The sequence below is a fragment of the Momordica charantia genome, assembly GCF_013281855.1.
Source record: "Momordica charantia cultivar OHB3-1 chromosome 10 unlocalized genomic scaffold, Mcharantia_2.0 BLBB01000010.1, whole genome shotgun sequence".
NCBI lineage: Eukaryota > Viridiplantae > Streptophyta > Magnoliopsida > Cucurbitales > Cucurbitaceae > Momordica > Momordica charantia.
Window position 1 is genome coordinate 19,083,892 of NW_028275158.1, and position 60,948 is coordinate 19,144,839.

The 60,948-nt window shown below is 31.5% G+C and overlaps 2 protein-coding genes and 1 pseudogene across 4 annotated transcripts; 2 read left to right on the forward strand and 1 right to left on the reverse strand.

Annotated features, from left to right (window-relative positions):
* Positions 1-25,068: 25,068 nt before the first annotated feature.
* Positions 25,069-29,622, forward strand: CYP87A2 (cytochrome P450, family 87, subfamily A, polypeptide 2). 3 transcript variants are annotated; one of them, XM_022297130.2, is made up of 10 exons: positions 25,069-25,274; positions 26,398-26,532; positions 26,618-26,939; positions 27,034-27,183; positions 27,777-28,028; positions 28,153-28,242; positions 28,325-28,403; positions 28,484-28,590; positions 28,710-28,837; positions 29,090-29,622. In XM_022297130.2, the coding sequence occupies exons 1-10, from the start codon at positions 25,261-25,263 to the stop codon at positions 29,175-29,177; spliced, it is 1,365 nt and encodes a 454-aa protein (XP_022152822.1). In that variant the 5' UTR covers positions 25,069-25,260; the 3' UTR covers positions 29,178-29,622. The 3 variants fall into 3 exon arrangements, with proteins under 3 accessions (XP_022152822.1, XP_022152823.1, XP_022152821.1); XM_022297131.2 differs by having other exon boundaries at positions 26,436-26,532; XM_022297129.2 differs by lacking the exon at positions 25,069-25,274 and having other exon boundaries at positions 25,288-26,532.
* Positions 29,623-33,558: 3,936 nt separating this feature from the next.
* On the reverse strand, positions 33,559-34,569 carry LOC111020400 (protein P21-like; annotated as a pseudogene).
* Positions 34,570-37,678: 3,109 nt separating this feature from the next.
* On the forward strand, positions 37,679-42,773 carry LOC111020419 (bifunctional bis(5'-adenosyl)-triphosphatase/adenylylsulfatase FHIT). Its single transcript, XM_088116922.1, has 6 exons — positions 37,679-37,785; positions 39,059-39,174; positions 39,657-39,659; positions 40,935-41,080; positions 41,444-41,542; positions 42,467-42,773. Exons 2-6 carry the CDS (start codon positions 39,066-39,068, stop codon positions 42,581-42,583), a joined length of 474 nt encoding a protein of 157 aa, XP_087973048.1. The 5' UTR covers positions 37,679-37,785; positions 39,059-39,065; the 3' UTR covers positions 42,584-42,773.
* Positions 42,774-60,948: the final 18,175 nt, after the last annotated feature.

Here is a 60,948-nt window from a genome sequence, read left to right on the forward strand (position 1 = left end):
GTACCGAGGTTGAATATCGCAGCTTAGCACATGCTACTGTTGATCTTGTCTAGATACAACATTTGCGATCTGAGTTACACATTACCTTACCTTGTACACCTACTTTACGGTGTGATAATTTAAGCGCTATGCATTTAAGTGTCAATCAAGTGCTCCATTCTCGTGCTAAAACACGTAGAGATAGGCATTTCTCCATTGACCATTAGTTTCGGGGGGGGGGGGGGGGGGGGGGGGGGACTCATGTACCTACAGTAGGTTATAAATACCACTGTTTTGGTTCAGAAAATCATAGTCACTTTGTTTATTCTTGTACAACTTTGAAAATAGATTAGTATTAGAGCATGATTACTTTTTTCCTTCGAGTTGAGTGAGTCCTGTATTTTACTAATTACTTCAAATGACATCAAAATTTGAAGTAGAGCGTTTGGACGGCAAGGACGATTTTGTTTTTCGGAAGAAGAAAATGAAAGCGCTACTAGTGTAGGATAAAGTCTTGAAAGCATTAGATACCTCTACGACCTGGACTGAATCATTAAAAGCAGATCAAATGACCGAAATACGTGAGATTGTCTTTAGCATAGTCATTTTATAGCTTGCAGGTAACGTCCTACGTCGGGTTCATGAGGCTACTACGACACTTGACGTATGGACACAACCTGATGCAACTTATCTTACTAAGTCACTGATGTTGTTTATTAAAACTATCTGGAATCGGAATAGGAATAAGATATATAACAATTATTAGTATATTATTTTCTCCTTTCTAACTAACAAATACATCATGCTAATTCCTTTTAAATTAAAATTATAATAATTTTTTTTAATTTTTTAATTACTATTTAATTGATATTAAATATTTTCTAATATAATAATTTATTTAATATTAACAAATTTATTAAAATTACATCAACAAAACTAACATTTTATTAGAAAAGCTAACATTTAATATAAAATATTATTAAATTTTATTGTTCTAATATTTAATAATAATAATGAGTTATATTTTAAAAATTTTATTGATATTAATTAATAATAACAAAGTAAAATTAAATATAAATTTATAATAAAATTACATCAACCAAGGAAAATTGTATAAAAATTTTATTCGAGAAAAATTATTAATAATATAGATAGAAAAGAAATAATAAAAATGAAATAATTAATTAAAAAAAATATAGATCTCATTAGTAAACCAGAGAGAAAGAGTAAAGGTTGTAAGGTAATTATAATGAAAGTGTGGGCCTATAGAAAACGTAAAGAATACTCTTCGTTTTTATTTGTCTTAGAGGAGGTAGCTTTGTTGTTTTCTTTGATTTTACATTTTTAACAAGATTGGTGAATACTTTTAGGTAGGGGTAATTTTGTGACTTTTCTTTCTAAATTACGAAAAATATCTCTTTAACTAGGCTCTTTATTTAAAAATAATAATCATATCCTTTCAAGAGCTGTAATGCTATACTTTGATCTTTTATAAATGCTTCAAAAAACATTTTTTCAAGTTTAAAATTAAAATTTATCGAACACTAATTTACTTCAGCTGATTTTTCTAAAATCACAGTTGTCAATAATTTTTAAAAGCTACACTAATCTCAAACTAAGTTAGAGTTTTCGATTTCTGAATTAATGACTTCTTGAAGTATTTATACTTCAAATATTTTTGACATGTCTTTAAAAGTCTTAAAGTTTTTAGAGAGTCTACATTATTGATCAATTTCTTGAAGTATTCATATTTTAAGGTCTTTATTTTTTAAAAATTATTTATTCTCTAACTTAATTCACGTTTTAAATCAATGAAAGGATGAATATCTTCTCCGTTTATGGAACTTTTATGGGTCTTTATGTAGGAGTATTATCGGGCTGGGCAGGGGTGGGGCGGTCCATTTAAAAGAAAAAGAAATCTTAACTTTATTAAGGATGTTTCATAATTCATAAAAGAACAAATTCAAAATTTGAAATTTCACGATTCAAATTATCAATACAAATACAACAATGTCTCCTAAGCCAATAATGTCTCCTAAATTTCACATACAAATATTTTGGTTTAGGATTATTTTAAAAATTAAAAAATATATAATAATAGTAAGTATGAATATATATAATAATAAATAAGGGTGGGGATGGAGAATATATTCTTCCTCCTTGTCCCTGTTTAGATCACGAAGAAAATTGGCCTCCCTTGGGGATGCTTAAACGAGGATTCTCTATTCTGTTTGAGATGGATACAACGGAGAAAGTAACATCATGAGATAATGTCGGAGAACTGTTTTAGAAATTTATTTACACAAATTTCTAAAATTTTCTAATTTTACACTTTTAGATTTCTGACTGTATGATTTTATTTGAATTCCGATTTTACCCTTATTTATAGCATTTATATTTATTATTGTTAGTTATTTTATTTAAATATAAAATAATTAAATCCCTTGATTTTGGGCCCAAATCATTTATTTCATAATCCATTAATTTACTCATTGATATATTATACTAAACTGTTAACATATATTATACTAATTTTTTTTGTAATTAATTTTAAGGGATTATGGAAATAATCAATTGAAATAATAATACTTACGATTGTGTGTACGTAAGCACTTATGAGTTAGTTATAAACTATATACTTCTATATCCCAATAGACGATACAAACATATATAAAATATATCAGGTTATTGAGTTCTTAGAACTGAAGCAGAATCATCTACCAACTTGGTACTTATTCGTAGATATAAACTAGCTATAAATAAACAATAAGAGTTGATTTCATGATAAAGAATCGATCAACCGAAATCAATCTCACATAAACTTATATATGAACTATAAACTATACTTATATATGAACTATAAACTATATACTGTCATATCAAACCAACAAATTTTTTTGAAAACTTTGAAGTCGGAGTGCTCTATATCATGAAATCTATATCAATTATAGTGCTCTGTACAACAAATATATTATTATGTTATTCAAATGTTAGCATCAGTTTTTTTTACCTCTTTTTTTTTTTTGCAATATTATGATAAACATGGTTATATAATATATACTTGTTATTTTAATTATCTTATCCCCTTTATTATTTTTTTTCCGGTGTGTATGTAAACATATATTCTTCCGAAAGGTTATATAATATATATATATATATTTTTTTTTTTTTGTTGCTATATACTAAACTATTAGATTATATAATATATTTTTCATTTGAATCTTCTAATATAAACATATACTCTTATAAAAGGTTGTATAATATTTTTATTGTTATATATACTTCTAACTAGAATGTTATATAATATATACCTTTTTTATCTAATAATAATATACCCTAGTAGATTATATAATATATACTATTTTTCTCTATGGTGACATTACCTATTGTAGCTGCCTCAGTCCCCTTTTTCCGACGATACTCAAGCAACGACAAACTCGTGACGATGCAATCTACCATAAACGATGATCTGTAGTAGCTGGCGACGTGTTCCCAGTTTCGAACAGTAGTAGTGGCAACATCCCTCCACGACGGTGTGACTCCCTTGCATTACCGACGTCCTTCCACGACATCGGTTCTACAGTGGTGACAACACCCATGGTGCAGCAACCTCACGATTCAAATCCACAGTAAAATCAATTGCAAAATCCCCTAAAAATCTAGAATTTTTTGGCACGATTTAAATCTTCTCCCCCGATTGACTAAAACTCCTTTGCGTGTAGTCTTTTGGTAGCTGTTTGCTTTAATCAAAACTTCCAACACAAAAAAAGGTTCCTTATTGTTGCTAGAAAACGCTAGAATGACAACAAACTTCCACTGGTTGGATGAAACGTTGGAAAAAAAGTTGAAAAAGGCAAAGGGAATTTGAAATCCTTTTTAAGTTTTTTCCTTTAAGGAAGTTATGAGGTGCTATAATTAAGGGATTTCAAATTTTGAGATGATTTAGGGATGTGAATCCAGACAAATTTGATTTTTATTGCCGAATTTGAAATTTTATTTTAATTGTTTATTAAATATGTATTTAAGGGCAACTTGGTAAAAAATCATAGAGATACCATATTTTTTGGGCCTATTTTATGACAAAAGTGTAAAATCTGCAATTTGGTTATCCAAATTGTCTATTAGTGTACTTATCCCTAACATCATCCTCAGTCCTATGTGGATTTTTGTGGCTTTGGGCTCACTCCCTATATGGATTCAGGATTATTTGAGCTTTGGGTCCAAATCTCCCGTATGGATTTGAGATTATTTGTGCTTTGGTCCAATCTCCCTAAGTGGATTTGAGTAAGTTTTGGACTCGAGATTCTTTACGATGGTAATGGTTATATTATCCACTAAGCTAAGTTCGAATTGACAGTAGACCTAGATTTATTTAGTTTTGGACACCAATTAATTTTTGTCTTCATACAGATTTGTAAGAAAAACACATGATATTATTTGACTTACTGTTTTTTATGTATTTTAAGTTAATTGAGATACATCTCATTTTGATGTGTAATTATATGATAGACTAAAAAATAATTAAGTGCAATGTGTGATTGGACAAAATTTACCTCTCGACGAGTCTGTTAAAATAACATGACAATTAAGAAAAAATTTCTAAAGTTTAGGTCCATTTGATAAAAATTTCTTCCCTTTTAGTTTTCCATTTTCAATAATTATGCTTGTTTATGTGTGTGTGTATGTATATATATATATATATATATATATTTTAAAACACATTTGAATCTTTTGCCGGATTAAAAAACGAAGCAAATTTTAATTTTAATCTTTATTTGGTTTTTAGAATTTGACTTACATTTTTAAATAGTAGATAACAAATAGAGAAACACAAAATTTAAAATAATTTTTATAAATTTAATTAAAAAAAAGAAATGGTGTAAAAAAGTAGAGATACGACATTGAAAAATAATGTTTATAAACTTAATTTTCGAAAATAAAATTCCAAACTATCTAAATTGTCAAAATTTGAGAGAACCAAATAAATTTCGCACAGAAACTTAGAATGTAATTTGTTAACCTGAGCATCTCAATTAGTTATGCCATATATCTTTGACTAAGGTTAAATATTCAAATCTCCCACCCAACCAACCCATACTTTATTCAACAAAAGAAAAATTTACCCAATTTACCTCCTCTCAAGTTTAATATTATTTAAAATAATCTAGTTTTCCCTTATTTATTTATTTATTTATGAGTTGAACGACATGTGGAAATAGAGATTCGAACCCCCAACTTTTTGGTCAAAGATATATGTCTTAATGTCATGGTGGCTTAAGAATTAATACAGCTATTCCAGTTTTTCATTATAACTTTTAAACATCAAGGACCAATTTGAGTTTAACCGAAGAAAAGCCTACTTGAGTATATAATTTAACCAATTAAGGTATTAGTATTAATAAACCTCCTTTTTAAAATTGTAAATTTAAATCTCCACTTTCTCGTATAGCCAACATGAATATAGCTTAGTAATAATTGACATCTATTTTTTTTCCATTTTTTTCTTTTTGTTTTTACATTTTTCTTTATTAATTGTCAAACATTTAATGATAGAGAGGACAAAAGTAAGTCATTATGAGGTAAGTAATTTCCTTACACAAAATTCATGTCTCACTCTTTACGACGAGAACTCTCTTTCAAAGATAGAAATAGAAATGAAAATAAACAGAACTTCAAAAGCTGCAACTTGATCATAACTGCCTCTTTATAAAACGCGTTACTTTGTATATTTAATCTTTATGTATAAGTAACTCTTAACACTCCCGTTTACTCGTGGACTTGGAAAATTAACCTAATATCCACTAAATGACTATCAATATTGATTGTTAAAGAAATAATATTACTAGAATTCGATAATAAAACTTCTTAATTGATATATATCATGTTATACACTATCACTAAATCTAAAAGATCAACAAGCTATGATATATGTCAAAACGAGCATAGGTCAGTGGTAATTGACATATGTCGTCAATCAAGAGATTGTAAGTTTGATCCTCCACCTCACATGTTGTACTGAAAAAAATAAACTGTGATATATTTAATCTTTTAGGTATATCTTGTAAGATTGGTTTAGGATTGCCAATTAAAGCCACTGGAAAAAGATCTACATTTGGGCTCTAAAAAAGTTGGGCCAATACCCATTTTTCTTTTAATTGGATTAGATTTCAAAAGTGTTTTACATAGAGACTTTTGCATGTATAACAATTTAGTCCAAAATAATAGTAAATCTAGCAAAGCTTTGTAAATATGACAAACTTATTTGTCATCCATAACAAAATTTATTCCAAAATTCAAGTTATATTTCAAATGTGTTTTTGAAATTTTGTTAAAATTTCAAAATTGCTTTTACGTTGTGATAAATTAAACAATGAAACCAAAAGTATACGACGAAAAAATATATATAGATCAATCGATTATCTTGTAAGTTTTTTAAATAGGAACTATTTGATTTTCTCTTTTTATAGGTTAAAAGCACATAAGTAAGTAACAATATTAAAAGAAGAAGAGATAGAGATACAAAAACTTGATACCTCATAGATTTGTTCCAATCTTACTATAAAAGTAGGTCTTACTATAGTTGGGAATATTATAATAGAGATCATACTCAACATATCACAATACAATGACTATGCACCCTAACAATGACTATCTATAACTACACAATTGAAAACACCCTCAATAAACCCACGGATACAGACTCATTTTCACACATTGCCTACAACCACTCAAATCTCATTTTTCTTTGGATTATTACAAATGAATACAAGCCGCAAACCACTTATTTATAGGGACTTCTAAGCCTAATACAAAGTCTAAACGAAAAATGACTCGGAAAATTAAATTCTCAACGGATTCGGAGTTGAGCATCACGGCGTTGCCTTCTCAGCAGCTCGCCTGTTGCAATCGTTTCTTCTGGGTTCCTAGCGGCTGCAGTGCCATACGGCAGCATCACGATGTTGGGGGCAGTAGTGCCTAGGTGCTACGACTTTGACCCTCCTGACCCGGGTGTTCTGTAGTTTTCTGCCTAGGTGCTGCGGCTTTGACCCTCCTGACCCGGGTGTTCCGTAGTTTTCTTCTTTCCTCTTTTTTTTTGTTGCTCCATTAACTCAACAGGAGTGTGTGTATATATATATATATATTTTAGTTCTTAATATTCTAGTGTTTTTTCAATTTAGTCTCTATTATTTAAAAAGTTTCAATTTAGTCTCATATATTTTAACATTTTTCAATTTAGTTCCTCGTTGTTAGTAATAGTAAAATTGGTTTATGATAAACTTACGTAACATAATATTTAGTAAATGGGTGGAAATTCATAAAAGAGAAATTCAAAATTTCTACCAATTTCTTACAAATGGGAGGGAGGGATTAATTTTCTCTCTTACATAATACCTTTTTTCCCTCTTAAATTTTTGCCAATTCACTAAGTATTATGTGATATAAGTTTATCATCAGTCAAATTTATCATTTACCCACGGCGAAGAACTAAAAACATAAGGGACTAAATTGAAAAATAAACACCCGAACATTAGGGACAAGCATATATTTAACCTTTTTAAACTACCAAATCCTAAGCTTTATTAAAAAAATGGGATCATATGGGAGGGAGGAGAACAGAGAAGGTACATAGGAAAGGTGAGTTGAAAAGTACCTAAAAATGCATGAATTTGAACAGAGATTTGCTTGGTTTCAATAATGTGAGACACTAGGGTTTATAAAATTACAGACAAAAGAACCAACTTGGAGGCTTATTGTAATTCAAGGGAACATTATTTTTATGAATATATTTTGTCATGGATGACCTCATTTTTCCCCATTGCTTTAGCTCCATCTTTTAAAGACTTTGTTCATTGAACATATGATTCATATAACTTGTTTTGCTTATATGTTTGGTTTGCAAGATTGCTACTTTATTTATTTATTTTTTAAATTCTTTTATGATGTTAGTCAAAATATTATTTAAGATCATCTATTTGAATACTATTTCAAAAAAAAAAAAAACCTATTTGGATATCTTTTTTATAGTGATACTAAATATATGAACAATTTTAGAATAGTAATAAAGTAATTTTTTAAAAATGATCACTATTTTTGAAAATTTATAAGATAATGAAAATGTTTTAAAAAAATAGATAGAACCAGAAAAGAAAATTTTTATTAACACAAACTTTGCATTGGCAAATTAAAACAATTTTTGTTGATTTTTTAGTGTAAAGAGTTCATTTGCTCTATTGGAAGAGCCTAAGTACTTATGCAAATAAGGAGGCATCAAGAAGACTAGAGAGTGTTCATAAGAGAAGAACTTTAGCATTAGTGTGACTTTTGCCAAACATATTTGATATTTCACTTAACTAATTATAACTCGATAAATGATCACATGTTCTTATTTAATAAAAGTAATATGTCTTCTCCGTCACTGGTACCCAAATGTTTATGGACACATGTCTTTCATTTAACTGGTCGAAGGCATGAATAAACTTTGTACGGTGATACTTTAGCTCTATGATAGATCCGTTCGAGCATCTAGGCAAGTCCATTTGTTGTGTAATCATGACTTTATCACGTATAATTCTTGGGATGAGCTCTAATACCTACCTTATTAGGTTTGGTATGCTTACCCTACCTTAATCGGTTGAGAGGAATACCTGCCTCTCACTAAAATTAGTATGCTCGTTCTATCTTTTCCGTTGCAAGTTCCAATAAACTATCCTAATTGGCTCACATGGTGTTACTAATTCATAGGCATGTAATTATATGAGAATTTTACTCATAGCAATTATCAAATGATATTTTACATTAAGAAAAAAAAGTGAAGTGGAGGGGTGACCCAACAATCCCCTATAATAATTCATATAAAATGATTAATATATACAATAGGGTTGGAATTGAGCTTTTCTAGGTTGTGTGGTATTAGAAAGTGTGGAGAAAGCTTCATATTTAATTAGAGATGGTGGTTTTCAAAGGTCAAAAACAAAAAGTAAATACCTTTTTCTTCTTGGGTATTGAACAACTAAAATTTAGGGTTTCTTTCTTAGCTTATTCTACTTTATTTGAAGCAGTGTAATAAATATCGATTTTTAAAACATTGACGTGGATGTAAGTTTGGAAATTAAAGTTTTAGAGATTATAATATAATTTTGGTCTCTAAGTTTCCTAGCGTTAGTTTGAATGGAGAATTATTTTCTGAAGTATTGGGAGAAAAAATCTTGGATATATAATATTAAGAATATCAAAAATGTTTTATCAAATTGTTCTATAACATGGATAGTTTTTGGAGGAATTGTCTTCATGGGTCGTTTTGAAAGCTATTTTTCACAAATGGGGGTGTGTTTTCATGTTTTGCTTATATTTTTCTCTAATCAAACTAAACATTCATTTGTGACATCTCCTTCGTGACATCTATATTTTCTTTTTTGGAAAAAAAAAAAAAACCTAGACACCTTATCGTTCTCTTCCTTTAACTAAGCCACCCCATAGCAAAATTTGTAAAATTTTAAAGGGGTTCCATCCTATACGAGCCAAGATATTTAGGACCGAGCAATAACAGCGACGTGCGTGTGGGGAGATGTCTTTGGCTTATAACCCTAAACATCTTTTGCTCTTTTGCAAGCTCAATAAAGAGTCTTCCATTATAAATCTCTCCCAAATTACGAAACCTATTCATATGGAACAATAAAGAACAATTTCGTAAAACATTTTTTGACATTCCCAATAGTCTCACACGAATGACAAAGAAGGTAAAATTAAAAAAAAAATTATGAGCAAAGGAAAATAAACTTCAGCATTAATATTTTTAGATTTGAATTAATGCGTAGTGAAGTAAGACAACAACCTAAGTTACTTCTTGAACTTTCAATAATTATGGTTGAGACTCCAACAACACGTTTTTGTCCTTATCTTCGATTGTATCATATACATCAAGTGCTATTGATGACCATTGCACATAAAACCTTGGGTTACCGTGAAAGCTTTAGAAAGAGACCCTTAACTCTTTCATAAAAGGTGGCTCCACCTTCACATTCACGTTAGTGCTAATCAAATCTATCATAGATAGGCCGCTCAAAAAACTGAGCTATGAAGACTCTGTAAAGAATCCATCAAGTCCATATACAGACCACCCAAAATAAGAGCTATGGATTCACACAATACATCAATAATCCATCAAGTTTACACATAGACCACCCAAAGAAGGGCTATGGATTCACAGTAAAGCATCAAGGTTTTAGTCCCATACATGCAGAGGACTCAAAAATTACCTCCTTGTTAGGCATTTGGTGACAGGATTCGCCAAGTTTCTTTCGGACCTCACGTACTCCAAGGAGATAACTCCTTTTATCAGTAATTGTTTCACAGCTCCATGTCTGAGGCATATATACCTTCTCTTGCCACTGTACATACTATTTTTGGCAATTCATATGGTAGCTTGTGAGTCACTGGGTAGTACTGATTCCCCCCACAGTGGCACGTCTCTAACAACCATTCAACCTCTTGTCCAGCTAGTTCAAGACGTGCTATGAAATATGATTCCTTGGTGAAACGTGCAATGCAAGTCTACTTTGTTGATTTCCATGAAATAGCCCCTCCACACTACAAGAATTTTCGTTTTTGGCGACGAAATAAATTTTGTCGCCAAAAGTAATAGATTGCGACGAAATAAAATTTCGTTGCCAAATGTTTCATATAATTCGAAATATGAAATCATCGCCAAAGGTTACTTTGGCCACGAATTTGATTGTGTCACAAAAAAGTTCTTATTAATTGGATTTTTTATTCAATACTTTTGGTGACGACTTAATAACATCGTCGTCAAAAGTTGTCTTTGGCGATAGGACTGAAAGAAACATATATCTGCTAGTTGAGCTCACATCATCGTTATCTATAACCTAGTTTGCATCACAATAACCTTCTAACACAGTAAGAAACTTGTTAAAATACAAACATTAATCCATTGTACCTCACAAATACCTCAACAAACGATGAAGAGCAACTTAATGTTCTTTACTAGAATTATGTGTATATATCTACTCAATCTACTCACGACATATGCAATATCAGATCTAGTATAGTTCATAAAAAACATAACACAACCTATAATTTTTGCTTTTTTAGATTGAAATACACTATCATCCTTATCCTTTTTAAGACTAATGCTAGCATCATAAGATGTCTTACCGGTGGATCATCAAAACAAGTCAAATTTCTTTAGAATAATAAATGTATATGAGCAAATTATAAGGATTGGAGAGGGCAAAACTACCATTTGAATCCTCAAACAATGGAAATGATGTAAGGTATTAATTTAAGATCTTACTTGATAATTAGTTAAGTAGATTAGAGTTAGGTGATTAGTTAATTTAAAGGAGAATAATATTCCCACAAGGCGCACGTAAGAGACAAGGAGAACTATTTTCTCCTCAATCATCGCTCTCGGCTAACTCAATTCACTACATCACTATCATTGTCATTAAAACCCTTCTTAATTATTTCTTTAATCACAATTTACTTTTCAGTCAAACTACAATATCACTATTGATCTTGTTTCTCAAATACTTTATAATATGTAAACTTTGATGCTTCTTCATTATTTCATACTTTTTAATTTCATGCCTTTTATTATACTTTTAATTTGCAATGTTTAATGTTTTAATTTGTAACTTGCTTCAAGGGGTTCATTTTGGTTCGAATTTTTAAGTGTCTTTCATGATCAAATAATTATCTAGCCATGAGTTCATTAATTAATGAGTTCTCCCACTCATGTTCTTGATTATTATCTTTATTCGGTCTTTAATTTTTTTTTCATGAGAATGTAAGTATCAACAAGATCTACCAAATCCAAATAATTCGAAGTTGTTGTTTTATCGATGTTAATATTGTTGTATCTTTTTAAGACAAATCATTATAATTTGTCAGAAATGAGAGTTTTAATGTGTCTCAACACGTGTCTTTGTGGTGTCTGTGTTGATTATGTTGATTTGTTGTTGCTACTATCATTAATTTGTTCATTTTGTCTTCCTACTGCTTGTTTATTGTTCTTGTTACATTCGAGAGAGAAAATATTTCAAGTAACCTAATATATATATAAAATATCAATGAATGTGATTTTGTTTAATGTAAATTACTTTATAAATTATATTTAGATGTCAATAATTGTCGACTATTTAAAGTAAAGCTACCTGATATAAAGTATGTCAAATGCCGATCGATGGCACTTTTGAGTACATCAAGCAAGTTTCTCAACTAGTGGGTAAATGGGATGAGAACTGAAACTATTCCAAATCAAGATGTTGTTAAGGACAACGGTACTCCAAGTATCCCGAGTATCTCCACAATGGTTTGATATTGTTCGTTTTTTGGGTATAACTCTCACGATTTTGTTTTTGGTTTCACCCAAAAGGTTTCAGACAATCGAACAAAGTACCACAAGTCTCCCTTTGTTTGTTCGGCACTCAAGGATTCACCGACACAGCTAGGTTTAGACCATGGCTTTAATACCACTTGTTAAGGATAACGATACCTCAAGTGGCTTTGCTTTTGGTTTCACACAAAATGTCTCATACCAATGGAAATAATTGTCTCTCTTTATATACCACTTGTTAGGCCTCTTGAACTTGCCCCTTTTTTTTTCTAATTATTTTGTTTGACCAACTTCGAGTGGAATATTCATCCTCCTCAAGGTAAGCATTAGCTTAGGTAGCTTCTTAGACTCACTCTCTTCCTATCCTCTAGTAGGATTGCTTGGTCTCATTTTGTAAGTCGAGCTAATCTCAAATTTCTCAAAAATGTGATGCTTGAGCCTAAACGACTTCCTCGTCTTATTGAGTGGTGTGTGCCAACCACTCGAGTAGGTAAAGTAAGTAAATCAAGAATTTATCTTACCCTATTAAAGATCAAATTTTGGTATCGATGATACCATCCTAGTTCATCTCAATTTACAGTTTCCTTTCTATAATGTCCTCAGAACTAGCATATTATCATAGTTCATAATCTATTTTTATATATGTTTACTTTGGTGTTCAAATATTAAAATGTTATCTCATCCCTATAAGATTTGATACTATATTTAATCTTCTATGACTTCTTATTTGATTGCAAATTATTTATTTGATTTATAAGTTCAGAACTTGCGTACTAAATTTTATTAAATTTTAGTTAAGAACATCATTTAAATAGCAAAATATTCTATACCATAAGCATTTCACGGCCCATATGTTTAGTTAATAAATTAAAATGAAGACAAACTAAATTATTGAAAAATAATTTTCCGATATTCTATTTTTCCCATTAATATATTCTTTTATTATGCATTTTCCATATTTGGGGGATCGTGCTTCATTAAAAAGATTTAAGAATTTAAAATTGTTTTTTTCTACCGACCTTCACGAATTTTATTGCTGTGGAAGCGTCAATTGGCAGCTGGAATGATGGGTTACGATCTTGCCACGTGACAGACATCCAATGGTGGCGAACAACTAATGGAGAGCCAATCATATGCCTTCCAAGTCAACTTGATGGCCGTTTCTTGACCGTCTGATCGAAATCTAAAAGATCATGGGAAAAAAGTCATCGAAAGCAATGGATACAGAAAATCTTGCCATGATCTGTAAACACCCTTTAAATTCTTGGTAGTTATGAGGTTTTCTTCTTTTTTTAATTATAAATACTATCTCAAATAATTTAGAGGCTGTTTGAAAAGTTGAGTTATATATATATTTCTAAACTAAAATTAGTTGAAATATCTATTCTAACCGTTCTTGAAAAGTTGTCTTTCTTTAATTTAGTATTATGAGTAACTTATTTCTTTGGAATATGGGGATTCTCCGTGGAGAATTTGCAGAAATCAAGTTCCTCGCTTATTACTATTATCATTTTAAATAAATTCTCAATTAAATAATCTTTTAAAGAAATTTTCAATGAAATGTTTAATTTCCAATGGCAAATATCATTTACATACTTAATGGAGAATCCTCATTTAAGAAAAAAAATTCTTAAACTACCTAATAAAAATAACATATTATTCCTCTTTAGTCCATTAAGATTAGAGTTTTTTTTAATATATATAGATATATATTAAAAAAAGAGAGAGAATGTGTGCTAGAGGAGATAGGGACAAAATATCTCCCACTCTCGCCCTGTGGGATCCTAAACGGGGATTCATCGTCCCATGTAGGGCGGGTGAAAATGAACATTTTTAGCAAAGTGTCTTATATTCTATCATAGTTAGGCTGCAAATCCAAAGTTCTAGAGACGATATTGCATTAAGCAAGTGACGTCATAATCACTTAAGTCAAGCGGTTTATAAGAAGTAGATATAAGTCGAGTCATGAGATTCTATGAATCAGACATGGTTGAGTAGAAAGGCATGTAATTTTAGGTATCATTTAAGGGTACGACTTGACTATGAATTGTCATACCAACAAGCGAATGAGTAGGACTTGCCCACATACATGTGTTATTTTTTAAATATATGGAAAAATAACGTTAAAAGAAAAGCAACTTTTTTGTTTTAATTTTACAAATAAAGGTATATTCACTAAAAATTTTGCTTTTCACGTGTTAGTTTATAAGAGAGTGATGAAAGAAAATCTGATGAGAGAAATCATGCAAAATGAGAGGATAATGAGAAAAAAAGTATATGTTTTGGTATCTTTAAAAAAAATATATAAATATAGACACAAAGAAGTATTGTTGTTCGCTAGCACCCATCTTTCTACTACTACCATTAATAATTTGATAGTTCTTTACTTAAAAATATATTGAAAAATGATATATCTCTTTATGTATTTCTCTTTTCGTACATTTGTCAAATATATTTAACATGATTAACGCAAGATAGATTCCGACTCGTCACACACCTAAGTATTATTGAATATAAAATAACAATTGGATCAAAACGCTAGTTGAAGAAGGGCGAGAAAGCCTATTAAAAGTTATTGAAACAAAAAGTTTCTATATAAATAAAGAGTGAAATATATTGGTGGAATAATATTCACCTATACACCAGCCATTTTTTGACGGGGTGTATTTCTGTTTTGCTCAAAAAAATTTTAATAGATCTACTTATCTATTAAATGTTGAAATATACCAATAAAATATATCATATTAGAAAGTCGATAGAAACTCAATTCACTGGTGTGTTGGCAAATATTATCCTACAAAGAGGGTAATAATGTAAAAATATTAAAAAATATCAAATATCTATTAAAAAATGAGTTGACATCGAGGTGTTAAACCTTCTTGTAGATGTGAGCTCTTGGGAAAATCAACTTGTTTCCCTCGAGTAACTTTTATTCGTTGAGCGACGGCCCTCCTACTCAACGCTGTCAGTTTATTGGCAAGAGAATGTATATGAAACAAATTAATTAGAAAAGGAATGTATTGCATAAACTAAGGAAAAATGCATTAATAGATACTATTGTGGTTAGCTTAAGCTTAATTTAACGCCTAAAACATAATCTTTTCTAAAGGTTGTAGATTTGAAATGTTTACCTAAAATTTCATAGCATGTATATATAAAGATAGATAGTATCTTGTTTATTTTTTAGAGGTCGGAGGGTCAATTCTCCATCCACACAATTGTGAAGAGTATTGTGATCACGATACCCCTCAGAAGTATTTACCAAGAAAATAGTACATTTGTGAACACATAGTTATTTTAAAAATAAAAAAGTTCCTTTTTTTTAGTTAGTTTGTTTAATAACACCTTTTTGTTTTCTTTACCTTTTCCTATAATTGTGAAGATAGACAAAATTTAAGAACTAAGACTCCGTTGTAATTATGATTTTATATTTTCTGTATATTTTTATTTTTGAAAATTTGTCATGGTTTTTCTTGCATTGTTCAAGATTTCTCTTTCTTTTCCACATTCCTGTAAATATTTTTGAATTTTTAACCAAATTTGATTAAAATAATTTCCACAAACAGGTAGATCGGAAATCAAGAAGTAGAGAATTAATAAGCTCACATTTTAAAAACAAAATAGTTATCAAAATTAAAAAATTAAATAATATAACATAACTTTGTATTTTCAAAAATAGCAAAATGCAGTAACATAATTAGAAATTAAACTCAAACTTATTAATATTCATGGGTTCCATCTCAAAATCAATTGGCAATGAGAGGGGTAAGACATATCATTATAACCCATTGTTAGGTCCCCTCAATGTGGGATCCTTAATATGACTCTTTAAGATCGTGGCTCTTTTGGTTCATCGTCTTAACCGGATCCCATTTTTGGGCCGGTTGTTCGTTTGAGCGTTTTGAGCTCTTATACCATATTAATATTCATGAAATTCTATCTCAAAATCAATTGACAATGAGAGGAGTAACTCATATTTATTAACAAAACTCAACACGTAATATGCAATGTATAACACATTGAAAAAAAAAAAGGTCAAGCTTCTATTATATTTAGAAAAAAAAAAAGATTAATGACATTTTTTTTGAATACATTAAATGCATAATATGAAGTGAAATTTCTGTCACTAAGAATTTGAATGCATCTTGGAAATTAAAAGATTGGTAAACAAGTTTAAAATTTTAAATTAAAAAAAATTAAAATGACAACGTCAAGCCAAAGTTTCCAGAGATTATTATTTGACTTTAAGATATGGGTAAGACTTTCAAAACATCTTTCAAAATTAAACGATTAAAAAAAAGAAGCTTATTTTTAATAACTAAAATAATTAAAAAGAAAGATAAGATTAGGTAACAAAGAGGCCTTCAAAAAGGCATGTATATTTAAGTTTTTTTTTTTAATTACACTTGAAAACATTTTTTTTAAGTACAAAATGTTGGAGCGAGAGATTCGAACTCACAATCTTCTAGTTGAACACAGATATCTTAACCTAATTATGTTCATGTTGGCCACTTCAAAATACGATATTAAATATTCGTCCATATTTCTATGTATCCATAAGTTCGATATCGACATGAAAGGTAAATCGACATTTCCATCATATTAAAAAAAAATCGCTAAAACATAAAAAAAAATATCAACAAATTATCACTAATATATACATAATATCAATATCAATTTCTTTTAACTTATTTAGAAACAGAAAAATGTTTATTTGTTAATTTAAATATTGTTTACGATTTTTTTTTTAATTTCTCTATCCATATTTTTATCGATATTTCTATAAAATTGAAACTTGGACATTTCCATCGAGCTTGCTTCAAACATTAATTTAGTTATAAAAAATTTTTTAAAAAGAAAAAAATATATTGTTGTTTAGGGTTGAAAATGAAGAGAAAGCTTGGGTTTATTGGAAACACAACTCTTTATTGAATATTGAATAAAGTGATCACTTTGTTCAAAACTCAAAGCAAGAGCTGTCATTTGTGAGACCACATCAAAAGGCCAAGCAACTATTTTATTCTTTTGGTTTTTAATCTCTTGAATATTTTATTTTCTTCTCTCCCAAACTATTTTTATAGGAAAGATGGCAGCACAATGTTAAACGTTGAGATCTTAATTTTATAGAAATGTAGATGGAAATGACGTAATGGATATTTTTGGAAAATTATAGAAGTAAGAAAAAATTCATAACAAATAAATATTTTACTATTTTTAAACAAGTTAAAATGAATTAATATCAATAATATGACTATATTAGTAATATTTTTGTTAATATTTTTTATATTTTGTCGATATTTTTGCGATACTATAGAGATGTGAACTCACTCTTATTTTGATGTTCGAACTCATGAGAACATATGAAAATATCGATGGAAATTTAGTACCTTGTTGCAGGATCCTAAAATATATTAATTTTTTCTTCTCTAATCTTAAGTAGGTGATCGCCCCAAAATCTTCAAGTTACATTATGAAGTCCAATTGCCACCAGACAAACTCACGGTAGTTTATTTAGTTTACGAGTTACAATTCAAACTTCATGGATATGATTTTTTAAAATTTTGGGACTTAACAGACACCAACGTCAAAATAACATAAGACCAATATTTTGTCAAATAGCCACGTTAAACCATTATTTATTTTAGGCTAAAATAATATTTTGATCTATGTATTTTCAGCTTTGGTTTATTTTAGTACCTATATTTTAAAAATTTTCATTTTGGTCTCCATACTTTTAACTTTCATTTATTTTAGATTCTATACTTTGAAAATATTAATTTTTGCCCCTGTAATTTTAAAAAGTGATCATTTTAGTCTCTCTTTGTAAAATTTTACACATATTGGAAACTATTTAGTATAAAGTAATGTTTACATTTAAAAAAAATATATATATTGATTGTAATGATATGTTGAAATTGTGATAGAAAAAAATAAGATTGAAAATAAAATGAATGGACCAAAATAGTCACTTTTTAAAAGTATATGGATCAAAATGAACATTTTAAGAGTACAATGAACAAAATGAACCGAATGAATAAAATGAACCGAGGTTGAAAGTACATGAACCAAAACGAGTACAATGACCTAAACAAACCAAAGCTGAAAGTACGGTGACCAAATTAATATTTTATTATTATTATTATTTATCATTTAATTTTTTTTGTCTAATCTTTGATCGGATTTGACAAATTAACGTTTTGTCAAAGATATTGACAATATAAAATCATGGTTCAAATTTAAGATCATAATTGAATTTTTTACTTTTATTTTAAGGATTAAAGAGACAGCCATCAAAATTAAAAGATTAGATTTACAATTTAATCAAAATATGATTATTTTAAAGTTTAGATACCAAAATAAAACATTTGAGAATTTAGAGACTTCTGGATGAGTACGAAAATCTAGAAATTTGAATAGAATTAAAACAATTTTATAAGTTAATTCAAACCATCAAATAGTGGATTTGTACAGTACTAATTAAAAGATAGTTTTTTCTTTTCTAGATGAATTTTAACCTCATGTACAGAAGCATGTTTGATATGTTTTCCTTCGAAAAATTGTTACAAAAAAAAAAAAAGTGCTCTTATATGGGCTAAAAAATTGTAAATATATATTTAGTATGAAATTGATAAAATTCAAACAAAAAAGATGCATTATAATTTTCTTTTTTTCAATCTATAAGTTTTATGGAGTTAATTTTAGGGTCGATTTTGTGTATTAGTTAAATTTAATTTTGTGAAAAGTTTAATTTTCATTAAATTATTTCAAATCTATAAGTTTTATGGAGTTAATTTTAGGGTCAATTTTGTGCATGAGTTAAATTTAATGTTGTGAAAAGTTCGATTTTCATTAAATGAGTGAATTTTATGAGTTTTTCACAATTTTTTTAAACTAGTGGGTGAAGAAAAATTCTCAAATTTACGAAGGTACAAAGAATTTGAATGAGATCATTCTGTCAAAATTTATTAAAATTTGCTAACAAATGGTTAATATATAATTAAATTATTGTTTTTTTAATATTATTTGGACACATAATCACTTCGTTTAAATACTTTTTTTTTCTTTTTGACTACATGTCATTCAAATGCTACTTGGCACACGGAAGTTATCATATCCATCAATCGTTAAATTATTGTTTTATTAATATATTCGAACCCATTAACATATCACTCGGATGCTATTTGATGCATAAAATCCAACATGTTTGTCAATACAAAATACGATGGACCCGTCAAGTCAACATGTTCAAATGAACTACAACAACAATTTATTGAAACATTAACTTTTTGTTAACAACTTTTTGCATATTTATATGGAAGGACCTAATTGAACTTTTTTTAATCATTTAGGATAGATTTGAGAATTTTTTAAAAGATTAAGGACTAAAATTGGAAATTAGATTAGGAACCCATTTACAAATTTAGCCAATTATTTAATTTGAATCATAAATTAAAATTAAAATTATTTAATGATATTAATTAATGGTTATTAAAAATTATAAATACCAATTAATTAGCTATGCTATTCCTTTTATTATTATTCATTTATCAGGCATAAAAATCCTATCAAATGTGAAAGGATTTATGTATTGTGATTGTCCATAATTATTTGGTTAAATTGGTTTTGTTTACTTATTCTATAAAATTTTAATAACATTTTATGAATTTTTATTTTGATATTAATTTTTTTTGTAGAGATTCAAACTCACCACCTTTTAATTAGAAATCATATGTGCCAATTAGCGTTGAGCTATATGCTCATTTTGGCTATCAATTAATACGATTATTGATACACCAATTAAAGGAGAGAATTAAAAGAATAAAACAAGAAATACGTAGTTTTATATGTAGCATTGGGTTTAAAATTTTAAAATATAGTATAAATTGCAAACTTATATCATTACATGAGACCAACCAAAAATCATTTTTGTGACATCTTTTAAAATAAATAAAAAGTAATGATATTTTTACAAATATATATTTATTTTATCTCATTTAGTATAATTTCTCTTAATCACAGTGGCATTGATGTTGATAATTAATTAATGATTAATATGACACATGACTTTATTTTAAAATTATTTGGAATACTCATTTGCCTCTGCCAACTAATTATATTTTTATTGAACCTAACTTGTTAAAACTTATATTTCGACTTAAGGATCATGAATTCAAATCTTCATCCTCACATATTATCGTACAACATAAATATTAATAATCTACGGTAAAAAGTAATTAATGGTTAATTATAAGTACTGATTAATTGATACTTTTCCTTTTAGAAAAATAACTGATACTTTTTTTTTCCTCAATGTCACTAACTACCCTTATATGTATTACAAATATATATATATATATATATTTATTAGGAATTACAAATTTAGATTGTTTTAAGTCATTGAATTAAAAAAAATTAATTACTCTTTCGAACTTTTACCTTTGGTTTTTTAAAAATATTTTGTTTTAAAATAATAGAATACATGTGTATAACCTTTACGTGATAACCTAGGTAATAAAAAACGTAAACAAAAGCTCGAAAGACTTACCAGCTCCTCTGTTAAATTTGTATAATCTTTACGTGATATGTGATGATTATATCTGTTGTAAACTTTCATCTCTTGTTGTGTGCACGACCAAAGTTTTACACAATATTATGAAACAAACAGTGCTATTTCATTAAATCCTAAGATTGCTTCAACCAACCTACCGACAATGTCGTTTCATATACTTATGAGACGATGTCGGTTTTGTAAGTCTAAACATATACGTGCTCGTATTTTTCTTTCTTTTTCTTTTTCCACATTCAATATCATTTTACAATTGACATCGTATCCACAAGCAAACGACGACGTCATTTTGTATGCTTGTGAAACGACGTTGCTTTTATCAACCTGCACACGTGCACTTGTATTTTTTTGAGGATATTTGATGTCGTTTTGCAACTGACATTGTATCCAAATCAATAACTGACATTAAATAGCGATCAGCATTTTCTATCCGAACTGCACGAGACGATCAGATTTGTGATCAAACGAGACGGAAAATTTAAAATAAAATCCTTAACAAATGTTGTAGTAATGATTTTCTTTTTGGTTTTCTAAAAAAACCATGTTTCAACCTTTTTCTTCTTTTTTTTTTCTTGTCATATCTATGGTCTATTTTTTTAATATATTTTAAAACGCAATTCAATTTTAAAAAATAGAAAAGTCGTTTCGAAATATGTTTCCCATTTTAAAATTTAGGTGTGATTTCAAAATCTGTTTTAAAGAATGTTAGATTTCTAAAATTTAAATTTCTATCAAATTCATGATGAATTTGGAAACTAAAATTTACACTGAAACTCAATTGGAGTATGAATTATTAATTAGTTAACGCGTCAATTGTCACTCAAGCATGCAATTGACGGACTGAGTGATACTTTTTTTAAGTACAACATGTGGGATGAGATATCGAACTCACAACCTCTTGATTTAATTAAGATATATGACAATTATCGTTGAGATGTGTTCGTTTTGGCGAGTCACTAGTGATATTATTGGTTCAGCTATTAGCAACCGATAAATATTTATTTATTTTGAGTCTAATTTCACCTAGTTTTACTTTTCGGGTTTTATTTTTGGTCTAGGTGCTTTCAATTTTGGTTTATTTTGGTCTCTATATTTTCAACTTTTGTTTATTTTAGTCTATTTACCTTCAAAAGTTAGTTTTGGTTCCTATACTTTATAAAAGAATGAATATTTTGATCATTCATTTTCATTTTTATCTTAAAATTTTAGCATGACACTTCACTTACTAAATTTCTTAAAATGTAGCAATAAATTTGTTAGAGTTTCAATTGTGTATAAAAATTTATAAATATGGATCAATATGGTCACCTTTTAAAAATACAGGGATTGAACAGACGTCTTGAAAGTACAAATATTAAAATGAACAGAAGTTGAAAATATAAAAACAAAAATGCACCTTTATAAAGTATAAGGACAAAAATAAACCAAAACAAAACAAAAATATATATATAAAGACCAAAACATTTTTTTTAGTACATATATTTTACTTGGACGACTTTATTTAGTGAAAAAAATTGTTCTTTCTTCTATATCCAAGATTTTTCGCAATACTTTGTATATATTTTGTTTTTATTTAATGCGAGATGAATTTGATAATATCTCTATTATTTTCATCTTAAAAAGTATACTCATTACTATGTATATTTTTCTAGTATACTTTTAGAAATGTTTTTGAAAGTGTAGCTAGAAAAAAAAAAGTTTAAAATGCTACTTTTCAACCAGTGAAAAACAAAGTAAAGATAAAAATTATGCCACATATAGTTTTTATGAATTTAGGCTCGGTTTTAAAATCATTTTTGCTTTTAATTTTCTGTTTCTAAAAATTAAGCGGGATATACTACTTTATTAATGTAATGTATTTCTTTATTTTGCTCCTTAATTTTTTAAACATTTTCATATTTTGAAAATTAAAAAAATATATTTTTTAGAAAGTAGTTTTTTTTTTTTAGAATTTGACAAAGAATGCAGATGTATTTTTTTAAAAAAGTTAAAATATATAAAAAAAAAATGATAGGCCGACAAACATAATTTTTAAAAATTAAAAATTAAAAGTAAAATAGTGACCATGAAAAATATTTTGTTTCATAAGACTCAATTGATAATATTATATCTCAAAATAGTGTTTCAAAAGAGAAAAAAAAGATGTCCACGTCACAAAATGATATCAATATTACTTATTTTTAGACAATGTGATATCAATATTAATAGTTAACTAAAATAAGAAATATTAATTAGTTGTTATTAAACAATTAATTAATTATGTCACTATCTTTATTATTAATTGGTCATGCGTAAAAAAACCTACCTACATGGGTAGAATTTTTATTCCTTCATAATCGTTTCATTAAATTACAAATTTGAATCTTCCACTTTGTTATGGGTAAAAGATAATGGTATAGGCGAACCGTGCGGGCCGATCCATGAGTGATGGGTCGAGCCGAGTAGGGCTCGGCCCAAAGCCGGATCCCACCCTCTGTCTTTCAATGGTCGGCCAGACCTAGAACTATTGTTTTCTCTGTGTGTGGACCTGCAGAATCTAAAACCTAGGATGATCGACTACGAAATCCTAGAGGGTCATTCAACTATAAATAGGGAGGGGATCACCTCTCCAAGTTAAGCCAAGATTACACTTTTAAGGCTGTAACTTGTTTAAGTGATCTCTCTTTTTGCTAACTTAAGCATCGGAGCCAGTGTGACTAAAGTCACACCGGGTTAGGGTTTTTGTTCGGTTTTACAGGTATTCGGTCCTGAAGTATTCGAGTTGGTGCGTGGAGCGGAGAGAACCGGTATACCAGAATCCCAGCATCAACACACTTTAATGGTTAGGTACATCTAGAAAGTTTAGTTATCATTCTAAAAGTCCCATCCTACAATTGTTAAATCACAAAATGAAAAATAATAATAATCACCGCTGAGCTATGCTCTCTTTAGCGACACGATGTAAAGTTAGTTATATAAATAAATTTTGGTTAATAAAAAATTTTTATAAGACACATAGATATAATAAATTTTAAATTGCTAAGATAATTAAACTCACTCAACCTGCGATGAGACAAATATGATCTAATCATTAGCACCTGTACAATTCATGTAATAGTATGCTTCAGGATTTTGAAAAATCTCAAATTTGGACAGATTTCAAACGAACTTTGTTATCACGGGAAAGAGAATTTCTATTTTCACAGTAACAAAATTTTTGGACAAAAACGATAGGATTTCTCAGAATTTCATAGAAATAAGTAAATTTTTATTGCCCTTGTCATATTTTAATTGTTAATTAATAAATTAAGATTAAAAAGGCAATATTAGTACAGTTTTTATTTTATTATTTTTTTCTCGATCCACATCCAAACAAATAAATTTAATTATATTCATTTCAAATAATTCACATAAATAATTTAAAATCATTTATTGAACTTTCTTGATTCTAAAAGTATGGTAAACTAATTGAGTTACCTTTCAATTTTATATTTAGTAGACTTCTAAACTTTGTATCTAATAAATTCTTGACTTGTAAGATATTTTTTTAAAATCCAAGCCAGTCGGAGTAGGTAATACACCAATTACTTTCCTTAAGTTGAATGTTCTCAACTAATTTGGATATACCATCTGGAACAAAAGGTGGGAAGTTCTGAATTCTTACCTCTATATATTGTTAACTAAGTAAAAAATAATAATAATAACAAAAGTATATAAATCTATTACATACTCTTTCTATGAACAAATTGTTACTTGTCAAAGCTTTAATGTTGATGTCAATTGAAATGTCGATATCTTAATTTAATGAAAATATCGATAAAAATAAATATTTCTATAAAAATTAGAAAAATTAAAAAATTGTAAAAAAAATATTTAAATTAACAAATACACATTTTCCTAATTCTAAATTAGTTAAAAATAATTAATATTAATATTATGTATATATCATGACATTTTGTTGATATTTTTCATATTTTGTTGATTTTCTTGTACTATAATAAAAATGTAATGTCGATTTATTCGTTGAACTCGTAAAAATATGGATATGTCAATAGAAATGTAGACGTGTCCACGTATATTTAGAACCATGCTTGTCAATATGACCATAGTTAAGTGTTCAGGGGTTAATTTGTCATATCAATCTTCCATCCCATGCGAGGCTTAAAAGAAAAAAAACAAAAAAAAAAATTCAAAATTTTGGGCAACCGTTGGGGGCAATTCTTCCGCTCACCCCATTTTCTGAGGCACATTATCGGAGCGCGAGGGCTAAAACTCTCAATAATTTTGTGCGCAAGCTGCACAGTGACCTATCGATCTAACTTGGTAGCATAGATAATGGAGTTGGAGTTTGTGGCTCAATGGATTTCCGGGACGGAGCTCCATGTCTGGAAGAAGGTGGGTTTAATCAGTTTCTCTACCTTTTACCTACCTTATCCTATGCAAATTGGAAACTACATTTTTACGAACACTTGGCGTGCATTATCCATTAATAATTTACTATTCACATTCTGCTCTTCATCCATATCCCCATTTGATGTAAGCAACAAGATTGAGTATGATTTCGGGAATATTGGGTGGTGGTTACAGCTAAAACAACAGAAATTGAAAAAAATTGAAAAAAATTGAATAAAGAGCCCCATGTTGGCTTTCTTTATGGTAATCAAATCCTGCAGGTCTAGATACTCTGGTATTTAACATAGATATTGAGGAATATTTTGTGTGTTTGGTGTGAAAAGCTGTTGGGAAGAAAAATCTTATGTTCCTTTTAGCCTTCAGTGATCTATTGGAAGATTGGTTTTCCATTGGTGATTTAGTGATAAAGATCCTCTGGAACACTACAGAAGAACAAACCCCCTCAAGAAAAAATATATATGTATATAGAAATGTGAAGGAATACCCTTCTGTTTACGCAAAACCTCCTTAAAATAAGCTATTATTCTGCCTCGTGTTTCTTCATTTTCGTTTGAAAATGGAGTCTTAAGATGAGCCATTATCTTACACAGGGTGAGATGGGAGTGGAGGAAGCATCCTGTAAGTTTCACACGAGATCTAAAATATGGGGTTGACAAATGATATGGAGTTGTGGTCTTTAGACAGAACACTAAAGACGTATTTTATTCAATCTCTAACTACCTGTAAAGCATATTTTAGAATTGAATTCTCTATTAAAAAATAGGTCCAGAGAGAGAGAGAGAGAAAGAGAGAGAAGGAAGAGGACAAGATTTTAATTACTATCTTAACTAGTTGTAATGTTCCAATGAGTCTATATAAGATCTCACTCAGATGTTACTCAAAGGGAGATACATGCCAGCACTTTCTTCTGCTTTCTGATTATTCCCTTCCCCACATCTAAGCACTACTCACCCTCTTCTCATTCTGACAATATTTTCCATTTCTGTTTGCTTCAATCATATATATATTCCTTCTTTTGAAGTTCTCTATTTCTATTTATAACCAAAATGTGGCTTCTTTTGGTTGGAGCTATTGTTGTTTTAAGTTTTACACACTGGCTTTATAGCTGGAGAAATCCCAAATGTAATGGAAAACTTCCACCAGGTTCAATGGGTTTCCCTCTACTTGGTGAAACCTTGCAGTTCTTTGCTCCCAATACCTCCTCTGATATTCCTCCTTTCATCAGAAGGAGAATGGATAGGTACTAAAAGTAATGTTTGTTATATTCCTTCTATTCCTTCTTCTTTCTCCTCAAGTTTGTGATGGAAAGTGCTTTATTGTTTCAGGTATGGACCGATATTCAGAACTAGTTTGGTGGGAAGGTCGTTGATTGTCTCAACAGACCCCGACTTGAATTACTTTATCTTCCAACAAGAGGGACAATTGTTCCAGAGCTGGTATCCAGATACCTTCACAGAGATATTTGGAAGACAAAATGTTGGTTCATTGCACGGTTTCATGTATAAATATCTTAAGAACATGGTTCTTCATCTTTTTGGATCTGAAACTCTGAGAAAGATGGTTCCTGAGGTTGAGGCTGTAGCAACCAGAAGATTGAGACAATGGTCATCTCATAACTCAGTTGAATTGAAGGATGAGACTGCAAGTGTAATTTCCTACTAAGACATTCTTGTTATCACTGACACATTCAGGAAAACTGTTTGTTGTTCATGTCTGATACTGATTTTTCGCATCTATGCAGATGATTTTTGATTTGACTGCAAAGAAGCTGATTAGTTATGATTCAGAAAATTCTTCGGAGAATTTGAGGGAGAATTTTGTTGCATTTATACAGGGGTTGATCTCCTTCCCTCTAGATGTTCCTGGAACCGCTTATCACAAATGCTTACAGGTAATTCAAATATGGTACAGTAATTCTAATGATATGCACTTCCTCTGTGTTCGCTTACGCCATAGGGATTGGAGGCCTAAAATTTCCTTAATTATTTTTGGATTAGCTCCAATAGCTAAAAATTTAAATTAAAACTGCAAGATGAACTTTGGAGTTTTTTTTAGACTCTTTCAAAAGCAATTTTGATTCCATTTCTCTTCTTAAAGTTAAAGAGTCAAATTGTTTTCCAATAAACTTTTTGGCTTATATTTATTTTTAATAAAATTATGAAATATTTCCAAATTATGCATACAAAATATAGATTTTAAAAATTACTTTATTTTTTTTGGAAAGTTGGCTAAAATTTTAACCACCTTTTCAAAATGAGAAATTATTAGTGTAGAAGCTTAATTTTTAAAGCACAATTGTAATCAAATATTTGAAATAGTTTGCCTAATATTTGGGATATTTAACTGAAAGCCCATCATAAGACTTCAATTTTTCTCCTTTGAGCCTCCTAACAACACAAAACTTTCACAGGTTACAACAGAGAATGATTTGTTTTCAAATTAATCTCTTGTAAATCTGATCTTCACTTGGAAGTATGTTAACAGGGCAGGAAAAGAGCGATGAGGATGCTGAAAAACATGTTACAAGAAAGGCGGGCAAATCCAAGGAAACAACAAATAGATTTTTTCGATTTCGTCCTCGAAGAACTGGAGAAAGATGGAACTCTTCTCACCGAGGAAATTGCTTTGGACCTTATGTTTGTGCTACTTTTTGCAAGCTTCGAAACTACTTCCCTTGCTATAACTGCAGCCATTAAATTTCTCCTTAACAACCCTCATGTGCTGGAGGAGTTGACGGTTGGTTCAATGTTCCCTTTACTTCTATTCTTTGCTTCTATTTGCATAGTAAAAGCTATTTCCTTAGTTTCCACAACCTCGTTAAAATCCTTCCTTCTCTGATGAGTATTTGCATCTTTATCAGGCAGAGCATGATGGAATTTTGAAGGGAAGGGAAACTGCAGATTCTGGGCTTACGTGGGCAGAATACAAATCCATGACATTCACATTTCAGGTTACTTGAATTATTCAAATAATCACTCTTTCTTTCCTTTATGCTCTATGTTTCACATTTACAAACTTCTTACAATTTGCAGTTCATCAATGAAACTGTGAGACTGGCAAATATAGTTCCAGGAATCTTTCGAAAAGCTCTGAGAGATATCCAGTTTAAGGGTATGCAGTAGTTTTTTAGCTGTTAGATTTTTTCAAAAGATCATCTCTGATGCTAACTAAAAGATTTGCACTTGGAGCAGGATATACCATTCCAGCAGGGTGGGCTGTTATGGTCTGCCCTCCGGCCGTGCACTTAAATCCGCAAAAGTACACTGACCCCCTTGAATTTAACCCATGGCGATGGGAGGTATGAATATATCTTTAATCCCTCTTTTTGTTGGTTGTCTGCGAGCTGGTCAGTTTTGTGAGAGTTTGAAGTACACTTTTGATTTGTTTGGATCACAACGTTTGGAACTCTTGTGGCAGAAATCTGAACTGAATGGAGCATCTAAACATTTCATGGCTTTTGGTGGAGGCATGAGATTCTGTGTTGGTACAGATTTTACCAAAGTGCAGATGGCTGTGTTTCTCCATTGCCTGGTTACAAAGTACAGGTAAGTTGCAAGAGAGAGCTTGAGACAGTCCTAGCAAAATTTTATATTCTAACGTTTTATTATACATATATATTTTTTTTAACAAAATACGAACTTTTCATTGATGAAATGAAAGGGAACAAAATTGCTCCGCTCTCAGACAACCAAAAGAAAAACATATTCCAACTTTTTATACCTAAACAAAAACTAGAGACAACTCATTTGCTCTGCTCCTGACAGAGAACTAATGTTGGTATATTTTGTGGCTGTCAGGTTCAAAGCAATCAAAGGAGGCAATATCGTCCGAACTCCCGGTTTACAGTTTCCCGATGGCTATCACGTTCAGATCATGGAGAAGTAAAAAGCCTTTCAGAAAAAGATAAACAGTAGGCAAAGCAAGTCACTTGAATGCATGGATTGAGCTTCATTTTTGTGAGAGTTTCATGCCTCTATGAAAACCAGACCTATCTTCAAGATCCAAACAGAGATAATTTATCAACAAAAGACGTCGAAACCGAAAGAAGCTGCAAAGCTAAACTTGGTTGGTTCCACAAACAAATCACCAGTCTATAATCTTCACTCAGCATCATAGTTAGGTTTTCATTTTCTTCATCTTTGGCCTGATAGTACAGTCATAGAAGGGGAAAGAAAGTTAAACCCATCCGTAACTATAAGCTTCATATTGCATCCCTTGTGTAATGATAACATGAAATTTACTTTCATTTTGTGTAATGATAAAAGTTTGTTTTTGGTGTTAAAACACTAGTCATACAAAGAAATGTGAATTTTGTGCAGCCTTTGCGTTACATTCTTTACTTTCCACCACATCATTAGGGTATTTCATCATCACAACAATAACGGAACCTGAAGATTCAGGTTCAGATTCATGACTTTTTAATTGGAGATATATATCTTGACTAGTTGAGTTATGTTACAATTACATTGAAAAATGTAATGAAACGTGATTGGTTGCAACAAAGAAGAATGTTTAAGAACTTGTATGAATATGGTGGAAGTGGTGATAGTGTCGTGATAGGGCTGGTTTATTCTCAAAATGACTCGAGTTTTCTTTTATGAAAATTGTTGTCGAACTGACATGGGTAGGAAAAAAAAAAAGTAAGAAATCCAACTAAAATTGAATTGAATGAGACAGACCTAAATTGATTTTTTTTTAGTACAACATGTGGAAGATACCGTTGAGTTATGCTCGCTTTGGAACCTAAATCGAACTTATTGACTACTTTTCATTTTCACTTTAAAAACATAATTGAGTATTGAGGACATTTCGATAATTATATTTTATATTAATTGTTTGGGCCTAAGTTGAATTGGTCCATCCTTTTAAATCTTAAGCCCATAGACCATTCAACCCAATCAATGCACAAGTCATAGATCGGACTTTTTGAGGTTTTTGGAGAATTAGGTTGGATTGAAGTACTTTACCGGCTAACTTAATTGTTCGGGATGTAAATGAATTTAACCCAAATAATCTCTATTAAATGATGAACTCAACTTCGCTCTGAACTATTTGGATTGGATTGGTTTGCATTATTATAGTCACTCATTCAAAATACAGTGTAACAAAAAAAGTAAATACTAATATTTTAAACATTTATTTATATACTTTTAACATTGAATTAAGATCCATGTTAATTTATACGTTAAAAAGTTACACTAAACAAACTTTAAAAAGTTGTTCGAGTATAGATAATTCATAAAGAATTATAATAAATAAAATTAAAATAAATATATTCATATATAATTTTATGGTAAAGAAAAAGATCTCAAAATTTTATTTTTGTTTTAAAATTTTTGCTAAGAATTCAAATGTGCAATGTAGAAACATACCAAAACAATGGTAGAAATCAAACATAATTTTTAAAACAAAAAATAAAAACGAGAATGACAGCTGCAAATATGACAAAAATATTTAGTAAAATTAGCAAAATAACAACCACATTTCAACCACATTTAATTTTTTCAAATATAGCACTTAAAAAGAATGAAGGTCCAATTTTAAAATGACAAATTTATCCAAATGACATACATTTGTAATATATTTGTAATATATTTGATATATGTATATGTATACATCTGATATGAGTGTTTGATATATTTGCAATATGTATGTGATATACATTTGATATACTATTGATATGAGTGTCTGATATACTACTGATATAATACTAATATGAGTATATGATAAACTATTGATATAAGTAAAAAATTTGTGTTATATTTAAAAATTTAAAAAACAGGTGATATATTTTGAAATAAATAAAAGAATTTTACTGCTTATTGTAATTTTTCAAAATGAAATGAGTATAAACGAGATTTTAGAAATTTATTAGATACTTTAACTACTTTCGCTCCCATGCAAGAACGATGGAATTCACAATTTAAAGTTGAGAGAACAATACTTGACTCCTTAACATTAAGAAGCAACTTTGTTCTCACCACTATTAAATGTTTGACAATTAAGAGTTAGAAATGTAAAAACATAGATTTTTTACAAAAATAGCTCATCAACAGTAAGAAGCAATATTGTTCTCGCTACCATTAAATATTTGACAATTAAGAGTTATAAATGGAAAACAGGGGCTTTTTACAAAAAATAATAAATTGTAGAATTTTCAATGGTGATGGCAATATTAAATAATTTTATATTATTTTTATCCTATGTGCAATTTTTTTTTCTCTTTCCTTCTCTTCCTCTCTCTTCCTCCCGTTCTTCTCCAGTGATGGCTATCGGTGTTTAGAACCAATGTGCAGCATCAGCGACGACGGTAGACGGCAGCATGCCAATTGGCGGAGACAATAGGCAACGACAGTGTACAGTAGTAGACGGCAGTAAGAAGATGAAGAGAGCAAAAGAAGAAGAAAAAGAGCAAAAAAAAAAAAGCCCCGTCACATGTAAAAATTAATATTTTTTTACCGCTCATTTAATAAAAAGCAAGTTAGAAATGCTCAATCACCTATTAATTGTCACGTCATTTTTTCATAAAGTCAACTAATGGTCAAAGAATATTCAGGAACCATTTAGAACAAATTTTCAAACTTTAAGAATTGAAAGTGTTTATTTTAAAATTTCAAAGATCAAATAGATAGCTACTCTAAACTTTAGAAACTAAAAGTGGATACTTACTCCGACCAAAAGTGTATTTTTTTTATCTTTATTTATGACATTTAGTATAATTTCCTAATTATATATTAGGCTAAATCACAACAATTTAGTATTAATTTACCAAACTCTGTAACCTGCAATTTCAGGTTTAAAATTGAAATTTACCAAATACTAAATTACATATTACAAGTAAAGTTAAAATACTATTTTATTTTGGTCCATGAACTTTTGGTTTTGGTTACAATGGATCATTAGTCACTATATTTTAAAAAGTGACCCATTTAATCCTTACAAAATTTTGTATATTGACTACATTACAAGTTCTGTAAACAATGGTGTTTGGGGGAGAGAATACCCTGGACACGTGGAGGACAGCTATTGGTGTTTCAAGATGACTCAAGAGTCATGCCCAGCTCGAACCGCCGAGATTACCACCACTAGCGTTGACAGGTGCTAAGTATGAGGGTCGAGGTGCGATCTGGCCAAGGTCCGATCTACCGGGAAGCTCGGTGGGGGCCGATGTGAGCAACTGTCAGCGGCGTGATTATCGGGTGTAACCGTCGGTTCCGAGATTACCGGGTGTAACCGGCGGTCCCGAGATCACCGGGTGTAACCGTCGCGAGATTAACGGGACTACCACCCATAAGTAGAGGACCTCACTCCACGATCAGGTACGATGATTTTTGACCTCGAACTAAACTGGGAATCCGACCTATACTGACTTGATCATCGGAGTGCTCACCTTTTTGTGCAGGTCCGCCTAAGTGTTCAGATCGGTCCGGAGACCGAGTTCGAGCTGCGATCAGAAATACACTGTTGTGCATATCCTTGCATAAACAAATGGAAACTCTTTAATACAAAAGTTTGGTTACATTACAAGAAATTTTTGATAAAGAAACGAGATAAAAATAAAAACAAACCAAACTCACTTTTTAAAATTTTAGGTGTTGGGGCAGAAAAATAACCTTGCCACGTAAGAACGGAGGAAGGTTAGAAGACCAAGTCTTACTTGAAGCCAGTTAAGGGAGAGTTTGACCTTCGTACTTAGCCGCAAAGTCAACTGGAATATCTCCATACGACCAAGGTCAAACTGACTCTCGACCTCAAGCGCCTGAACAACCCGACTTTCAAAGCGACATAGATAACATGTGGATCCCCAACCTATAAAAAGAGAGTCTCGCTTCCACATAAAATATCGTCGCATTCTAGTTCAGTTTCAATATCCAAGTCGAACTTAAACTAACTTGAGTGTCATAGTATTTGTCTCTCTTGTGCTGGTATTTCCTAAGTCAAGGACACTCAAACTCTTCTTATTCAACTACTTTGGATTAAAATGATAGACGGACCAAAATAAAGGACTAAATTAATAAAAGTAAAAAACTACACTAACCAAAGGGTAGTAATTAAACAAACCTAGCAAAGTTGAGAGCAATCAAATAAAGAAAAGTTGGGTAGTTTGTATCATGTTTTTTTTTAGAAATATAGTTTGTATCATGTTATTAAATATCTATCAGACATGTCAATATTTTCATGTATCCATGAATTCGACGTCAATCCGAGAGATAAATCAATATTTTCATAAAAAAGATACGAAAAATATCACAAAAATTTACTAATATATACATAATATTAATTTTATTTATTTTTAAATCATTTAGAAACAGAAAAATGTTTATCATTTAGTTTCTCTAACTTTTACAATAATATCCATTTTAATCAATATTTCACCAACGTAAACATTTAAAATCATATTCCTAGTGGCAGAAAACGATGTCGTAATTAGTTCCACCAGGACACGTGAATGTGCTAGTTTTATCATCATATGGGTAAGTGTACACGTCAGGGCACCTCTCTTTGAAAAACTTGGAATAATCGGTGGGCCCACATTTTGTTGGAGAACTGTGGGTCCCAGTGCAGCAATATTCCGGCGTCTTGAACACGGCGCAGGGATTGTTGCAGCCGCCGCCGCCGGCCGCCCTCAGGTGATGCCTCTGCTGCATCCGTTCGACGTCGGGCTGAATTCCATCGGAATATTGAAGCCGTCGACGAGGGAGATGTCGAAGAAATCGAAGTTACTGGTGCCGAGTTTGAACTCCGCCAAAGTGAGCGGCGGTTTGCCGGAGCTTTGGCACTCGAGGCGGCCGCTGCAGTCGCCGGTCTGGCATCCGCCGCTTCCGGATGAATTGAAGGAGCAGTTGGTTCTTCCCCAGAAGCGTCCGTTGGAGTTCGGAGTTGGATTGATGACCCAGACATGGCCGCTTTGGAGCCGCCGTCCGCCGCCCGGCACGGCGGCCGCCCAGACTGTGTAGGGGCAGTTGTTCAGCATTCTGAAGACGCCGGCGGAGTTGAAACGACGGGTGCAGCGGCTGGAGAAACGGCCGCCGATCGAGGGCGAGCCGAAGGGCAGAAGAGCGTTGTCGTTAGGGTTAGGGTAGGTGTAGATCGGAGATTGAGCTACTATTGCAAAATTGAAATGGTTACTGAAACTGAAACTGAAACTGAAATTGAAATTGAAATTGAAATTGATTAGAACCACAAGAAAGATGGAAACCAGATGATTGAAATTGAAGATGCTCATTTTGGAGATTTGGGGAACCAATTTCTTGATTCTGGACTTTTCGCATTTTTTAATTAGGCAAAAGCCGACGACTTTGACTAAGACTCTGCAAGGAGTTGACCCTCTCCAGCCCGCCCGGCCCAAAAAATTAGAGGTCCAATGTCCAATCCAAGTCTAGAGTTCTTTATTTTTATTTTATGGAAATCCAAGTCTACGACAACTTGACATTTCTATCTATATTTTTATATATCTATAGGTTCGACATTGATATGAAAGATAAATCGATATTTTTATAATATTACGAAAAATCGATAATATATGAAAGATATCAATGAAATTTCACTAATATAGATAGATTATTAATATTTATTTAGAAATAGTTAAATGTTTATTCGTAAATTTATATACTTTTTACTAAGTTTTTTTTTAACTTTTCTAGAAATACCCATCTACAACAACATTTTGTCGAATTTCTATGTAATTGAGATATCGATATTTTCATCGACATCTGTTGTGGGGAAAAAAATGGCAAGCGAAGGAGAAATTAAGCTAGGTTAAGTAACCCGCGAATGACGGGCTGGACCGAGCAGGGCTAGGTTCCGACCCTTGCTCAGTGTCGAGCCCCGTCCTTGCTCCTCTACTGCTGCTGGAGGTGTCCCGGCCCATAGACCCACGTGTATCAAACCTAGGGTTGGTATTTGTGAAACCCTGGGGGGAAGATCAACTATAAATAGGTAGGGGGTCACCCCTTGAAGCTGTACACCCGAGCAAGCAACGTGAACCCGGAGGAAAGTCCACAACGCTCTGATGATGACTGCCATCCAAGGAGGAGGCTGAACATGGACGACCCCTTGTTAGGAGGAGTTAAGGGTAAGACGAGCCGACCCAACCCGGAGCATCGAGAAGGGCTACCAGATGACCTGTGAGTCGAGGCTCTAGATCAACCCGAAAACAAGTTTGTGGCCCTGGAAGAGAAGGTCGAGGGTATGTACCAGCGCATGACCCAACAGCTTCAGCAGTTGGAGTAGAGGGAAGCGAGCCTACTGCCTCTCGTCAGAGACCCCCGAAAAGGAAAGGGCCCGGCGCTAAGCGAAGCAGAGAAATCGACAAATAAAGCGCAGAGCAAACTGAAGTTAGGGGGAAACGACAGGTGGAGAACTCAGATTTTCGACTCGCAACGACCGAAATCCCCAGTGCCCAGTGGGGGCAAGGACGAGCAAAATACCCGAGGAGACCTCGGCCGGTGGACCTTGACCAAGAGAAGCCGGGGGAGCGTCCCGAATTATTTGAAAAGCAACTGAGCTTGAAAGAAAAAGGATTCGACCTCGAGGAGTTAATAGACCAAGCAGATTCCCCGTTCACAGAGGAGATAATGAGAGAGAAGGTGCCTCCAAAATTCAAGCTACCAGCCATAAAAGCAGTTTGACGGGATGGCTGACCCGGTAGATCATCTTGACGCCTACCGGGAATAGATGGACATCTACGAGGTCTCAGAAGCAATCAGATGCTGAGTTTTCTCATCCACCCTAGGCAGGTCGGCCAGGGTTTGGTTTTGACAATTAAAGCGAGGGTCGATTTCAAGCTTCAAGAGTCTGGCTAGGGCATTTGTGACCCAATTTGTAGGAGAGCGGAATTGGAGCCGACCAGTAGCCTACCTCCTGACCATAAAATAAAGAGCGGCGGAGAGCCTTTACGATTATGTGGCTCGGTTCAATGAGGAGAAGCTACAAGTGGAAGATCTTACTGATGCAGTATCACTACAGGCTTTCATGTCCGGCATCGGGGATGAACACCTATCGTTTTTGTTCGGAAAGAAAACCACAAGCACCTTTGCAGAAGCGCTGAGCCGAGCCCAAAAGTACATGAGTGCTGGGGAATTTTCCACTCAAAAAAGGAACCTGAAGGGAAACGAACCGACCAGAAGAGAGAAAGGTCAGGAGAAAAGCAACAGATCTCGAGGTGGGAAAAACGAGATCGAGCTAGTCAGAAAGATCCGCCTCGAAAGTTCGAAAAATACACTCCAACCACAGTCCCACTCGAGCAGGTGTTAATGGAGATTAAATATCAAAGGTTGGTTAAGTGGCCAAAAAAGGATGAAAGTACCTCCGAATGAGAGGAGTAAGGGGCGGTATTGCCTCTTGCACCGAGATTATGGGCAGGCCACACAGGATTTTGTGTATATTTGCACGTGTTGTCGACATAGTTGTGTGGACACAACAGTAACCCATCATTCATGGGTCCATTGGGCACGGTGCAAACCAGAAATTGACAATGATAACTCTTCTCGTGACTCGCCAAGTACTCTCAAAGTGATGAAGTACATCACCTTGAGAGTAGGGGGCAACTGTTGTGGGGTAAAAAACGACAAGCGAAGGAGAAATTAAGCCAGGCGAAGTAACCCGCGAATGACTGACCGGACCGAGCAGGGCTAGGTTTCGACCCCTGCTTGGTGCCGAGCCCCGTCCTTGCTCCTCTACTACTACTGGAGGTGTCCCGGCCCATAGGACCAAGTGTATCAGACCTAGGGTTGGTATTTCGTGAAACCCTAGGGAGAAGATCAACTATAAATAGGTAGGGGGCCCCCCTTGAAGGTAAGCTGAATCACACAAGTGTCTTACTTGCTTTGTGATTTCTCCAATTTAGGGTTGTTCAGTTTTGCAGGTATCTGTTCCCTTGATATTTGAGTTTGGTGCACATTTTGGAGCAAACCGGTCTACCAAAATCCAAACATCAACAACATCGATATTTAAAACCTTAAGTTTGGAATGACCCAACCATTAAAACATAGACTTATGGTCTAATCTAACAACTTCAATAGGCAGAGTTGAATCATACTTAAATTGACCCAATACTACATTTTTTAAATTATTAAAAATTATTTTAATACTTAAATGCAATAAACTCCATCTTTCATCCACAAAATTTTGACAGTTTTTTAGTTTTTCAAAAAATATAAAAATATATCTATTTTTCTACCTTTCTCTCTCCTATATATCAAAAATTTGTGCTCGTAAGCACCTAAATATTTTTCTTAAAAAAAAAAAAAGAAAAATACCCATAGATATCAAACCAATTAGCTTAGCTCAGGCAATGGGTCAGCTTGATTTTTTATTTTTGATTTTTATCCCCACTTGGACTTTTCCTCTAGTTTTATGTGTTTAATAAATAAAATCTACTTTCCCTTCACACAAACAACTTCCAATCTTCTTCTTGCCTCTCGTTTCTCTCTGTTTTATTTTGCTCTCATCTTCCCATTCCGATCCATCTCCATTTTATACACCAAAAAAGGTAATTTCATTTTCACTTTTTTCTTAATGTAATTTTAAAGTTCAATTTTGTGCCAATTATTGTGTGAAAATTAAATTTTGCTGATCCAATTCAATTCTTTTATACCCTGTTTTCACTTCCTCTTGCTGACGGTGATGAGAGAGAGGAGATTTCTAACACTGCCTAAATTTTGCCCACCGTGATTGGGCGTTCACGGCCAGTATCTGCCACCCCCGGTCAACTTAGCTAAACTTGAGGATTTTCATCGCTTTTTTCCACTAGATGAATTATCAATTTCATTTTATTTCCTAAACTTTTAAATTATTAAAAAAAAGTTGGAAAGAATAATTAAATTTTTTCCAACATCTATCCATTTTTACCCTAAATTCTTAATTTCATCAAATTTCATCGCTAAACTTAGATACCTTAAACTAAGATGAAACAATTTTTACCTTTTTAAAAATTATGATAGAATTTTAGACAAAAAGAAAAACACAGGAAAAGGACACTGAGCTGTTTTTTTTAGGTTAAAATTTGTTAATTTTGATAGAGTTATTCAAATTGTATATTTATCAGACGAATTATGTGCCAAAGTTGATTATCTTGAAATTAGAGAGATTCTGAAGATTTTTATACTACTTTGTTTTATTAAAGTATGTGGGTGACTAAGAAGAAATTAAATAGAAGGTAAAATTGCAGTATACTTTTATCTTAGTTTTGAAACGAATTAAAAGTTTAAGATAAAAATTCAAGTTTAGAAGTAAAAATCTACTGTAGTTATTATCGTCAATGTTTTTTACTACTTAATAAAACTTGACGTGAGCATATATTTTATTTATTCAGTTGATAATTAAATACTTAGGTTGACAAATGTTTAAAGCTACATCTAGTGAGACCAGCCATTTGATTTCAAAATTGATTTCGATCTTTTATTTTTTTACAATGAAAGTTTACCAGTTTAGACTAAGGCTAAATTTTCATATTAGCTGAGAGGGTAGAGATCAAAATAGAACAAAACATAATTTATATCTTTAATATACTATCAAATTCTTGAAATTTATACCCTTCCATCTATCTTTATTTTTCTAAAAGTTTCAATTATATTATTAAGAAAATCAAAATTTTCAATCTAAGTCCTTGCTTAACAACCCTATTAAATTGTATAAAGTAACGATAACGTGATGTATAAAAGTATTATCTTCTTTGAGTTGACGTGTTTATTTTATTTTTGCTATATTTATAATAATAATAATAAATATTTTTTCTTTCTGTGTCTACCAATTTACAAAAATAGGAAAAGGATGGTATCAGAGTATTATACATTTGGGCCTCACAAGATTCACAGAAAGTTAATATTCTACACCACCAATCTTTCATATGCAATGGTCAATCTTCGTCCTGTTGTTCCTGGTACGATATATTTGTACGAGGTTTAAATATTATTTTAGTCTCGATTATGGTTTTAGTTTATTTTGATCTCTATATATTTTTAAAATGTCTATTTTAGTCTCTGTAGTTAATTCGTTTTGGTTCTCGTATGTTTGAAAAGTAACAATTTTAGTCGTTTCATTTTCATTTTTATTTTATTTATTTCAACCACGATTTTAGTATAACACTTCATTTACTAAATTTCTTTAAATGTAACCATAAAATATGTATTAAAAGAATTTTCATTGTGTATAAAATTTTGTGATCAAAATTGTCACTTTTGAAAATATACCGGACTCCAAAGAGGCTTATCACAAGTATATGAACAAAAATTGAAAATACAGGTACGTTCAAAATGAATGAAAATTGAGAGTAAAATGAAGCAAAATAGTATTTAAACATGTGTGTAATTATTGTAATTATGTGGTAATAATTTTGTTATTATTTTTTATAAAGAAAATAAGGTTGTTTATTAGGTAAATATTTTGGTAGTAACTCAAAATTGCCATTTTGAAGTTTCTCGTCCACCAATAATTGCTTACATTCTTAAATATTCTATTTATAAATTATTGTTTCTTTGCAGGTCATTCCTTCTCTCTCTATCAATCATATTTTTAGAAATTTTGCTTTAGATAAAATATACATACACTTTCGAATTTTGATAGTGAATAGAATGACTCTCAAAAATAGTATTTTTTTTTAAGAAAATACTAATAGCAAGCTTGTGATAATTTTTAAAATAATTTTTTTAAATGAAATACTTTTGGAAGAAAAAAACTCAGACATATTAGAAAAGTAATTTTTGGATGATTTTGATAGGTGAAATGTATATTTTTTCTATAAATCCACTAAAAATGATGTTTATATATTTTAGAAGTTATTAAAAATCTAACCGAAAAGAAATTTCGGCCCCAACCCAACAAATATCACAATACATTTAAAAATTGCATCTAACTTAGCTAATAACACGTTCTACTACTCTAAGATGAGATATATAACAATAGAAATGTAAGAATAATGACAAAACAAAATTTTTATTTACGTTGAAACAAAATGGGAACAAAAACAGAAACAAAAGATAAAAAGTTTAGGTAAAAACAAATTGGAAATACCGTTTATGTTTCTTGTTTCTCGTTTCCAATTTCCTTAAGAAATTTAAGCGTTTTGATAATAACTATAGGACCGTTTGATAACGTTACTGTTTTTGTTTCTCGTTTACAATTTTTTTAAAGAAATCTTCGCATTTTTCTACTCATTTTGTTTCTTGTTTCTCATTTTTTGGGATCATTCTCACAATTGTATAGAAATTTTGGAAACAACCAAAACAAGTTTCTCATTTATTGTTCCGATTTCCAATTGGTTCCAAAACATAAAAGATTGTTTTATCATACTTGAATTCTTGGAGGTTTGAACCATGTAATACATTCTTTTTCATTAAAAATAAAGAAACAGAAACAAGAAACACATGAACGTTACCAAACGGGCCTATATTTCTTATTTCTCATGTTTTTTGGGTACATTCTTAAAATTGTATAAAAATTTTAGAAAAAAAAAAACAAGTGGTTCTCATTTCTAATTTATTCCAAAACATAAATAAAAAATAATTTTGTTATATTTGAATTCATGGATATTGGGATTCATGATTCATTTTTCTTTATTAAAAATGAAGAAACATAAACGTTACCAAACGTGCCCTAAATTTTTATTGTCTTCCAAGTGGTTTTGGCCTTGACGATGCATAGATGTGTTAGCGATCCCGAAGCGGGAGGTGAAGCGCTTTGTGGATCTGAGTCGTGATGAGATCTGCGACCTATGGCTCACAACGCAACTAATTGGTGGTAAATTGGAGTTATTCCATAATGCTTCCTCTCTAACCTTGAATATTCAAGTAAGATTAAACAATTTCTTTGACTTCTATGTTATATATTTTTTAAGTATAAGTGTTCGATAACTGTTATTTGTGCATCGACAAATTTATGAGAGCAAAGTGAAATGATTAATATGAACATTGATTTGATTTATCTTATTATCTATACCACTATAGTATATATGAGCATGGACAAAGCGGGGTTACTTTTTTTAATCTTAGTTTTTGTGTCATATATTTAACTCGGAAATATTTCCAGCTATTAAAATGGGAAAAAAAATTCATTGTCCTTATTTCAAGATGGATCCTCACAAGAAAAATTGATACCTCTATTATAGTACATAGTTATATTAATATTTAGCATTGTGTGTATTTGAATGTCACGATGGGCCCGAAGCGGGACAAACTGTACCACATGTTCACATTCATGTTATCCCTAGAAAAGCCCAAGACTTCGAGAGAAATTATGAGATCTACAATGCAGTAAAATTCTTTGTATATTCTTCACTAAATAGAAAAAGTAGAACTAGAAACTAGTTATCCAACCAAACCTAAATTTATATATTTATTTTGTTCTGATTTTAAATCTTATATAAATGTGCTGTTTTGACTTTTAAATTATCCGATTGGTTGAGTTTCTAAACTTTGCATAAAAAATTCTTTTATTCTTCAGTATTCTTAAATGACCAATTAACCAAAAAATTAAATCGAAGAGTTTAAATAAATTTAATTCATATATATTAGAGTTTGGATAAATTGAATATATATATAAATGAGGAGGAAATAGAAAACACAGGGATTTAAAGATAAGACTCTCCTGCTCTGATACCATCTTAAACCACAAATGATCCCAAAAACTTAAGTTGTTAGGTTAGTTTAAATTTAATTCATATATAGTATCTAAGTGTTAGATATCATATAAAATGATTAAATTAATCATAACCTAGGATGAGTTTAAACTTTTGGGTTAATTAGTCGTTTAATCATGTTTAGGATAATATAAAAACAGGATGTCTAGTGTTCGAACTCTTTGTATTGTCATTTCTCTCCATTTAATATTAGTTTCAATCACGTATAAGAGCTATTCATTTTTTTTGTTAGACATTTTTTCCTCAAGAAAATGAATGAAAGATATGTCGTATGTCTTGTTTTTGTAAAATGATTTATGAAAGATTTATAGCTTGAAGTGAAAACAAACTTTTAAGGTAAATTTCAAGAACTAACACATCATCGAACATAACTTAGTGAATAATTAGTGAATAAGATATATAATTTATTACCATTTTTAAGGTTAATGATTCGATTCTCTAGCACTCGAAAAATATATACAACACACGAAATCATTTGAAACTAAAATAAGCATGAAGGAAAGTAGAATTTAAGTGTTACTATTTCTCATTTGTGTAGATGGACGAAAATGATAGAGTAATGAAGCAACACATTGATTTGGATGAGAAGAGGAAGGACAGAAGCTTCGAGGAGATGGCACAAGAAGCTGATCAATACACAAGGCTTTTCTTCTAGTCTTGTTTATGCTTTAGGTGTGGTTTTCTTCTAAGATACATCGAATTCATTTTTAAATTGCATTACTCTATTTTATTCAAATGCCCATTTCCTTTTAAGATTTGTTTATGATGTATCTAGAGTCAAACTTTGTCTAATGGACATGTGGCATATTATCGATTTCAAGAGGGGAAAGAAAAAACATGTCATATCATCGTTTAATTACTGTGTTAATTGAGGTAGAGATCAACGACACTTCCAAAATTAAGGAGAAAACTATATACCTATGGCCATACAGGAGAGTTTCTGCTTCCTCATTCGATTTTATTGGACGAGAGTGGTGATGACATCTATAAAAATAATAATAAAAGAGGGATTCAGAGAGAAGGGATAAGGTCTAGATCACACTGAGAGAGAAAAATTCATCTTTTTTTTTTCTTTTATATTAGCTCCCAAGAGTTTTTCTTTATATAGCCTCGTCGTCGTTCAAGCAATGTGTTGGATGGAATAGAATTGATTTAGGAAGTCCACTTCTAGTTCGAGTGAAGGATTTAAGAACTCTAGATTTGAATAATAAATCTACTATTCAAATTCTCTAATTTACCATTAAACTCTGTGCTTTTTCATCTTTTATCTATCTTATCTTTCTTCGGTTGGATCTCACATCAATCAAATCATGTATCTTTCTCTTTATCTCTTTCTCTACGATGTGGCCGCACATCCTCTCAAGTTTAGTGAGTCCCACTATTTTTTCTATTTCTCTTATTTATTTTTTATTTTTTTAAAATTTTAGTAGGTTCTACCATTTGTCTCTTTTCTTTTATTTTTTTTCATTACCATTCATTAATTGAAGTTTTCTAAATTATAATACTCAATATATTATTTAATTTATAGATATATATATAATTTTCAATGATTATTGAAAAAGTATAAATTCATATGGATTATAGTTCAATTTTATATATATGTAGTTATTTTTGGACAATTGCAAATATGACAAAAATATTTAGTAAAATAAACAAAATAGCAACCACATTTAGTTTTTTCAAATATAGCATTTTTTCAATAAAAAATGGAGGTCCAATTTTAAAATTACAACTTTACCCTACAATATATCTAATATACATCTGTAATATATTTGCAATATATCTAACTACTGATATATACCTATGATATACTACTGATATAACAATGATATACAATTGATTTACTTCTTATATAACTATGATATCTACTGAACTTCTATGACTTATCACTGATGTACGTATGAAAACATTGATTTACCATGCCGATACAATATTTATATATCTGTGATATATACTTGATATGTCTATAATTTACTATTGATATACAAATGATATACCACTGATATAACTTCTTATATATGATTATATGATTTACCACTAATATAACACTGATATATATTTGATATAAATTTAATATGTTTCTAATTTACCACTAATATACCTCTGATATAACCATGATATATACTAATATAACTATGATACTTGTGTGTTGATATAATACTATTATATCCAATATTTTTTTCCATACGAAAACAATATGGTGCAAATTTTTTTTTAAATATAAAGTCATTGTATAAAAGATTTATGTGGATCATGCACGTCAAAAAAAAAAAGGTTAAAAATCTGATAAACTTTATAAATTTAAACAGTTTATATGACTTATATTTAGTATCTAATTAATATTAATATAGAATAAATAGCAGTGATTTGATCATATTAGTATATCAATCAACGACTTGCAATGGTAAACTAGAATTTAAACAGCTGATATACCACTAAAATTTAAACATTTGATATACCTTATATTTAGTATATCAGTTGCAAATATATTTAGTATATCGTAAATTAGAGGTATATCAGATATATATATTAGAGGTAAAATACTGACATCTTCTAAAGTATATCATGGGTACATATGATAATGTATATCAGGGGTACACCGGATGTATATCGAAAGTATATCAGAGATAAATCGGATGTATATCAAATATAGATTAGATGTATATCAGATACAGATATACATTGGATTTATATCAGATACAGATATACATTGAATGTATATCATATATCATAAGGATAGAATCGGAATAATAAAAATTTCGAAAATAAAAATTCAAATATGTTGCTATATTTGAAATTTTGAAAAGTTGGTGACATTTGTTGAAATATATGAATTATTTTTGCTACCCACTACCATTACCCTTTTTTTTTTTGAAAAATATTCATATGTAGTTATGCTTGATATAAAATAAGTTTTAAATACTATTTGATCTCTATACTTACAGTTTTTGTTCATTTTGATTTCTTTACTTTTTTATTTTGGTCTGTGTAATTCAAACTTCATTTTAGTCTACATAATTTCAAAATTTTAGTTTTGGTCCTATACTTCTAAAGAAATGGCAATTTTTTGTTCCTTAATTTTACTTTTAATCTCATTTTTTCTATCACAATTTCAACAGAACACTACACTCAATATATTTCTTGAAACATAACAATAACTTTTTATTAAAGAGTTTCCATTACGTGTAGAATTTGTGTTAAAATTTCGAGTATAAGGACCAAAATGGTTACTTTTAAAGTGCAACAACCAAAACAAAAAACGATATACATGTGTTCTAATTTTCTTTTCAATATTTCATTTTAATTATACACCTGCAAAAATAATAATAATAATAATAATAGATACATACACATATATGTATGTAGCTATATATATAAAAGAGAACTTGGAACGGAGAGGAACTTCTTCAATTGAGAACTTTGGCACTTTACTCAAATGGAGCTTGATTGCTTGAGTTGCTTACTAACACGACCCACCCCAGATTACCCTATCCAACCTAGGACGTGATAAACAACAGATTCCAACTAGCTGTGGATCGATCGTCAAACTAACATGAACTGACATGATATTTTGAAAATCAAATCGTGGCTAGTAGATTTGACTTGAATAAAATCATGAAAATTTTGGTGAGTGATAAGATGAAAAATATACCCATATTTTATATATTTATTTTACATTTTATTAATTTATTATGTTTAAATATTGGAATTAATTATAATTTATCATTTTTTGGTAGATTGAAGATATTCAAGAATAATAATTTAAAAACGCAATTTTAGATGATAATGCGGACTTCACCAAATTGGGAAGAGTTCAACGGATAAATACAAACACAATTATTATGGCGGGAAGCTTCAATTTGAGAATTATGAATTTTTAGAATATTTTGTAAATAAAGAGATATAATCAAAGTAGGAAACATAATCCTCAATTGATTAGGAACTCTTTTATTTAATTTGTTTTCTTTTAAAAAGAATATTTCTCAATTAGTTAGGAATTTCTTATTAGAGATAATTCCTCTTTAAAAGAAGATAAAGTTAATCTCTATAAATAGAGAAGCCTTATTGGGAGATCCATCATCCAAGTTCCAACGAAAAACTCTTTTTTCCAAAATTCAGTTCTCTCCCTCTACCATGAGTGGCTAGACTTTAATTCTTCCAACTTAAGGGTGATTCAAGTCCGATTCTAAGGTTGGGAGACTCAAGTTAGATAGAGATTTCTTCTTTTTTCAAGTATTCTTTGTTTCTTTTTCTTATTATTTATGAACAGTTTATATTAATTAAATTGACACCTTAATTCATATTAATTGTTCTACTGCTATCCATGAGTTTGTGATCCGTAATTGTCATGAATGATTGAAATAAGTAGTAAGGGGTTGGTTTATGTGTGTGTATTATGACTTTTCCATGTTCACGTAGCTGAAATAATAGACTCTAGGGAAATAAAGGGACACAATTAATTAACTTGCAGCTATCTCAAATTAATTAATTTTGGTTTAGTCATTCTCATTATCCTTAATGCTATTCTTTGATTAATATGGAACGCTATCGTGCCCAGTTGATTAATTAATAAAATTTAATTTTGATGCTTGGTCTAAATTAATTAAATTAGGAGAATTAAAACTTACCACGGCTGTTCCAAGTAAGTAGATTAAGTTCTTGAATCAAGATACCAATTTTGTGTAAAGCCTATGATCAATATTACAATTGGATGAAAATCACACATTTGGATTGGAAGTTTGGTAAGATTGACTTTCATTTTCCTTTTAGTTTATCTTTTTAAATTTCAAAATTTAATTACAAAACCTCCCATTTTTTTAATTTTGAGAAATTAATTTCATTGGTTCCCTTGGGATTTGACCTAGTTTTGCTATTTCTACAAGTTAAATTTAGTAAAATCAGTAATTATTTGGAGGGTTTTGACAACCCTTACCACCGAGTTTCCTTGAAAATTGATAAAACACAACTGAGAAAGAAATGTCTACCCTTCATAATACAAGATATTATCATACTACAACCATGTTGATAAAGAACCCTAGTGCAACCGATTATTAGAACCCTTATGTAAAACCCAAAATTCAAGTTGTATGAGCCCAATGAATGGTTAGAACGAATTACCTTGATGATCAATATCAAGAGTAGAGAAAACTTGTTCTTAAACTCAAGATTTGAACCACTCCACAAGATATCTTGATCAAGACTATTTGAATGATAATAGCAAGCAAATCTAACACTCAAAAATTGTACAGAATAACAAGCTACATGCTTTTGAAGCAAAATTGCAACTTTCATTCAATAAAAAAATTCTGAATTTTCAAGGGAACAAGCTAGATTATTTATAGCCTACAAAACAATTCTAAAAGTAACATAAAGACATTTCAAAGGTTGTAACTCCCAATTACATGATGGTCGTAGCACCTACTAGCTAAAATGTAACTTAAAACACTTAAATGAAATGTTTAAAATTGAAAATATAACAAATAGGCCTTTGAATCCGAGAATTGAAGTCTTGGTCAGCCTTCAAAGTCTTTGTAATCTCCCAATGGTAAATGAAGCTTCACTTGAAGTAGTTTGAAGTAGCTTTAAGTGTAGTTCCATTAATTATTGCTGAGTTGCACTAAATGAAGCTTGAGATGCATTTAAGATAATTTAATGCAACTTGAGTTCCTTGGATCCAACTTGGCTTTATTGAATGCAACTTGAGTTAAACTCCACTTCAAATTCAGCTCCTTTAAATGAACTTAGAGTTCAGTTAATACAATGCCTCCCTTAAGCTTTACTCAGAAGATGTTGAGTTGAAAAGTTCCATCTCTCTCTTGGTCATCCCTAGCCGAGCTCACCAAGTGTTGAACATGAGAAAGTAAAGCTTGTTGAAGCTTCTTGGCCCTTGATCTTGTTATCGGTCCTTGAGGCATGACAATGGAAGCTTCCTTGGTTCATATCATCCTCTTCCTCTTGAGAGGGATTCGTCATCAAAGAATAGGCATCACCTACATCAAAAGGACTCAAATCAGCAACATTAAAGGTTGCGCTAACACCATGCTCACCTAGTAAATCAATTTTATAAGCATTGTCGTTGGTGCGCTCGAGAACTTGAAATGCACCATCCCTTCTAGGATTGAGCTTATAATGTCGTTGGAGGGGAAATCTCTCCTTTTGAAAGTGCACCCACACCCAATCTCCCTGGTTGAATATAATATGTCTTTGACACTTATTACTCCCTTGAAGCAATATTGGCATTTTGTTTCTCAATCCGCTTCTTGACCTCGTTGTGTTGATTATGGACATATTCAACCTTAGCATTAGCATCAAAATTCACAAATTCAGCAGGTGGCAAAGGTAACAAATCAAGAGGTGTTATAGGATTAAAGCCATAAACAATTTCAAAAGGAGTGCACTTAGCAGTACTATGGACAACCCTATTGTAAGCAAATTTAACAAATGGCAAACAACCCTCCCAAGATTTGATATTTTTATTTATAACCACCATCAGCATAGTAATCAATGTCCTATTTACTACCTCAGTTTAACCATTCGTTTGAGGATGACATGTAGTAGAATAGACTAACTTAGTACCTAACTTTCTCCATAAGACACGCCAAAAATGACTAAAAAATTTAACATCCCAATCACTAACAATGCTGTAAGAAATACCATGCAATCGAACAATCTCTCTAAAGAACAAAATCCACAAAGTATTTAGCATCATCAGTTTTGTGACTTGGAATGAAATGAGTCATTTTACTAAATTTATCAACAACCACAAATATACTATCTCTACCTCTCTTAGTCCTTGGTAAACCTAAGACAAAGTTCTTTAATATATTCATCCAGCAATTGGAACGGACAAATGAGCATATAAGCCATGCGGTTTAAGTCTAGATTTAGCTTGTCTACATGAAATGCAATGCTCACATACTTTGTGAACGTCATGTCTCATCCTAGGCCAATAAAAATGTTCAGAAAGCATGTCATATGTTTTTGCTACCCCAAAATGTCCTATTAATCCTCCCCCATGAGCTTTTTTAACAAGCAATTCACGAATATAGTAATTTAGAATGCACAACTTCCATTTCTTAAAGAGAAATCCATCAAACAAGTTATACCCATCTAAAACAGTACTATTTTCAAGAGAATAAAAAAGAGAACCAAAAGAAGGATCATCATGTACAAGGTTTTAATATGTTCAAATCCAAGTAATTTAGCATTCAAAGTGTTAAAAAGAGCATACATTCAAGACAAAGCATCAGCAACTACATTCTCTTTACCTTGTTTATACTTAATGACATAAAGAAATGTTTCAATGAACTCCACCCACTTAGCATGACGACGATTGAACTTATCTTGACATCTCAAGTGTTTTAAACTTTCATGATCAGTATGGGTAACAACCTCTTTAGGCCATGACAATGTTGCCATGTTTATAATGTACGAACCAAAGCATAAAGTTTTTGTCATAAGTGGGAGACTTCAAATAAGCATCATTCAACTTCTCACTAACATTAAAGGTCTTTCATTTTGCATTAAAATAACACCTATACATACCCCACTAGCATCACATTCAATTTCAAAAGTTAAATTAAAATTAGGTAATGCAAGTAATGGAGCGAAACTCAATTTTTCTTTCAAAGTGGTAAAAGCAAGTTCTTGGTTCTTTCCCCACACAAAAGTAACATTTTTCTTAACAAGTTCATTAAAAGGTAAAGCAATTGTACTAAAGTCTTTAATGAACTTACGATAGAAACCATCAAGTCCATAAAAACTTCTTACCTCAAAATTTGGTGTGGGCCAATCCCTTATAGCCTTTACTTTTTCCTCATCAACCTCAACACCTTTAGATGAAACTACACAACCAAGAAAGTGAACTTTACCATACAAAAACTACATTTCTTTAAATTTGCATACAAACTCTCCTTTCTCAAAGTAGTCCAAATAGAACATACATGCTCATTTAAGGAATTAGAATAAACAATAATATCATCAAAATAAACAACCACAAACTTTCCTAAGTATTCACGTAAGACATGGTTCATTAACCTCATGAATGTATTAGGTACATTTTTCAATCCAAAAGACATAATTAACCATTCGAAAAGACCATACTTAGATTTGAAAGCAGTTTTTCATTCATCCCCAATATGCATGCAAATTTGATGAAACCCAATTTCAAATCAATCTTAGTAAAGAGACTACATACATGCAACTGATCAAGCATATCATCTAATCTAGGAATTTGATGCCTATACTTAATAGTTATCCTGTTTATAGACCTACAATCAACACACATACGCCATGACCCATCTTTCCTAGGTACAAGAATAACCAGAACAGAAAATGGACTCAAACTCTCACGTACATATCATTTGGCAAGTAGGTCATTCACTTGCCTTTGTATCTCTTCGGCCTCGCTAGGATTAGTCTTACACACCAGACGGTTTGGAATGATCGCTCTCGGAATGAAGCCAATCTTGTGCTCGATCCCCCTAAGTGGTGGCAATCCACTTGGCATCTCATTGAGAAATAATTCCTCAAACTCCTGCAAAAGTGCAACAAAAACACTAGGCAAAGATGGGTTAAGTTCATTAGTGAGGAAACAAGACCATTTGTACAAAAGTACAAGGATGTTTCTTTTTGCAATAAAAGCATTCCTAATCTCACCCATTCTAGCACACAAGCTCATACTTGGCTTTTCTCTCATTTTTCTCACTAGGCCGATTGCTGCTCTCTTGCTTTTCACTCAAACACTTTTTTTCTCTCAATTATTTTTCTTTTATTTCTTTTGCTTTTGCATCGACCGCTTGCCCTTTCTTTTCAAGTTTACATTGATCAACGTATACATCTTTTGGAGACAAAGGTACATGATTAGTTTTCCTACCATTATGAGTAAAATGATAATGTCTAGCATAACCATTATACATTACCTGACGATCGGATTGTCATGGTCTCCGGTGTGCATTGAGACAACATCACACAAAACATCATCAGCATACTTCCCAATGGTAAAAGAAACAAGAGCTTGCTCTTACCTCACCACAGTCACTCAACCATCGAAGCTTATATGGTCTAGGATGTGGTATAGTCGCTAAATTAAGTATTTTGACCATAATTGAACTGAAAACGTTGGTGCAACTCCGCTATTGATTACCATACTGCAAGGTATAGATTGAACAAGGCACCTAGTGTGAAATAAATTCTCTCTCTGATCTAAGTTATCTTTCTTTAACTTGGGTGTTTAAAACTCTCCTAGTGACTAAGGACATATGTGTAGGGTCCTCTTCACTATACTTCTCACTATCACAATAATCATCATTTTCTTCCTCTATTTCCTCATCTTCCTCATCATCGTCTGTCACCAATTCTCCCTCCCTAAGGACCATAGTTCTCCTATTAGGACAATCTCTACTGTAGTGACCAACCCCTTCACATTTTCAACATTTAATATCTTTATTGCTCTCCTTAGTCTCATCAACCTTTTCTTTCCTTTTATAAGAAGTCTCTCCCTTATCCTTAGATTTCTCACTTAACTCTCAGGTCTTAGACTTATATTCAGCATGCTTACTATCCATTTTCTATGTAGAAGTACTTGAAGAATGTTAGTAGAATACCTTTGGGACTTTTGTTGGAGTTGCTTCTCGATCTTTATTGCAATATGCAACATCTCATCAATGTTAAAGTAAGGTTGTAGATTACCTTATAAGCAATCTCCTTGTTTAAGCCATTCAGAAACCGTGCCATGAGATTCTCCATGTCCTCCTCAACATCAAGTCGATCCATCAACAAATCCATCTTCTTGTAATAGTCCTCCATGAACTTGCTACCTCGTCTCAACACTTGTAGCTTTTGCGTCGTGTCCCTTTGGAAATGTCTAGTAACAAACTGCCTCCTCATCAACTCCTTGAATTCATACCATGAATCGATTGGCGCCTCAAGGTTTCATCTCCTACTTGACATCAATTTGTCCCACCATGTTATTGCATAATCTTTAAGTTAAGCAATACATAGTTTTACCTTCTTTTCTTTGCTGAAATTGTAGCAATCAAATACGTATTCTACTTGCTTCTCCCACTAAATGTACGCCTCCGGATCAGTCTTACCATAGAACTTTGGAAGGTTCAATTTGATATTTCCCAAGTTTCGATCAAATTGAGTATCTTCCCGTGGAGCTCTCCATTGGAAATTATGGTAGCCTCTTCCTCGACCCCTCCCTCTATCTAAGCCACGATCAACATGTCTCTCTCCCCGTTTTGGAGCCACCAAGACTGTAACTTGATCATCCTCCCAATGATCGAATCCATCACCCTCATAATCATTATGATCAACAACACGTGGTGGTGGGGGTGGTGAAATTCTTCTGGAGCTTGGTTTTGAGCCTCCAACCTTCCTATTCGTTCTACATGCTACGAATTATTCGTTCCATGGTTCCTTTTAGTGCCTCTCTTCTCCTTGGAAATAGCATCATCTTCAGGATTAGACATGCTACAAAACAAGTTAAAGTGACAAGAAATGGACCTCACAAACACTATCTCACGTGTTTACATTTGTTAATGAAGTTCACTCGTCTTTAACACTCAAACAATGAGTCAGTCCCTGACAAACGCTCAATCTCACCCTCTTAGCAAAGTACACTCCAATATTGAAAAGTAAGCTAATGAGCAAGACTGCAACTCAAGTGATTAGATAAGACACACAAAGAAAACATTCAAATAACTTGATGTAGGAGTAAATTCAAAACTCAAATCAGAAACAAGCTTAAGAAAGAAAATGAAAGATATGTAATAGAATAATTAAGATGGAACAATATGAAATTTAAAAGACCAAAAATGTAAATCTTGAACAATTAAGGCTAGTTTAATTTAGCCGTTACAACATATATGAATTACACAAGAAAAACATCATGAGCATTGAACAACACATGGTTGGAAAATAATTGAGAAAATTGTAACCACCAAGAATTTAATGAGTAACGACTACTTGTGGAAAGAAATCAAGATATAATTGATATGATTTAATGCCAACAGCTTGATTAACATAAACAAACCATTTTCAAAAATACAAATAAGATCTAGCATGCTTTGCAAGTAAAAATATAAAGAACAAAGAAGAACACATGCTCAGGTATAGAAGTTTCCTAGAACAGAATAAAAATTTCCGATCTTTTCACCCAGAATCAAATCGAATCAGCAGATATCAAAGGAGACAAACTTGTAGATAAGACAGAGATCTACAGACTCACCGAAGACAAAAGGACAAAAAGAATAACGAAATTGACATTTTTTTGGATTTTAGATTCGTGGACAAAATGTAACGAGATGAATAAGAAGAACAAAATTTCAAAATAAAGAACAAGAAGAGCAATACGAAAACGGAAACATATATCCGATCAAGAGCCTAAAACTCTGATACCAAATGATAAAGAACCCTAGTGCAACCGATTATAAGAACCCTTAGAAAATAGAACACTAAAACCCAAAATTCAATTTGTATCAGCTCAAGGAATGACTAGAACAAATTACCTTGATGATCAATATCAAGAGTAGAGAAAACTTGTTCCTAAACTCAAGATTCGAACCACTCCACAAAATAGCTTGATCAAGGCTACTTGAATGATCCTAGCGTGCAAATCTAACGCTGAAGAATTGCAAAGAATAACAAGCTACAGGCTTTTGAAGCAAAATTGCAACTTTCAATTAACAACAAAATTCTAAATTTTTAAGGGAACAAGATAGGCTATTTATAGCCTCCAAAACAACCTAAAAGTAACTTAAAGACATTTGAAGGTTGTAACTCGCAATTACATGATGGCCATAACACCTAATAGCTAAAATGTAACTTAAAACACTTAAATGAAATGTTTAAAATTGAAAATATAACGAAAAGGCCTTTGAATTCGAGAATTGAAGTCTTGGTTAGCCTTCAAAGTCTTTGTAACCTCCCAATTGTAAATGAAGTTTCACTTGAAGTAGTTTGAAGTAGCTTTTAGTTTAGTTCCATTAATGATTGCTGACTTGCACTAAATGAAGCTTAAGATGCACTTAAGATCATTTAATGCAACTTGAGTTAAACTCCACTTCAACTTCAGCTTCTTTAGATAAACTTAGAGTCCATTTAATGCAACGCCTCCCTTAAGCTCTACTTGGAAGATGTTGAGTTGAAAAGTTCTATCTCTCTCTTGATCATCCTTAGCCGAGCTCACCAAGTGTTGAACATGAGAAAGTAAAGCTTGTTGAAGCTTCTTGGCTCTTGATCTCGTTATGGGTCCTTGAGGCATGAAAATGGAGCTTTCTTAGTTCACATCACACGCGTGACTCTTTGCGCACTATTCAAGACTCAGTGCCATAAATTAAGATTACATCAATTAGATTCAATCAATAGAACACATTTTCGCCTCAATTTAATAATCAAACCCACAATAAATTGTTAGTGCAATGCATCACTATGAAAAAAGAAATGATAGCATGCTAATTTCAAAGATAAATTGACATTGCAACATTTCCATGCAAACTAATATGCAATCTAGATGAGGTTGGCGGCAAATCTCGATCCCAATAGGCTCGTTGGAGACTCAAGTGCTACCTAAAAGAAAAATTAACAACAGAAGAATGAGCTGACAAGCTCTGAGTGGAAGTAGTTTATAAGGAAATATTGTTAAGGAAACTATTAACAAAATGAACAATAAACTATAAATGGTGAGACTGTCATGAATGCGTTGAGAAATAAATAACTTGAAATACTTAATGGTAATAGATCTTTTTGAACATCACCCTTAAAACATAGTCATGGGCTAGAAAACTCATAATTAAATCCATACTCAAAACTATCATATTGACATGGAATAAATATCTCAATATGCATCGTAGGAGCAAACTGGTCATACTATATACAGATAATCTTAACATATATAGTAGAGCAAACTGTTCATACTATACATTGATTGTACTCCCCCACATAATAGAGCAACTGGTCATGTTATGCATCGATGAATCTCAAGATGCGTACCAGAGCCAAAACTAGTTGGTCATACTATACATCGAGTGATCTCAAGATGTATAGGAGAGCAAATCTAATCATTTCACGTATCGAGCAAGCTCAAGACTAGTAGTAGAGAAATCTTGGTCATACTATGTATCAACTAACCTCACGATACTTGGTAGAGCAATCTCGGTCTTATCATGTATTGAGTAACCTGAAGACACACAGTAGAGCAAACTGGTCATACTATACATCGAGTAAACTTTAGATGCATAGCAGAACAAAGCCGGTCATGCATATACTATGGAAACACATTCATGTACATGTATTGGGAGATCATCATGGATATAACATCATGTTTGTGTATTGGGAGATTATCATGGATATAACATCTAGTGGTTTGAAAATAGTTTCGAGAATAACGTTAATATTTCTCACCACAATAAATCATAATCTTTATAAATCAACATCTCATGACCTTTAAAAACATACTATATTCTTATAACATGTTAATACTTGGATTCTGGTAAACTGGTTCACTCCACCTCCTGCACCAAACTCGAATATCAAAGGACCGGATACTTGCAAAACCGAACAATCCTAAGGGAAATTTGAAATTTTAACCCCTCCCATAATTCACTTTGAATTTATGAACCCATTTTGAAAAAAACTAATCTATGACCCCACTCTTCCTTATTTATTAATAATTTCATAAATTTTAAATGTGAAATTACCCTAGTACCCTCATGTTTCAAAATCAACATCTCTCCTTCCAAAAATCTCTTTCCAAAATTTATTCCCTCCACAAATCTCTCACAATATTGAATTACAACTCTAAAAAATCTAACTTTTAAGAAAAATATCTAACTCAAATAGTAAATTAAAAGTTTAATATGGAAAAAATAAAAAACATACATAATTACATAAGATTTGTGCGAATTTAATTACAGAAAAGTCAAGATTACAAAAATCTCGGGCCAATATTACATTAAATACTCGAGATTTAATTGATAACAATAGGGCTAAGAGGAGGGAGAATGCAAAAAAAAAAAACTAGAATTTGAGGAAATCTCGGCCATTTAATGCAATTTTGGCACGACATTTATGAAACCTTAATTTTTTTTTTGTAATTAAATCCGGACAAATCTTATGCATTTATTCTTGGATCATGCAAATCTTTTTTTCACCCTAATTTACGAGAATTTAATCTACATAATTTTTTGTGTGGATTCATTTATTAAGTAATAAATTAATCCATATTAGATTCAAAATTAAAAAAAATGGTAAGGTTTGAGAGAAGAGATTGGTGGATAATTTTACTTAAAATAAACTAGGATATTTTGGTAATTTTACAAAGACAAAAAGTGGAAAGAGGTCACAAATTAGAGTAGTAGGGGTCACAAATTAGGTTTTTTTAAAAATGGGTAAAAAATATGAATGAGTTATATAATAGGGTTAGCAACCCCAATTTCCCCAATCCTAACGCGGTGTGACTTCTGTCACACTGGCTTCGATGCCTAAGTTAGCTACGAGAGAAATCACTAAACAAGTAATGCACTTGAAAGTGTAGTTTTGGCTTACCTTCAAGCGGTGACCCCCTCCCTATTCATAGTTGATTTGCCTCCCTAGGGTTTCACAACGTATAACCCTAGGTTTTAAGTTTCACAACCTACCTTCAAACGATCAAATTACCGTTTTACCCCTAAATTACATCTTGCTCCTTAAATACCACGGCTCATCTAATGAACTACTCAGTTATGGTTCGACCAATAACTGGAAGTCCCTCTCAGGCTAGTGAGAGGGTGGGGCCCCTTGTTCAAGTCTCGGAGTCAGCATGTAAGAGAACACTCATCTACTTCCTTAAAGTTGGGAAAGAGTGAATTTCATCTCGCGTAGTTATGTTACCAACTCCCCCACTCGGTCTCGTCCCCAAAATGGTAGGATTATTGAGTCGGCAATCCGGACCCCTCTCACCCAAACAAATCAAAGTAGTCCATAACTCGTTCAGGATTAAGATCGAGTTACCTGATCATCCTATGAGATAACAATCTATTTACTAACGGTGTTAGAGCCAATGATTAATTATTTCGTGGTCCGATCTTACTCGCATGTCTCTACATGAATGATCTAGATAAAGTTGTTTGTAACTATTACAAAACGGGTCGTATCCATAGTGTTACCAGGATAAGATACTCAGCCTTATCCATGTACTATACACCATTTAGGTTATTACTGGAACATTATCCACTTGCATATCGAATATATACTAAATATATTGTACATCAAATATATACACTGTATATTAAATATATATTGTATATCAAATATATATTGTTTCAATTACATTAAATAACCTTAGATATTAGTTTAATAGAATACGATAATGCAAAGAAATAATAAAATAATTTTTATTAATAATAAATAAAATATTTACAAATTACAAACTCACGAGCTCAGGGCACTAAACTCAACAAGATAAACTTCGCCTTCTCTATCTCTAATTAGAGCCCCTATTCCAACTTAATTTTCCTCCACCCTAACTGTAGCGTCAGTGTTTAATTTCAACTTGGACTCTGTTGGGGGGTTCCATCGATTGCCAACCGAGTATGTAGTTTGACTAGGTATCTTATTTTGTCTACTCTCCTTGGTTTTGAAGTTGGATTCAATAAATTGGGCAATATACCTCTGTACGCTACCCCAAACCTGCTCCCCGAGCGGCTATACTTCCACTATTAAATCCTTGAAATATCTCTTTATTCCTATCACTCCTAACAGCTCACATCATAGCCAAAAAAGGATCGAAGTCGGCTCTTTCCATTATGTCTTTAGACAATCATTATAAGTCCAGGAATAAGACACAATTGTTTTGGCCAATCCGCATAGTAGTAGGGCGTACTCTTCCACAAACATTTACTGTGCTTACAACTCCACATCACATGAAAAACATATTCTTTACATGCACCACATCTTTTACACCTTCCATCAAAATCAACTCCACGCTTCCACAAATTCTTTCTTGTTGGAAGAAAATTCTTATTTAACTTCCACTCAAATATCTCCACCTTATTTGTTAGATTGAATTTCGACATCCATTTCCACAAATTTTTCTGAGCTTTTAGTATTGGAATGGCTTGGTCTAGGCTTTCTTGAGTTAGCCACTTTTAACCGAGAAAACTGCATCTCCAGTGAATCTCCACATTATTCGATCTGGATAGTTTCTTCTAGGAAGGGGTATACCAAGAATCTTATTAGCTTCCTCATCTTCAAAAAGATCTTGAACTAAATTCATGTTCCAATGTCATTCAGGATCAATTACATCAGCATACATCGGCTTGTTTGTTGCCAAAAATGCAGCCAACTAATAATTATCTCAATCACAAATTCATACAATATTTGTTAACTAATCCTAGATCAGGTTTTGGTTCCAATTAATGAGGAATTCAATTTTCAAATTGGAACTTACAACTTAAAAGACTAGATAAAATAATCTAAAACTTTTAAGTAACAAGAATGATAAATAAAGATTAGGGAGAACGCCGGATTTATACTGTCTCACCCAACGTGGGTACGTCTAGTTCTCCGCTACTGTTGCAAATTCTACTAAAGTGTTAGGAATAATCTCCTAAGAGTTTAGAAGCCCTTTACAATGATTTCTCTCAGTTTTCCCTCACACAGAAAACGCTCATGAATCACTCACAAGTCTGTCAAACTCTCAAATGGATACACAAGTATTTAGCTCTCAAACCCTCTCTTCTTGAAGAATTTCTCATTGACTCTCTATTTCTACACACGAATCAAATGACCCATCTATCTTTATTTATAATAGATGGTAGAGAAAACTAAAAGGGAAAGGGAAACTAAAGGAGCCCAAACTAAATAGGATAAGGAAAAATAAAAAATAAAAACCTTTTCCTTATAGGAAAAAAATTCTCCTTGGTTTGACTCCATTATCCCAATAATCTCCCATTTGGAGACGAAGCAAGCAATATGTCTCTACAATGGTAGTGCCTTCTCTCTAATCGTGGAGAAGTTCAACTGAAGTTGGACACCACATCAGCTTATCAGCAGGGACGACCTTGGAAAACATATCCTCTGGATTCTGCAACTTGGAATCCTTTCAAGCAACAACATTTCATCTTCCTAAGTTGATCTAATAAAATGGTTTCTTATTTGTATTTGTTTCGTTCTCGAATGAAACGCTAGATTCTTTGCTAAATGAATAGTGCACTGACTATCACAATGCAAAGTCCATTTTTCCAATCTCAAGCCAACTTCTTCACAGAAAGATTGAAGCCACATTTCTATGCTTACTTCAATAACTGCAACGTACTCAACTTTTGTAGTAGAAAGTGCTACAATCTGCTACAGTCTGAAGACCCAGCTAATCGTAGTATTACCCAACAGAAAAACATACTCGGTAGTACTCTTTCTGTCATCTGTATCCCCTGCCATATCTGCATCTACATATCCTTGTAATTTAAAATATGACTTTTTAAAGTGTAGAGCATAATCAGTTGTCTTCCTCAAGTATCTGAAGATCTACTTCACAGCCTCCCAGTGTTGCTTTCCTAGGTTACATATATACCTGCTGACAACTCCTACTACATGTGCAATATCAAGCCTTGTGCAAACTATGACATACATAAGGCTTCTTATAACTGAAGAATATGACACTCTAGCCATATGATCTCTTTCCTGCTCAGTAGTGGGTGAGTGCTCTTTAGATAATTTAAAATGATTAGCGAAAGAAGTACACAAAGGTTTTGCATTTCTCATGTTTAACCTGTTCAACAATATTAACATACTCTTTCCGTGACAATGTCAAAATACCATGTAGACACCGTATTTGGTCCGGCTCGCTTTCGTTTTAAAAAAAAAAATTATTACTGATTTATTTATTATTTTATTATGTTTATTGATTTAGTTTAAAATAATATAATTTACTTTATTATAAAATTTAATGTAAAATTTTCTAAATCAAGATTTCAAATAAGTTTTATAAATATAAAATTTCTTTAAAAAAGAATTATCTTCTGTAGAGACTTTAAGGGGAGGAAGTAAAAAGATTTGAAGATAATCTTTTAGTTTTTAAAAATACATGATTGAAATATTTTTAAATTTGTTAATTATTCTTTGGGGAATCTCAACAAATAAAATCTGTTTTAAATAAAACATTTTGTTGAATTAAGAAATAAAGTTTTCTTTCAAAAATCTCTTTAATTTTGAATTAAATAAAATTTTTGTTTTTTTTGTTTTAATTTAATAAAATTCGTTTTTTTTAGTTCTTAAAAATAAATTACAAACTTTGTTTGTTTTTAGTGTCAACACTCATGTTGCAAGTTCAAGTCTTAATGTTCCCTAAAATTAAAATTATTTTTTATTTATTATTTTTTTGCTAAATAATTATTTCAAAAACTCCAATGACGGGAATTGGAACCTTCCTGTATTCTCGAGGTGCTTAATTTTGCTAATGGCGTTCGTGCCACTCATACTTATTAATTCATATCTTATTACAAAATGTGAATTAATATAATATGAGACATTTAAAATAAAATAAAAACATTTTTCTTTGGACCAAATAAAATAATGGGATAATTTTTTACAAAATGTGGTACCGTTTTCGAACGGGTGTCGTAGGGTGCTAACACCTTCCCTACGCTCAGTCGACTCCCGAACCAACAATCTATTTTCGCAGACCTTGTTTTTATTTTCAGGTAACCAATCACACCTCTTAGATGATTGGTGGCGACTTCAAACCCTTATCTCGAAAGAGATCCTTCAGGGGATGACGTCGCCCGCTCCAAGTCGCGATGACGTTGCGACAGCCTAGCGACTCCACTAGGGACTATTGAGAGTCAAGCCATTTATTTTGTCATTTATTATCCGTTATAAAATAGTTTGATTCATTTCTTTTTATTGTACATTTTGTCTTTTAATTATTTGATTTGTAGGTTTGCATAATCATGCATCTCTCACATACATTCACAAGCCTCCTACCCGGGCTTTACCTTTTAGGGTTAGATCGGAGACTGAGTAGTGTGACCTTCGTGG

Bases quoted from the DNA above. Each gene is read 5' to 3' on its own strand.
- CYP87A2 (XM_022297129.2), top strand. From the start codon at position 26,339: ATGTGGCTTCTTTTGGTTGGAGCTATTGTTGTTTTAAGTTTTACACAC. The intron at 26,940-27,033 runs GTAATTTCCTAC...GCATCTATGCAG, and splicing joins TGAAGGATGAGACTGCAAGT to ATGATTTTTGATTTGACTGC. The intron at 27,184-27,776 runs GTAATTCAAATA...GTATGTTAACAG, and splicing joins CTTATCACAAATGCTTACAG to GGCAGGAAAAGAGCGATGAG.
- LOC111020419 (XM_088116922.1), top strand. From the start codon at position 39,066: ATGGTATCAGAGTATTATACATTTGGGCCTCACAAGATTCACAGAAAG. The intron at 41,081-41,443 runs GTAAGATTAAAC...TTTGAATGTCAC, and splicing joins CTCTAACCTTGAATATTCAA to GATGGGCCCGAAGCGGGACA. The intron at 41,543-42,466 runs GTAAAATTCTTT...TCATTTGTGTAG, and splicing joins ATTATGAGATCTACAATGCA to ATGGACGAAAATGATAGAGT.